General features: G+C 36.2%; 5 protein-coding genes and 1 long non-coding RNA gene across 17 annotated transcripts in view; 4 read left to right on the top strand and 2 right to left on the bottom strand.

The window, feature by feature from the left end:
• Positions 1-2,997: 2,997 nt before the first annotated feature.
• Positions 2,998-9,072, top strand: LOC145797517 (uncharacterized). The gene is made up of 3 exons (XR_014339070.1): positions 2,998-4,504; positions 7,905-7,961; positions 8,976-9,072. It is a non-coding gene; the product is annotated as an uncharacterized LOC145797517 (long non-coding RNA).
• Positions 9,073-15,767: 6,695 nt separating this feature from the next.
• Positions 15,768-17,156, top strand: LOC145798299 (uncharacterized). Its single transcript, XM_082885809.1, has 2 exons — positions 15,768-16,209; positions 16,387-17,156. Exons 1-2 carry the CDS (start codon positions 15,768-15,770, stop codon positions 17,154-17,156), a joined length of 1,212 nt encoding a protein of 403 aa, XP_082741935.1.
• Positions 17,157-17,814: 658 nt separating this feature from the next.
• On the top strand, positions 17,815-18,880 carry LOC145798300 (uncharacterized). The gene is made up of 3 exons (XM_082885810.1): positions 17,815-17,907; positions 18,052-18,258; positions 18,344-18,880. The coding sequence occupies exons 1-3, from the start codon at positions 17,815-17,817 to the stop codon at positions 18,878-18,880; spliced, it is 837 nt and encodes a 278-aa protein (XP_082741936.1).
• A 3,310-nt stretch (positions 18,881-22,190) lies between these two features.
• Positions 22,191-25,602, top strand: LOC114317819 (trifunctional UDP-glucose 4,6-dehydratase/UDP-4-keto-6-deoxy-D-glucose 3,5-epimerase/UDP-4-keto-L-rhamnose-reductase RHM1). The gene is made up of 3 exons (XM_082884787.1): positions 22,191-22,324; positions 23,199-24,784; positions 24,902-25,602. Exons 2-3 carry the CDS (start codon positions 23,210-23,212, stop codon positions 25,340-25,342), a joined length of 2,016 nt encoding a protein of 671 aa, XP_082740913.1. The 5' UTR covers positions 22,191-22,324; positions 23,199-23,209; the 3' UTR covers positions 25,343-25,602.
• A 3,681-nt stretch (positions 25,603-29,283) lies between these two features.
• On the bottom strand, positions 29,284-41,969 carry TPS1 (trehalose-6-phosphate synthase). 11 transcript variants are annotated; one of them, XM_028264605.2, is made up of 18 exons: positions 41,851-41,969; positions 40,403-40,862; positions 39,920-40,017; positions 39,397-39,785; positions 38,863-38,977; positions 38,577-38,678; positions 37,209-37,359; positions 36,165-36,253; positions 35,007-35,055; positions 33,263-33,363; positions 32,701-32,888; positions 32,450-32,567; positions 31,640-31,819; positions 31,437-31,559; positions 31,283-31,370; positions 31,047-31,177; positions 30,837-30,935; positions 29,284-30,025 (listed from the first exon to the last, which is right to left on the bottom strand). In XM_028264605.2, exons 2-18 carry the CDS (start codon positions 40,782-40,784, stop codon positions 29,621-29,623), a joined length of 2,808 nt encoding a protein of 935 aa, XP_028120406.2. In that variant the 5' UTR covers positions 40,785-40,862; positions 41,851-41,969; the 3' UTR covers positions 29,284-29,620. The 11 variants fall into 11 exon arrangements, with proteins under 11 accessions (XP_028120406.2, XP_082740921.1, XP_082740920.1 ...); XM_082884795.1 differs by having other exon boundaries at positions 41,841-41,958; XM_082884794.1 differs by having other exon boundaries at positions 41,757-41,953.
• A 28,276-nt stretch (positions 41,970-70,245) lies between these two features.
• Positions 70,246-71,903, bottom strand: part of LOC114317822 (zinc finger BED domain-containing protein RICESLEEPER 1) — a 6,424-nt gene continuing 4,766 nt past the window's right edge. Inside the window, exons 2-4 of one of the 2 annotated variants that reach the window (XM_028264607.2) lie at positions 70,940-71,903; positions 70,628-70,699; positions 70,246-70,511 (exon numbers count right to left, since the gene is read on the bottom strand). The exon at positions 70,940-71,903 is cut by the window's right edge and continues 1,049 nt beyond it. In XM_028264607.2, coding sequence (XP_028120408.2) covers positions 70,638-70,699; positions 70,940-71,903 — 1,026 coding nt within the window. In that variant the 3' untranslated portion in view covers positions 70,246-70,511; positions 70,628-70,637. Of the gene's footprint in view, positions 70,516-70,627; positions 70,700-70,939 lie in introns of both variants that reach the window. The other variant, XM_028264608.2, reaches the window with a different exon arrangement.

Here is a 71,903-nt window from a genome sequence, read left to right on the forward strand (position 1 = left end):
TACACCTAGCACGAACAGTGTCCTGGTTCGGTTAAATGATAATTTTGGATCGAAAACCAGTGTTCTACAGGATATTGCATGTATTCAAGTGTTCTATGGTCAAGTTTTTTCCAGAAAAATACAGGGCAAAGCAAAATATGTTTTTCAAAAACAAGCACACAAAACAAACTACGATGGATTAAACGAAAGCAGAAAAAAGAAAAACGAAACAGATTTTTTGAAGCTTACCAGAAGAAGAAGATGGAGCTGGTGATGGGAGCAACAGCACCAACGAAGAACACGAACTCAGGGAACTCAGAGGTTGGAGAAGCAGAGGCACGAAGAGAGAAGAAGGTGAATAGTATAGGTGAATGATTCAAAGACAGAATGTTTGTTTTGTGGAAAGAGAGAGAAAGGGCGGGAACTGTTCAAAAATTGCGAAATACGAAGACGGCGTTGACAGCTGCCTTCCGCGAATAGGAACGTGCCACGTGTATACGGAAAAGGAAGCGATTCAGTTTTTGGTGATTGAAAAGACATTGTGACCGGATAAGAGCGGCTCGGTTTAAGTTTAGCTCGGCAGGATAAGTTAAATGGTTGTAGCTCGGCTGGAAGGTTTGGGGACTATAGCTCGGCTGATGAACAGATAATCCCTATCATGCTGTGCAGATGGAATTAAAGGGCAATTGAGAGGGTAATTTTGGTGAAAATTGGCCGAGCTATGAGATGGGCTTAAAGGTCCAGCGTACGAAGGATTGGGTAAACAGGCCGAAAAGTTACTCCGGCCCAAGAGAGATAAAGTTACTCCGGCCCAAGTGAGATGAAGTTACTCCGGCCCAAGAAGTGTAAAAGTTACGTCGGTCCAGAAGCAACTTGTAGTTAGGCCGGTCTTAGAGTTAGTTCGGTCATGACGTATTATGGTTAGAACGGTCTGAACCTTGCTACTCGGTAGCTCGGTCTAAACATACCATGGTTTGGACATGAAAGAACTGAGATAGGGAGTAGAAAAGAAAGAACCGAACTAAGGATAGTTCAGCCTACTCTGTGGCTCAGCATAGCAAGTTTTATTTCGGTCATATGGTAGTTCGGCCATGGTAAAAACCATCCCACTTGGTTTAAGCAGTGGGGGGGTGTTAAGGGATAAGCATTATCCTACAGGAGTATGAATCCTAGGAGGACTCTACATGGAGGAATAGAAGTCCTACTAGGATTATGCCACGCGAAACCTATAAAAGCTCACAAACATCACCTTGGGAGAGGTAACACACAACTTTGCTTTCTGAATACGCAGAGCTTTGTCTATTTGTCAAGTTTGCTGACTTAGGCATCGGAGAGGTTTCCGGCACACACCCGCCGGCTAGCTCATGTTTGTGTTTTCAGGTGATAAAGCGACGTCGTACGGAGGAGCGCAGACTTGGTCAATAGGATTATACGAGAAGGTTTATTTCTTTCCCGTACAATTTGGATAAAAATTGTTATATAACTTTTTGTTGTACAAATATTTAAAATGTCATTTGAAGTCTTTTTACACCAATAATTAAAGCTCATTTGTTCTTATATATTTAATGGTTTCAAATAAACAACACAAAAAAATAAATAAATACAAACCATAACTTATCAAAATCTCAAATTTTTATGTTAAATAAACTATAATTTAAAATTACAATCAAACAACTATTAGTTAATTCTTTTAAACAAATAAGTTAAATACCTATCTAAAAAAAAAACAAATTAAATAAGAGAACAATCAAAATGAGGCATATATATGAGTCCCGTTTGGTAGAGATGTAAAAAAATGATTATAGATTATAGATTATAATTTATAACTGTGAACAAAAGATGTTATCATGTTTGGTGCAACTGTGAGATTACGAATTTATGCAATGGAATAGTGTTTGGTTGATAAGTTGTAAAATAATTTTTTACTGTGTAATTGTCCTTTTGCCCTTATATGATATAAAAATGATTATTTTGTCATTTTTTTTCAATTTTAATTTTTAAAAAATTATTTCATTAATAAAAGTTAATATAATTAGTATTACAAAAATTATTATTTTCATTAATATATCAATTAGTATAAAATTATTTCATTTTTTCATTATAAATTAATTAGTGTCAATTAATGGCTTAATTAGCGTCAATTAATACTAAAATTATTAATTAGTATAAATTGATATTAAAATTGATATTTTTGTAATTTATTAAAATTTGATATTTTTGATACTAATTAATTTTCAGTTTTAATTATTAAAATTGATATTTTTGTAATTTATTTAAAATTGTTACAAAATGTACCAATTTATTATTTCACAAAATATGCCAATTCATTTTTTTTCTTCTCTTCTTTCTTTGTTAATTTTGTTTAATTTATTAATTCATTAAAATTAATACCAATTAATATATATTTCATTACATATTTTACATTATATTTCATTACATATTATTTGTTATTTAATATAAAAAATATTTTACTGTGATTTAATATAAAAATTATTATTTTATACATATTTTTTTATATTAAAGTTGGGTACAGGCTGGAGATGGCTCGCTGTAGCCGTCGATGACCTAGCCATCATCGAAACAACGCCGAAGATACGAGAGAGAGAGAGAGAGCTCTGGCTCGACCAGATCGTGATCAAAACCCTAGCTTGGTTGTTCGACTAGATCGCGAAGAGAAAGAGAGAAAGAGAGAGCTCTCTGGTTCGTCATCGTTAGGCTATCTCACGAAGCCGGCAAGATCATGGAAGGTTAGGTTTTCAGGTCGCGATCACGCCGTCAAAGGTTTGGTTTTCAAATCGCAATCACGCCGTCGATGGCTGTGGTGACGGGAGGCAACGACAGAGCAAATCGTACCCTAGCCACCGCCTCTACTTCGTGAGAGAGAGAGAGCTCTGGTTCGTTTGTCGAAAATCTCCCGCCGAAAATTGTCTTATTGCCAGAAATCTCCTCTCCTCTCTCTCTCAAGTGAACAGTGTTTGAGAATATGGGGTTTATATAGTTATGTTTTTGGTAATAGTTGAGATTGACTAGGGGCATTTAAATAATTTTGCCTCTCAATTTTTAGCTTCCTACTTAAGCTCAATCCAAAAGCAGCCGAAGGCCACTTAACCAAAAATCACTATGGTATCATTTTCATATGATGCCAAGCTTATATAGTCAGATCCACTATTCTAATAACTCCAAGAATGTCCCAAAAGTTCAATGCAAGCCCACCAGGGTCTAATATATGGGCTTACAAATGCAATGGATGAGGCTAAAAAAGCCAACCTGGTCATAAGAGATAGGCTAAATACATAGGAATGGCAACGACGGAGCCGGGGATTACACTCTCCATCACTGATCCCCAAAGGTATAAATTCCTGATCCCCGACCCCAATCCCCAGCGGGAACCCAGCACCCCCCGCCTCCACCCTCTAACTGAGATCCGGTTTATCCGACCTCGAAAAATCCCCATACAAAAACAACAATTGTTATCAACAACAACAATCATTAACAACTACAATATATATATATACACAAGAAGAACCATATTCCCCAAAAAAAAAAAAATACAGTATTTGTGAGGCAGATCGGAGAAGAAAGGTCTAAGAATAAAGCTCGAAATAGGGCATCAATGGTGGTTAATCTGTAACAGAAATGTCTTAAATCAAAGAGAATAATAATTAACACAACATATAAAAGATCACTAAATCAAAATCCAAACCAAAACATATATATAATTATAATAGAGTGTGATAGAGTAATAGGCCTGTAAATTTGTGAGTGTTGATAACTCATGGAACAGAGCTACCCACATAAAGCAGATCGGAGACTTGGTGGCCTCGTTGAGTTTGGCGTTGACGGTCGAGATCTGAGTTTGCATATCTGAGTTCAACGATAATGGGAGGAGAGAAAGGAGGACAGCCGAGAGAGGAGAAAGAGAGGCGCGATGGCCGTGTGTGAGGGAGCAGCAGCCGACGGCCGTATGTGTGTGAGGCGAGCGGTGAGGGAGCATCAGCGCCCTGTGTGAATAGAGCAAAGAGAGAGAGACAATGTGTTTGTGAGTGCAACCAAACCCTAAAATCTATATAACATAGAAGCTCAGATTTTTACTCTGATTGGACTTTCGTTCCTTTGTCAATACATGAACCATTAGATTGAATTCAATCCAATGACTTACAACGTTTTAAACACACACAATACATATCTCTTTGTCAATACAGATCCCCTCTCTTTCTCTCTCTCTCTCTCTCACTCACACACAAACACACACTCCTCTTTCAAATTTTGAAAACACACGCTCAGAATCTCTCTCTCTCTCTCTCTCTCTACATCACTCTCTTCATCTTCTCTCTTTCTCCATCCCTCTGAACTGCCACAATAAACCCATCTCAATCCCTTTGAACCGCCCGAAAATTCTTTAACTTCGCCGGTGGCTGAATCCGAACTCTACAACTAGCGTGGCTCTGGCACAGAGGTAAAGAATTTCTCTCAATCATCCAAAAACCAGAGTCAGATCTGTGAACCCTCCTCCAAATCCACAAAGGTAAAGAATTTTATTTGTTGTTTAATCATTTATAAATTTATTGATTTTCTTAGTTGTTTTCTCTCATAATAATCAAGAGCTCTGGTTTTTGGAGGAGGGTTCACAGATTTTTTGTATAGGTGCTAAACCCTTAATTTGTTCAAAAACCAGAGTTTTGTATCATCCAAAAACCAGAGTCACAGTTTTTGGATAGGTGTTAGATCAAGAGCTCTACAACTAGACAGTTTTTTGTTTTGGTAGGGAAGGTTTGCTTTCTTTTTTTTTTTTTTTATTTCAGTTTTAGGTTAAACAGTTTTTAAACCCTTAATTTGTTCATCTTATTTTTTGTTCACCTTTTTCATCTTATAAAATGACCAAATAAGCCATATATTGCAAGTGTTTGATAGAATGACCCAATAAAATTTAACAGTAATTTCATTTCAAAATGCCCAAATTTTGGTCGCCTTAGAGTGCTTTTATTTAATCAAAAAAGAGTGGATTGGAACAACATGTTCGCATGTTAATGATATGAAAGAAAGTGGAATGGTTTCATAATAATTTGATTTTTTAATTCTGCGTTATTAAAGATTGGACTTTTTCTCACTTCTTTCTGGACATGTTGATTGCTACTTGCATATTTTGAAAACCATGTCGTATTTGTGATGTCTATTAGAATATGTTTGAATCTCGCATTTTTTTTGTGTGTTGGTATTTTGATGAATTAAAAGACTCTTTCGATGAATTATAAGTTGGAATTAAAACTATCAAGGGTTGATGTCAGAACTAAGTGGCTTTCTTCCAAAATCTTGATCTTGATTTCATTAGAAAAAGTTGGTTAACTGTTAATCTCCTTAAAATTACAAAAATCTTGATCTAACACCATGTAGTAATGATTAAAAGGATTATGTATTGTTGTGTACTGAAAATCTATGATAGCATGTTTGAGAGTATGTTTTTCTCAACTATTAGGGATGTATCTTTATGTTTACAAACAACTTGAACACCTGGGACATTTATCTTTTAACCCTTCAGAATGTTGAATGATTTGGGTATTTGGATTGATTACTGAATAATTGTGTTTTTTGTTTTTTGCTACTATTTTCTTTTCTCTTCTTTCTTTCCTTTCTTTTTTGTTTTTTCATTTTTTTCTATTTTTTTGTTAAAAACATTCACCTTGCTTGGTTCCATTTTTCTAAAAATAGTTTTCAGAAAATTCTACTTTTTTATTTTTCGTGTTTTTTTATTTTTACTGAATTTTTTTTAATATTTTATGCAAATTTTTTACTTTTTAGACACATCTAACATAAATACACCTAAAAAGTAAAAAAATTGTAAAAAAAATCTTATAAAAATTCACTAAATACCAAAAATACAAAAAAAAAATTACAAGAATTCAGTACATTTTTTTGTATTTTTTTTTATGTATTTCTTAATTTTTTAAAATATTTTTTCACAATTTTTTTATTTTTTAGATACATCTAAGGCTAAGTTTGGCATAATACAAAAAATTTAAAAAGTCAAAAAGTCACTATCTTATTTAAGTCACATCATCTCATTTAAATCACATCATCTCTCTACCACATCACTTCAAACCCAACTCATATTTCACGTTTTTTCGTAAAAAGTCAAAAAATGCACTTATTTAGATTATCCCAAACAACCCCTAAGTAAGGTGCATCTAGAAAAGTAAAAAAAATGTTTAAAATTTTAAAAAATTCACTAAAAATAAAAAAATACGAAAACCAAAAAACTCAATTTTTAAAAAACTTAATTCAGAAAACTCAAATCAAACACACTGATTATTTTTTTCGCCGAAAATAATTGAATGTTGTTAGGTTGACAATTGATATAGTTTTAACAGTGATTGATGTATCAAGTCTCTCTAACAACTTGAAACTTGCTTTTCTCAGGAGAAGATAAAAGAAAATGTTCCATTTGTATGTATGAGTATGACTCTGGCATTTGTCTATATATCTATATCTATGATTTAACAGTATATATATGGATGTATAAATATGTCTATGAAGCCATGTCTAACAAAATTTGTGCCAATTAATTAACAAATTGAAGTAGGTTTCTGCTTTCTAGGCAACCAAACAAAAGGGTGTTTTTTTTTTTATATATAAAAAAATGAAAAATTGGAAGAAGAAAATAAACATGCCTTCTTCTGCCTCTTAGGGCATGTTTTTTTGTGTTGAATGAGTTTATTTTTTGTATTAGTTTTTGACTTTTTATCTAATGTTTCAAATTTAACTAATATAGATAGGAGTTAAATTATTCTTTTTTTTTTAACTGCCAGAACCGGACCGAAGTTTGTCCCCAGCCAGAGCGTCACTGTCCCCGGACCAAAGTTTGTATGTATTTGTGTGTATAATATATATAATTTGCATTTTAGATGTATATATATGAATATGTGTATATATGTATGTATATATATATATATGTAAAAATTTAAAATAACTCTTCTTGCTATGGTTAATTTGTGTATATGTGTATGTATATATATGTATACATATGTCCCATCTGGTATGTATATATCCAACATTATGTATGTATATTGTACGGGGAATAAATAATTCTCCTCGTATAATCCTGTTGACCAAGTCCACGCTCCTCCGTACGGCGTCGCTTTATCACCTGAAAACACAAACGTGAGCTAGCCGGCAGGTGGGTGCCGGAAACCTCTCCGATGCCTAAGTCAGTAAGCTTGACAAATAGACAAAGTTCTATGTTCTCAGAAAGCAAAATTGTGTTGTGTTCTGTTACCTCCTCCAAGGTGATGTTTGTGAGCTTTTATAAGTTTCCTGTGGCACAATCCTAGTAGGACTTTTATTCCTCCATGCAGAGTCCTCCTAGGATTCATACTCCTGAGGATAATGTTTATCCTTTTACACCCTCCCCCACTGCTTAAACCAAGTGGGATGGTTTTTACTTTGGCCGAACTACTATATGACCGAAATAAGCTTGGCTATGCAGAGCCACTGAGTAAACCGAACTATTCTTAGTTCGGTTCCACCTTTAACTCTATCCTTATCTCGATTTTCTCATGTACAAGCAATGGTACAGTCTTAGACCGAACCAATGACTTTCGGCCGGTATGACTCCAAGACCGGGATAACTCTAAGTCGTTCCTGGACCGAAGTATCTTTATAATTCCTGAGCCGAAGTAATTTTACCTCCCTGGCCGGAGTAACTTTGTTTCTCCTAGGCCGGAGTAACTTTGTTTCTCCTAGGCCGGAGTAACTTTGTTTCTCCTAGGCCGGAGTAACTATTACGGCCTTTTTGCTTGGTCCTTTGCACTTTGGGCCGCAAAGCCCAACTCACAGCTCGGCCCAATTTTTCCCAAAAATTACCCTCTCATATATATATGTGCATACCAAAACAATTTAAAATATGTATTGTTGCCTGTTCTTCCATTCAGGAACAAGGTATTGTTGCCTGGTGCAATTATTCGGATTCGCTACACCTCACCCAGCAGGTATATTTACTTTTCCTTGCTTAAACCCCCAATTTATTTTCTCTTTGATTTTCCCGGGGAAAAAATGTATTCTAGATTTAATTCTTCTGGAATTTGCTTGGTTTGGGTAAAATTATTGGAAAAGTGGAAAACTTTAGTTGTATTTTTTCGTTTGTTATTGGAAAAGTGGAAAACTTTGGTATAGGGAATTAGAAAGTGAAATTTGATTCCCAATTTGTTGGAATTGGAATTGTGATGGGATATGAGTGCAATTTCTTTTCTTTGCTTTGTATTATAAGTGGAATCTTGGTATTATAAACATTTAACTCCTAATGTTTCTCAAGAATGTTTCTCAAGAACAGTTAACTCCTAATATTTAAACATTTAACATTTAACTCCTAATATTTAAAATAACTCTTCTTGATATGGTTAATTTGAAACATTTCAAATTAATTTCTTGAGAAACATTTCCCATTTGAATGAGCCATGTTATAAACATGTTAACATTTCAAAACTGTTCTTGAGAAACATTTCAAAACTCTGCTTGATAAAAGCACACCCTCTCAAGAGGAGTTAACATTTCAAAACTCTTCTTCAAATGTTTCTCAAGAACAGTTACCTCTAAAAAAATGTTTCCTGTTTTGAAACATTTGAATGAGTTATGTTATAAACATTTCCTGTATATATATATGCTTTTATCAAGAAGAGTTATATAATTTCCTGTTTCTCTTAATCTGATATGGTTAGTTTGAAATGTTTTATTTTTTACATGGTTTTGATTTATGAAATGGGTTTGATTATTTAAAAGCCAATATGTATTTATTTGTGTGTATTATTATATAATTTTGAACACAAACCCTCTGTTTTTATCTCTTTGTCAAAATGTCTGAAAATTTAATATGATGGCTCTGTTTTTGAACACACACCCTCTCTCTCTCACACACGTACGCCTTTCATCTCTTTCAAATTTTCTTTGGGAAGACACTATGTTGTGTTTGGCAAATTAACAATTTTCTTTGCATTTGTTGCGTTTAGAACTTCAGGATTCAGTACAACTTTTTCCTCACAGCTCTTCATACCTTTCGCATGAATCATTTCCTTCTCTTATCTGTAAGCTATCTCTCTCTCTCTCTCTCTCTCTCACACACACACACACACGCGCGCGCACACACACACATCTTGCACGGATTAAAACATTAGCTAAAAAGTTTTTTGGTCTCCTGTGACTCTTTATTGAAACACCCATTATTTATCTTCTTGATGTAAAATTTTTTGTTATTGCTCACTTTTTCAAATTATGTTTGTTGTAGTTGGTAATTATCTTCTGAACCAATATGATATTCTTGATGCTGTGGCTTTAATTTGTGATAATCTGTGAAAGTTTCTTAGACCTATCTTTAATTATCTTCTGAACCAATAGTTGGTAAAATAAACATCTATAGTGGTAAATAAACATCTATTGTGGAAACATCATCCAATGGGTTTGATTCTTTAATGAGAAATGGGTGTTGATTTTCTATGGTTTTGAAAAACTTTTGATTGATAAAATCATTGGAACGAAGACTTGTGGGTCTTTCTGAGTAGAGAATTCTAATTTTACATAATGAAACAGAGGGTATTTTTTTAATAAAAAAAATTAGAAATTGGAAGAAGAAAAGAAACATACATTTTTTGTGTTGGATGGGTTTATTTTTTGTGGGTTGAGAAAAGAATGGGTTGGTTTTTTGTATTAATTTTTGACTTTTTAGCTAATATTTCAAATTTAACCAATATAGATAGGAGTTAAATTAATCTTTTATTTTTATTTTTATTTTTATATATGATTATGGATATATATGTATCTATGACACTTGAATGACACTTAGGGCATGTTTGATTGGTAGTATTAGTGGTACTATTTTATTAATCTGTTAATCAAACAAGGCCTTAGTTTGAGTTTTATTTATTGCATAAAACATATGTTTATTAGTTTGTATAGCATTTTGATAACATTCGAATTTATTAGTTTGTAACATTCGATAACATTTGAATTTTATTAGTTTGTAAAATTAATCTATTAGGACTTAAATTAATCTATTATTAGTTTGAATTTTATTAATTTTATTAGGAGTTAAATTAATTTTACAAATGTGGTAAGTATAGAAATCTAAACCACATTTTGTATTTTTCTATTTCAACGAAAAGGCCCTTATAGAATTCATGAGTTAATTTTTTAAATTCATACTGTGGTATCGTACTGTTTGATTTCTTAAATTCATACTTTGGTTTGAATTTGTGGTATTATATACTGTTCAAGTTTTAATAAATCTGAAATTTTTGTGTCAAACAGTTTTTGGGGATTAATCAATAAATGGGACAGTTTTTGGCCAATAAAGGGTTGTTTGGCCTCCATATGTGTTTGTGTTTGTGTTCCTAAGGATTTGGAAAATATTTTATCCTCTTTGGTATTAAACCTAGGGAATCTTTTATTTTATTTTATTTATCAGCTCAGGAAATCGTACAGTATCACTAAATTTTTTATTTTTAAAACAGTTTGGTTTGTATACACTGTATTGGTTTCATGTCTTAGATGTGTTCCATTTCTTACCTTTTCTATAAGATGTGTTCCAGGTTTTAGATAGCATCAATTGGATCTCAAGTTCTAAAATTAATTAGCTTTGTTACAGGAATTCACCCAATTTTGATTTGAGTCTGATTGTGTTTGGAAGTGCCATTAAGACTTATGGTAAATATAACATATCTTTTGAGATTGGCTTTATTTATTGTTGTTCATGGTTAAGACGTTTTCCTATGCTAAACATATGATATGCTTGGGGATTTATATGGTTTCAATGCCTAAAGCAATGTATCATAACTTTTCTTAAATTGAGGAAGCAAAAAATAAATTAAGGTTATGGAAGGAAAAAAAAATTAAGTAAACCAATTTATTTTTTATCTTTTCCGCTTCTTTTTTGTTTTTTCTCACAAAAATGAAACAATCTTGGAAAGTCAATTCTTATATCTTTTAAGGTTATTTTCTTATGTACATTGAAATATTTCTTTATCATATCTATCTTTTGTGAAAAAAAAGTTAGCTTAGTTATATCTTGGAGACATTTTAGTGGTTGACCACCTGGTGGATGAATTATTTTTTATGAAATTATTTGTTGGCTGTTTGACTTTAGCGGTTGACTTTAGTGGTTCATTTTGTCCACTTTAGGTGCAGAAGTATATATTTTCACCCTTTGCAATACGTATATGTCTACTCATTTGCACCCTTTGCTAAGAAAAATGGTAACATTCATTAATATTTTCTTTTGTTGTTGTTTGGAGTCAAATTGTGTTACCAACCCCTGAAAATGTCCTCATACAGACAGATTTATTTTTTATTTATTTAATGTTTGGAGTGAAATTATTATTTTAAAACTATGTAGATGTGCAAAGCTTTTGTTATTTGTTAATTTTAATAAATAGATTCTTGGAAGCAAAGTACTAAGTGATTGATGTGTTTTATTGATAGTTTCTGTTGGAAACACAACTCATTTTGATAAATTGTTTAAATTTAGCAAAATTTGGTGGCGGAAAATGATTGGTAGGTTATTAGTTTGGCATCTGCATATCTATGTGATTTTTTATTAATTTATTGAATGAGCTCAATACAATTCAATAGAGCTTAAGCCATCGATATGTTTGATTCCTAACAATAATGTAGGAGCCATTGATATATTAAGTATCTATTGATTGCTTCGTTCGGTTTGACATGTTAAGTATCTATTTAATATTTATTTAGTTAAGTTCACTTTTGTATTACAGGTTTTGACAATATTAAGCCGCATCAACCTCTAAAATTGCCAGCCATTTGTTATATTTATATAGATTTACAGTCTAAATGTGTTGAGATATAGTGGGATTTAATTTTATGATAATGTGTTTCAAATATAATGTGTTCAATATGTTCCGAATAATGGGTCTCAAATATAATGATAATGTGTTTCAAATATAATTTTAAGTTTCGAGTTATCCTCTACTGTCCATAACTTGCTGTTGAGTGGATGGAGCTCTCAACTTTGCTAAATAAACTTTCAATAGGCTTTGATAGTCAAATATGCCGGTTTTTTGACTCTTTTTGGTCCTTTGCTGGTTTTTTGGATTTTCTGGGTGTTTGATTATTGAAAAAAATAGAGGATAATTTCATGGCTTCTGAAATTGTGAGATTGGGGTAGTTGAGTTTGTCTTTATTAAATTACAGAGGATAATTTCATAGCTTCTGAAATTGTGAGATTGAGTTTGTCCAATTCAGGTGCAACAATATATATTTGTTGACTTTACTACTGCACACGTTTCTACTCATTTGCACCATTTGCCAAGATGGGATGATGTGGCATCTTGGACAATTTTAATATTTATTAATTTGTAAGAAAAATAGTAAGATTCATTACTACTTTCTTTTGATGTTGTTTGGATTCAGATTGTGTTACCAATACCTAAAAATGTTTGGAGTTAAATTATTATTTTCAAACTGTGGATTTATTGCAAATCTTTTATTATTTGTTAATTTCAATAAATACATTCTTGGAAACACAACTCATTTTGGTGGCGGAAAATGATTGTTGGGTTATTAGTTTGTCATTTTTTTTTTCCAGTGTGATTTTTTATTAATTCCTTAAATGAGATATTTTATCATATGAATTAACTGTAGATTTCAAAATGATTAATGATTTTTTATTAGTTTGTCATATGAATTAACTTTATAAATTTTGCAGTTCCATTTAAACCTCTTCAACAAAGCCTAAGCCATCGATAGGTTTGATTCCATTTAAGTATCTATTGATTGCGTCGTTTGGTTTCACTTGGTGAATTAAAATAACTTTTGTATTTACATAAGTTATGCATTTCAAAACCTTTACAGGTTAACTTTTGTATTATGTATTACTAGATTAATATGTATTTATTGAAGTTAACTTTTGTATTATAGATTTTGGCAATACTAAGCTGGAATGACCTCTAACATTATGGATAATGTAAGTTGCCTTTTTTTAAAAAACTGGTACATAGATTTTAAAAAAACTTTTGTATTATAGGTTTTGATTATAAAAAAAAAATTCCTCATTTTTTACAGCTAGATGGAGACTTACAACGAACTGTAATATTCGTTCCCCTTACTCATCGTCTTATAAAATTTCATTTTGTGTACATATCAACTACTTATTTGTTTTTGTATGTATAGGTTCAGTTTCTTCAACAAAGAAATGTCGGTGTAGTAATTTGTGATGAGCATGATTTCAATGTCGTTCGTATTTCTAATGTCAGCCCAAAAATCACTTTCTTATCATTTTTTTTTAAATTTTTATTTCTTATACTTTGGTTATTTCTTAGACTTTGGTTATTTTTTAAAGGCAATGGAAAAGGAAAATGCAAAGGCAATGTCGAAAGGAAAAGAAAAGGTGTCTTATGCTTCCAAGGGCAAGGGAAAGGAAAATGCATGTCCAGCGGTATAGTTCTTAATGGTTTTTGTAAAGTGTTTTTTTTTTTTTTTTTTAAATTGTTAGTTTTCGTATATTTGTATTTTAAGCCATAATTGTATATCTAATTGTTTATTTTAAGCCATAATTGTAGAGTGTTTTTGAAAATGCATGTCAAATTATTTATTTTAAACCATAATTGTATTTTTATCTTTTAAACTGTGCACTTTTTTAAGTGTCTCTTGTATATATGTGTAAATCTGCACCACTTTTCAATGTAAGTGGGCCAAAATTTTGAGATAAAGAGATAAAGAGAGGAGGGAGAAAATGGGCAACAAATTTTTTTTTTCCAGCTATGTGAATGGGGATACTTTATGAAGTTCATAAGTTGGCCGAACATTTGTTTGTTTGTATAACAAAACCATACAATTTATTATATAGATTATAAATGACAAAGGTGACTGATTGCAAGGGCACGCGAAAGGAAAATGCATGTTTAGCGGTATGGTTGTTATTGATTTTTGTAGAGTTTTTTTAGTTTTTATTTTTATATCTTCATATATTGTATTTTATTTAGCCATAATTGTATTTCATTTTTAAAACTATTCACATTTTCTAGTGTCTCTTGTATATTCTTAAGAAGAAATAAATATATAGGGGATACTTTATGAAGGAATATATAGTGAGAAAGGAATATATAGTGTCTCCTGTAAGTGCATGGGCCCTACAAGAAAAGGAAAAAAAACTTTATGAAGCTCATCTACTGATCGAACATTTGTTCATCACTGTTACAAAACCACACAATCTGCTGGTTGAACGTTTATTATTCTCATAAGTTGGTCGAACATGTGTTCATTAGTGTAACAAAACCACACATTTTATTATTATTATTATTATTATTATTATTATAAAACTATGGGTAGTCATGGGCAAGAGTATAATACATTTTCTCTAAATTCTCGGTATTTTCTTTAGATAGTGGAAAATGGTACTTGATAATATTTGCATTTTAAGCATCCAATGATTTAATATTCATATTTTAGGGACCCAATGGTTATGTTATATCAAGAGCTATATTAGCTCAACGTGCACGACGAGAACGTGAAAGAAATGAAAATGCATGCTCTGCATATCAATCGGGACAACGCTTGCGACAAGAACAAGAGAGATTAGGAGCATATGTTAAAGACTTTCCTTCATTAACACCGAGTCGTCGCAGTCATGCTTGCCTAGAACAGGGTACAAAGACACTTGCGGATACTTCGTTGTCACAAAAACGAACCATGGTTACACATGCATCCACATGTTCGTTCTCTATGGAAAGTACATCTTTAGGTCGGAATTGGTAAAACATGTTTAATTCTTTAAATAATACTCTTACTTTTACATGTGTATAAATTTTAATTTATGCACAACAAATATTTGTAGGCCTAATTCTACAGTCACATTTCTTCAAGAGGATCTATGTACAGATGATGAATTAGAAGATATGACTATAAGTACTGCGATTAATACTCAATCACACATGAATTCATATCGTCATTCTCTCGGCAAGATGGATGTGTTATGTCCTTATTGTTCAGCCTTACATTGGATGGACGAAAAATTAGCACAATCATCTCGAAAGCGTCCCCTATTTGGAACTTGCTGTTCAAAAGGAAAAACTAGGCTACCTCTGCTTATGACACCCCCTCCACCGCTTCAAGCATTATATGATGGGGATGATGATCAAGCAAGATCATTTCGACGTTATACTCGAGTATACAATGCAGCCAATGCTTTTACAAGTCTTGGTGCTACATTGGACCCAAGAGTACTAAAGGGAAGCGACCCTAAACCATTTATTATCCATGGGGAATTGCGACATCGAACAGGATCACTTCTACCACAGCCAGGTTAGGATGCGACTTATGCTCAGTTGTACATTTATGATCCTGATTCAGCTTTAGAAGTTCGAAATCGTAGAAATCCTCACTTACAAAGGGATGTTCTCAAAACTATTCAAGATAGTTTGTTGCAAGTTAATGCATTTTTAGACAAATTTCGCCAGGCTCATGCAATTTTAAATCAATTAGCCTTCACTAGAAAAAATCTACCTGCTCATCTTCACTACAGTTCAGCAACAGACCGACGACGGTATAACCTACCAACTGCTGATGAGATTGCAATTGTAATACCAGGTGATGAAACCGAGGTTACTGGAATGAGAGATGTTGTTTTACATCTACAGGGAAATAATGAATTGATGCAAATTAATGAATGTCACCCAGCGTATTTGCCATTGCATTATGTTTTATTATTCCCGTATGGTGAGCTCTGATGGGAACCTGAGTTGAAATTGTGGGACGTTAAACATGATCGGCTTTCAACTGATCGACTTACTCAAATGGATTTTTATAGTTATCGTTTGTTTGAGCGACCTACAGAGTATTCAACAATTTTGAGAGGTGAAAAACTATTCCAAGAGTTTTTGGTAGATGCTTGGGCTGCAACTGGGCAAAATCGGTTGACATACTACAAGCTTAATCAAAAAAAAATTCGGGCTGAACTTTACCAAGATTTAAGCGATATTGATCCAGATGACTTGCGACCTAATCAAATTGGTCAAAGGTTTATTTTGCCATCTTCATTTACTGGTAGTCCTAGACATATGTTTGAAATCTTTCAAGATTCAATGGTTATCACGCAATACAACAAACACCCAGATATTTTTCTCACCATGACTGCAAATCCCAATTGGCCAGAAATTACTTCAGCATTATTACCACACCAAAAAACTATTGATCGTCCGGATTTGATTGCCCGTGTTTTTGAGCTAAAAAGAAAGTGTTTGATGAAGGAGATAGAAACAAACAAAGTGTTCGGTAATAAAGTTGCACATGTTTTTACAATTGAATTCCAAAAACGAGGCCTACCACATATGCATGTGCTTCTCTTTCTTAAAGGTCCAGACAAAATTCGAACATGTGCTCAAGTAGACAAATTAGTTTGTGCCGAATTTTCAGATCCAAAAGATGATCCTACACTTTTTGAAACTGTCAAGTGTTGCATGGCACATGGACTATGTGGTGCTCGAAATCCCCAAGCACCATGTATGGAAAATGGTAGATGTATTAAGAAATATCCTCGAGCCTTTGAAGAATCAACAACTATGGATCAAGATGGATATCCAATCTATCGTCGTCGCAATAGTGGTCAAGTATATACTGTGAGAAGACAGGAAGTTGATAACAGGGATGTGGTACCATACAATGCATATCTTTCTAAACGGTTCAACTGTCATATAAATGTAGAAGTTTGTGCTGGAGTGAGATGTGTTATGTATATACATAAGTATATTTACAAGGGTTATGATCGCACAACAATGGTTTTGGAATTGATTAATGAGATCCAACAATATCTTGATGCGAGGTATATTGGACCACCAGAAGCTGCTTGGCGAATATTCGACCATCATTTGCATGCAGAGATGCCAACAGTTGTTCGCTTGGCACTTCATCTACCTGGAATGCATCGTGTTCTTTTCAATCCTAATGACTCATTGGAAATGATTCTTTCTAGAGCTGCGCAACAAAAATTGACTCTTACCGTTTTTTTTATTATTGTGCTTCTAATAAAAATGAATGTCAATTCACTTACCAAGAATTTCCGCAACACTTTGTTTGGCTCAAGTCAGAACATAGATGGAAACCAAGAGAACATGGATATGCAATTGATAGAATGTACTTTGCTAGCCCTAACTGTGGTGAAAGATTTTATCTGCGTTTGTTGTTAACTGTTGTCAAAGGGCCAAGATCGTTTCAATGTTTACGTATAGTTAACAATGTTTTGCATGAGACGTTTAAATCAGCATGTGTTGCAAGAGGACTCTTAGAAGATGATGAAGAATGGATACGGTGCCTGAAAGAGGCTGCAGTTATGAAAACCGGATATCAATTGAGGAGATTGTTTTGTATTATTCTAACCCAATGTTTTCCACTACAACCACATGCGTTATGGAATCAATTTTCAATGCATATCTGTGATGATCTTGCACATAAGCTTCGTACATTGTTTGCCATTTCTAACCCAACTGAGGCTCAAATTGAAAATTATGGTTTGTATCTTTTGAATCAAATGCTTTAAGAATCAGGAAAGAATTTAATTGACTTCCCGCCCATGCCATAACCTATAGCAAATTATAGTGCAACAGTTGGTAACCGATTGATATTCGAACATCAACAACTACATAATGAGGCACAACAGACAGATGTGCAAATTACTATTGATCGCCTCAATAATGGACAACAAACTGCTTATAACGCAATCACTTCTTCAGTCTTTGAAAGTTAAAGGACTATTTTCTTTTTGAATGGCGGTGCCAGAACGGGAAAACATTTTTGTACAATATGATTGCATTAAAATGTCGCAGCCTTGGCCATATTGTTGTTACCATGGCTTCATCTGGAATTGCATCATTGCTATTAGTAGGAGGTCGCACTGCACATTCAACATTTTCCATTCCATTGGATGTCTTGGAAAATTCAGTTTGTGGGTTTAGCAAGCAATCATTACAGGCTGAATTGTTTAGAGAAACAAAACTCATAATTTGGGATGAAGTTCCTATGCAACATAGACATTGTGTTGAGGCGGTTGATCGCACACTTTGAGATATTTGTGATTGTGAAAAGCCATTTGGGGGTATCACTGTTGTTCTTGCTGGAGACTTTCGACAAATCTTACCAGTTATAACCAAAGGAGTTCTTGAGCAAATTGTGAATGCATTATTGAGACACTCTGTTTTGTGGAAGGATCTACATGTTTTATCTTTAGATTTAAATATGCGCTTGAATCATGCAAACCTTGGAAATGCTATTTTTGCAAAATTCTTGACGGAGGTAATACTCATTCGAACTTTGATTATACCATTTGAGGATACTTTGATTACACATTTTTTTAAATTTATTTTATTTTATTTGTTAGGTTGGAACCAATCCGCAAGAAATCATTAAAATTCCATTAACAATACACAAATGCCAGGATCTAAAGGAATTACTCTCACCAGTTTATTCACAATTGGATATGGCAGATACATCAACCCCATCATTCTTAACGGAACGTACAATTCTTTCTGCACGAAATGATGATGTCAGTGCTATCAATATTGCTGCGTTGAATATTTTTCCAGGGAATACATATACGTATCTTGCTGCAGATAAGATGGCTGAAGATGATAAAATTGATCCTTCCATTACAAACAGATATCCTAATGAGTTTTTAAATTCATTGGATCCTCCTAGGCTACCAGCTTTTAAGGTAGAGTTGAAAGTGGGTTGTTCTATAATGTTATTAAGAAACATTGCACCGAAAGATGGACTGTGTAATGGCACAAGATTGATGGTATCAAGGTGCGACACTCGCATAATTGAAGCTCGAATCTTAACTAGAGAGAAGTTTGGCAATTTGGCATTTATACTAAGGATATCATTGACTTCGTCTTCTGCAGAAATGCCTTTCTGAATGATGGAGATTTGCACCAAACTGCTATATGGGCTCTCTTTACTCGTCTTCTTATTTCATTGAGACAATTATAAATTAATGAGTTTTTAAATATTTTGTGAAGTTATCACCTATTTATAATTTTTCTTATTTAATTTACTCTTTCAAGTATTGATACTAGCAATACTTGATCGCTATTAGATGACTTTAAAATCTTTTTAATTTGACTATTTTGTAAAGCAACAATTTCTATTCTATAGTTGATGTAATTGATGATTTTCACATTAATTTGACAAACCAGATGAGTTGCAGGAATTATTTTTTTTACCATTTATTGTTAGGATGCTATGGCATAGAGTTGATTTCTTCTTCATGATATGATGCGTTTAGTTTTTCAATGCTTTTCGTATCTTGATTGGAAAATTATTTCAAAATATTTGATTTTCGTATCTTAATTTGTAAACAATTTCTAAAGACTACTATTTGCGAGGTTATGGTATTTATGTTCTGTGTATTATATTATTTCAATCAGATATTTATGGTTCGGGGTACTATGACACTCACCAATGTATTAGGTGTTAGCCACAAACTAATGGTAGGAGTGCTGACTTGAACTTTTATCAGGTGCTACAGACTTTACAAATTTTAATATGATACGTACAAATTACAACTACATTTTAATCTCAATATTATTTACACCGTGCCTTTAGGCACGGGCATACACTAGTGAGTCAACAAAACAAAGAGACACATATATATAGACAGGGGTATAATGGTTATTTTATTTCGGGGGAAACGAGGCAGGGGTTGGCGCCTGGTACGGGGCTGGGACACGTATCATTGTCCCTGGCCCGAAACTTATCGGGAATTTATTTTTGAATATTATTTTTGGTCTGTTTGGGGTATTTTTCAAAAAAAAATTGCTTTAATTGGGGTTGGGGGGCGGGTTCTCGTCGGACCGAATTCAAATTGCTATTCCTATAAATAAGTCATATCCTTCTTTGGATTTTTTATTAGTGACATAATTTTAAAATTAAGTTAAATTTTTTTTAAAAAAAACTTTTTTCAGTCCGTCGTATATAAACAAATCTAAAAAGTAAAAAATTTAAGTTAAAAAATTCTAAATTAACAAAAAAAAATCAGAATAAGTAAAATGTTAACTATTTTTGACTTATTTTTATATACTAGGAACTTTTTTTAAAAAATTTTAAATTTCCAATTCATCTAATCAAGTAGAAATGGAAATCTAAAACTTTTTATAAAAAGTTTTAAAAAAGTTCGAACAAAAGTTAAAAAAAATACCAAAAACGTAAACCTCAAACACCCATTTGGGCCTCGTTTGGAAACAGGCTAATTTAGTAATTTTTTGGCTATTTGGCTAAAATATGAACTAAAAAAAATTAGTATGTTTGGGATGACTTTTTGACTTTTTACGAAAAGATGTACAAAAAGTAGAGAGAAAAGATAATCTTTGACTTTTTGATATGGGTTGTTAACTTTTTAGTTATTTTAGTAACTTTTTGACTTTTGACTAAAAAAGATAATTCCCAAACGAGGCCTTAATAGTATTACAATTATGTGAACCTTAAAGAAAATTGTTACACTTTTCTGTACTTTTTATAAAAAATATATATATATATATATATATAATAAAATAAACAACCCCGACCACCTGGGGCATTTCTGCCTTTTCAACTCCACCAATGGAGGCTTTTATTTACACACACCCATTACACTCTTTATACACATCTTGTTTAATAAATAATTGGTTTAGAAGTAACATTTCGAAAATAAATAATTGGTTCAGAAATAACATTTCGAAAATAAACAACTTGTTTGAAAGTAGAATTCCAATTTTTTTTTTTATTTTTTCAACATTCAACTTCCGAATGTATTTATTTAATGTCCATAATAATAATTTCTCTTAAAAATAAAATTATAATAAAAATAATTATTATTAAATGTATACAAAGAAGGGAATGGGCAATGTGCAAATAGAAACTCCCTCCACCAATGGATCTCCTCGATTGTCTCAGATTCTCTCACCTCCCCTGCCAAGGTGAATCGCGTGTATCAAAAATGATTTGAAACTTTAATTTATGGTCTCTAAGAGCATCTCCAACCCACTAGATATATCATGTTTGTTAGTTAAAATGCCTAGTATAACTCATTTTTTTCAACTTCAATGCACTAGGCATATGATTAGGCATTTTAGCTCAACTCACATTCACTAGTTACATGTAGCTAGCTTTCAAGGCTAGGCAAAATGTATTTAATCATTAAGATCATTTCCCTCCATCTTTGTTGCTGATGTGGCATTTTATAAAATTAATAGTATTTAGAAGAATAGCTAAAATAAAGAGCATGGTTGGAGTAAAAACATGAAATAGTTGATAGGCAAAATAAAATATATACTTTATAGTAATATTTAAATAGGTAAAATGCCTATTACCTCACCAGAATTCAATTAAAGTTCTAATTTTAGAAAAATGTATCATTATTGTTACATGTATATATGTCCCTGTTTGGCAACTTATTAGTATTATTATTATAGTTAAAATAATTAATAAAAATATAATAATTAAAATAATTCATAACATAAAATATTATATAAAATTTATAATCATTTTATTTTTTCTCTCACAATTATCAAATCAATTTAAAAAATTAATTATCTTCTCAAATATAATTATTTTAGTCAAACTAAAATAACCAAATAATCAACTTCTCAAACAAAGCCATGTAATACACGATTATCTATATTGCTTGTTTTTGGTTTTTTAAAAATATTTTTCAGAAAATTTTACTTTTTTATTTTTCATATTTTTTTTATTTTTATTGAATTTTTAAAAATATTTTAAACAATTTTTTTAATTTTTAGATACACTTAACATAAATACACATAAAAAATATAATTTTGTGATTTTTTTTTTAAAAAATTCATTAAATACCAAAAATATAAAAAAAAAATACGAGAATTTAGTACATTTTTTTTTATATTTTTATGTATTTATTAATTTTTTAAAATATTTTTTCACAAATTTTTTACTTCTTGAATACATCTAAATAAAGTGCATCTAAAAAAAATTAAATTTTAAAAGTATTTATTAAAAAAAAAATACAAAAAATAAAAAATTTAACTTTTAAAAAACTTAATTTAAAACACTCAAACCCATTAATTAATCCAAGAGTACCACGTAATTATTTGTCTATCCAATCACAACCCATTGTAGCACCACGTGCCCCTGCCCGTTAACCAACCAGTAACTTCTCTGTCTGTCTGTGTGTGTCTATACATAGCCTCCTCTTAATTCTCCTTTGATCTCGCGAACGTTTGTACTTTGTTCTTCAATAAATCATTGTTTCTCCGAAACACACTCTCTCTCTCTAGTCTTCTGGTTTTCTTTCCCAAGTCTCGTTGTCTCTTCCTCTCCATCCTAATTGACCTTGGTCTCAACCCAATTCGTAAGTTGATTCAAACTCTCTCCATCTTTTTGTTAATCATGTTTTCCAAGTACCAAACTTAATTTTGTGTATTGATTAAAGTTGTTTATGATCTGGGTATTCTTCAATAAGTGTAGATTTATTGGGCAAGTAATAAGTGCGTTCCATTTCCTTAATCTGCTGCTGAAATGGAATTCATTAAAAGATACTGCTTACTTCCATATAGATTCGTATGGGTTTTTGAAAATTTTCAATATTTGATTCATGGGTTTTCATTTTTACTACATTTAAATTTGGGGATTTGATAATTTCGAGTATTAGCATTGAATTTGAATATGGGCACTCCTTATTCTGTTCTAGTTGATGCAATTCTTGTTGTTTGACCTAGCCAGGTTTATGCCAAATCGTGTAAATGTGTGTGTTTTTTATTTGGTGTATGTGGATACAATAATCACAAAAATCCTGATGGAATATGTGAGACTAACTATTTCAATTTTTTTTGGTAATGAGAGACCTTCTCTTATGCCTTTCTTTTGTTTATTTTAAACAAGAACTGTGCAAGCATGATTGATTTAGTTTCTATTGTATTTTGATTTTGGGTTCGGATTCTACTTGATGTTGTTGGGGAATCATTTAAAAATAAAATGTGTTGTCATGTGACGTTTGTGCCACAACTATAGTATTTGCTATTGGGATTACGCTGCCATATCGCTCTGAGGTGAATTAGAAAACTAATGGCCATGTAATTGTTCATGGATTTTGTACAAGTTTTGTTTTTCTTTTCTTTTAATTTTTCCCATAGCAAATTAGTTTTTGATTTGTATCATATTTTTCAGATTATGTATTGTTTACTTTGTGGTTCTGACTTTAGTACTGTTATTTGTCTTGCATAGAGGCTGCTCTAACATGGCCACTTATACCCCCAAGAACATCCTCATAACTGGGGCTGCTGGATTCATTGCATCTCATGTTTGTAACCGGATTATCCGGAGTTACCCTGAATACAAGATTGTCGTGCTTGACAAGCTTGATTACTGTTCAAATTTTAAGAATCTACTTCCGTCTCGATCATCCCCCAACTTCAAGTTTGTTAAGGGGGACATTGGCAGTGCCGATCTTGTCAATTTCCTTCTCGTCACCGAATCCATTGACACAATAATGCACTTTGCAGCCCAGACTCATGTTGATAATTCCTTTGGTAACAGTTTTGAGTTCACCAAAAACAACATTTATGGCACCCATGTCCTTCTGGAGGCATGCAAAGTCACCGGCCAGATCAGAAGGTTCATTCATGTAAGCACAGACGAGGTCTATGGAGAGACCGATGAGGATGCTGTGGTGGGAAACCACGAAGCTTCTCAACTTCTTCCTACAAATCCGTACTCTGCAACAAAAGCCGGGGCAGAAATGCTTGTTATGGCTTATGGGAGATCATACGGGTTACCTGTGATCACCACTCGAGGAAACAATGTTTATGGCCCCAATCAATTTCCCGAAAAACTAATCCCTAAGTTTATCCTCTTAGCTATGCAAGGGAAGCCTCTTCCGATTCACGGGGATGGTGCTAATGTGAGGAGCTATCTTTATTGCGAGGATGTTGCTGAGGCATTTGAAGTCATTCTTCACAAGGGCGAAGTTGGTCATGTCTATAATATTGGGACAAAGAGAGAGAGGAGAGTAATTGATGTTGCTACAGATATATGCAAACTCTTCTCAATGGATCCAGAAAAAAGCATAAAATTCGTGGACAACAGGCCATTTAATGACCAGAGGTACTTTCTTGATGATCAGAAGTTGAAGAACTTGGGATGGGCAGAGCGGACTATATGGGAAGAAGGGTTGAAGAAGACAATGGAGTGGTATAAAAGTAACCCTGATTGGTGGGGCGATGTCTCTGGAGCATTGCTTCCTCATCCTAGAATGCTTATGATGCCTGGTGGAATTGAGAGACATTTTGATGAGGGTGAAAAGTGTAATGATGGGTCCTCCCATTTTTTGAGTACATCAAATCAGAACCAGATGCTGGTTCCAGTTTCCAAAAGCAGCAGCTCTATTGGAAAACCAGCCTTCAAATTCTTGATTTATGGCAGGACCGGGTGGATTGGTGGCCTACTTGGGAAGATATGTGAGAAACAAGGAATTCCGTATGAGTATGGAAGGGGGCGTTTAGAGGATCGGTCACTAATCTTGGCAGATATTCAGAATGTTAAGCCCACCCATGTTTTCAATGCTGCTGGTGTGACTGGCAGGCCAAATGTTGATTGGTGTGAAAGTCACAAAACGGAAACAATACGTACCAATGTTGCTGGTACACTAAACTTAGCTGATGTGTGCAGAGAGCGTGGACTTCTGATGATGAATTTCGCTACTGGATGTATATTTGAATACGACGCAGCTCATCCAGAAGGGTCCGGCATTGGGTTTAAGGAGGAAGACAAACCCAATTTTATCGGTTCTTTCTATTCAAAGACCAAGGCTATGGTAAATTTTAGCATTTCTGGCTTCCATTCATGTACCATTATTAAGATATGTTAATTTCTTTTGGAACATCATATTTAAGAATGATTGCTCATGAAGATTTTATTATTTTCCAACCAGGTTGAGGAGCTCTTGAAAGAATACGACAATGTCTGTACCCTCAGAGTTCGAATGCCTATATCTTCCGACCTCAACAACTCACGCAACTTCATTACTAAAGTCAGTCGTTACAATAAAGTGGTCAACATTCCAAACAGCATGACCATCTTGGATGAGCTTCTGCCCATTTCAGTTGAGATGGCAAAGCGGAACCTCAGGGGGATATGGAATTTCACAAACCCTGGTGTGGTGAGTCATAATGAGATTCTAGAGATGTACAAGATATATATAGATCCCGACTTCAAGTGGGTCAACTTCAATCTGGAAGAGCAAGCCAAGGTGATAGTTGCCCCTCGAAGCAATAATGAGTTGGATGCGTCCAAGTTGAAGAAGGAATTCCCAGAGTTACTACCTATCAAGGAGTCCTTGATCAAGTATGTGTTTGAACCAAACAAGAAGTAAGCAATTTAGACCTGCAAAACCTTTGGAATGGCTATGCATTTTTCATTAGGCAAAATGGTTTTGGATTGCCTATCCATTTTAAGCCACCATTCGTTCTTAGCTTCATTGAATTGGTGAACTTAGATAGTGATCACCATTGCTCTAGAACATGCCTTCTGTTCTGTTTCTAGTTAGATTATATTTTTGTGTCATCTGCAAGCTTGCAGAGGTGTAACTTTTGAATTCTATTATATATATAAATTTGTTTCTTGTTTAATTCATACCATAAATTGTTTTGAGGAGGCATTCTTGTCTCTCTCCCTTTCTCTCTGAGAGTTTCAAATCTTAGGAATGTTTGAAGATTGATAGATTTGAATAATCAGATGAAAGATGGGGGTTGAAATGGTGGGGAAGGACCTGGCTTTATGTTGAAAGAACTTATGGATGAGAATGGGGTTGAACATGGAAGGGAACACATTTGGGAAACTTGTAAGGAAAAAGTAATTGCAAAAATATGGAGGTGTTAGCTGGATTTGTACTCTAATATAAAGATAGAATTTCGCAGACCAATTACACTCTGATATTAAGTAAACTTTGAGGGTGTATTCATAATTTGTCCTTTTCATAATTATTTTCACTATCCTTACTAATTTGCAATTCTACTGGCATTTTGAAGCATTATAAAGAACATGCCAACCAAATCAGAATATGCCTACCCAATTTTGCCCAAAATAAAAATAAAAATGCCTCCTAACAGTGACGGAGCTAGAAATTTAAGACAGATAGGGAACATGTTAGACACAACATTGGAGAAAAAAAATCCTACAATAAGCGATAATGAGATATTATTAAATTTATATATTTTTTTGTGTGTAGGCAATTGATGAGATTCAATATTACAACTATGATGGAAATGTATCAACGTGACTTATAAAATCTACAACCAACAACCTAGCTGAATATATGATTAACAAGTTTAACAATATCAACTCAATAAAGAACCCACAATGAAGAGAGACAATCAATTAAACAAACCACTTAATAAGAAAGAAATGATCAATTGATATAATTTTTACCATTAACTTCCCACTTAAGAGTATACAATAATGACACAAAAAAAAAAAAAAATAGAACACTTATAATATTTTAAAAGAGCAATGTTTGGGGGCCCTAATTCTGTGGCTCAAATCTGGCTCAAATGGCCAAAACGACGTCGTTTTGAGTACAAAACAACATCAAAATGGCCAAAACGACGTCGTTTTGGCCATTTGAGCCAGATTTGAGCCACAGAATTAGGGCCCCCAAACATTTTTCATTTTAAAAATACAAAGAAATTTTATAAGATTTAAGAAGAGACACTATTATAATTTTATAAAAAATAAATAAGATGTAAACTATATTTAAAAATAATAATATAAATATTAAAAACTTGGGAAGGACACGTGACCCTTTCGTCCTATCCTCCCTCCATCCATGCCCCCAGGACTATGGAATAGATTTTTCATGGTACACGAAACAGCAATTAGAAAATATATTTGTTTTGAATTTTTAAATTATAATTCTATACTCACTTTTGAAAACTCCTTTTCAGGCAAGAAAATTTGGCTAACCTGGTCGTCCTCCCAAACGCCCGACCAGTTGACCGAAATAATGTGTTGTGTTTTTTTATTATTTTTATTTTAAATAAAAAATATTTCTAGAATTTTTAAATTTTTTTTATAAGTTTTGCATACGATTTTGGATTATGTGTTTGGTTACAAGTTATAAATTTTTGAATTAAATATCTATGTCACATCGTTTATTTTAAACTCAATTCAAAACTCTTTTTAAAATTTATAACTAAACAAACTTAATTCAAATCATAATTTTAAAATTTACAAACTCAAAATATAACTTTATTCTCAAATTATATTTAAAATACTCTATTAAACGCTGCCATAAGCTTTCGTATGATCTGTTCCAAAAATGGAATTTTGTGTGCTTTTTTATTTGTTTTAACACTTTTTGAAATAAAATACTCATAACAAAAACTTGAAAAATGCTCTGGATAACGTGGCTGCCACAAAGGGCCACGGGCGGTACTGAACACCCGCGAGTAAAGAAAAATATATATCGGTAACTTAACTCTCTAATTTTTTATTGTTTTCAGTTTAGTCCCAGATGTTTAAGAGTGTAAAAATGACGTGTGGTCTGTGAGCGGTCCGAATTCTATCAGCGATTTGAGATGGACCTGGCCTGTTTAGACTTGGGTTCAAGCTCAGTCCAAGGTCTTGGACTTGGGCCATCGCTTCGAAGTCCGGTCCGACCCGTGGGCCCGCTTAAAAGCCTAGCTCGCTCGAGACCAGTGTTATTTTTAATGAAAAATAATAAAATTTTGGTGAAAAAAATAAAAAAAATTTGTTTAGACCCGCCCAAGCCCATCTCAAAGCCCGAGCCCAGCGGCCTGGCCCACTGGCCCGTTCAAAGCCCGAATACTCCCGGGCCTAGGCTTGGGCCTAAGCCTAATTTTTTGACCCGTGACTCGATCCGATTTTTGACGAGAGCCCACAAAGCCGGCATAGCCCAGGCTGAGCCAAAATTAGACGGTGTCATACACTATAAAATAATAATAGACCCTACTATTTCTCAGTTTGACATCAAGATCAATCATTGAGAAGCTTTTGAAGAACTAATTTCTCTGTATTGTGTTCAGTAATCTCCTTATTTTCGTGACTATATTTCTCTAATTTATTATTTTTTTAAACCAAAAAAAAAAAGGATAAAAATGATAAAAGAAAAAGAGATTGGTGCAAGTGGGAGAGGTATGGAAGACAAGTTGACAGTTAAGAAATCACCATTCAAGAGCATTACCAAAATTTTTACCCTTCTGACCATTAACACTAGTTGAATTACATGTTGAAAAATGGCTTTATAAAATTTTATTTTTTGCTAATTTTAAGTATTAATTAAGGTAGGACTTAAGTATTATTTTTGACATTTTTAATTGGGTTCATATTTAATACCGCATAGTGAATAACATCGTGTATTTAGTTGCTCAAAACTATTTCTAGATGAATGAGAATTCAACTCACATTTTTAGATTTGTAGATATGGCTTTAGGTGGATTTCTTATCTATTTGTGAAATGTGTTTGTTCCATATTGGAAAGGCTTAAGGATTTATATGAGTATATAAACTCTAACTTGCCATACTTGAAATGGGCCTCAAGGGTACCCAAGTTTTGTAGAAATGTGGGGTTATGGGTAAAGTGGGTTAGATCAGACCCAAAACAAAAACATACGCGTCCGTCCGGGTTGGGCTTAGGCGTGGGTGTGAGGTTGGGTTGAGCTTGTCCGACCCAATACTTATCTTTTTGAGTCAAAAATATTTGTATTTTACTTATTTAATTTTGAATTTCGGTTTCAAAATTCAAAATAAATCTGTCCAAATTTTTTCTCCACCTTAACAAGTTCATACCTGTTAGAATCCACCCGAGTAGGTTCATACCTATTGAAATTCAACCTGAACAGATCTGTTTCTATTCAAATTTGTCCAAACAGGTTTTCTACCTGTTGAATCTGTCTGAAGAGGTTTTCTATCTGTTGACACATGTTCTGAAAAACCACCAGTTCTCCTATATATAACCTGCCATTCCAACAATTCAATCCATCCAATTTTTCCTAAACATTTCGTCTTTCTTCTTCCTTTTCTATCTTCCTATTTTCTGCATCTGTCTATTATATAATTTAAGAAAGAAAAAGAGATAGTCACAGCAGAGTTTTGGTTCGCCAGACTTGAGTTTGTAGTGCTGCAAACCAAGTAGTAGTAGTCGTTGCGTCCTGAGAAGTAGACGCCGGTAAATCTTGAAACACCGGAGCAAGGACGAAATATACTTTAAAGAGATTGTGTCAAACACAAGGCTCGACATTTAAAGTTTCTGTAAGCATTTAATTCAGAATTTAATTTGTTAAATTAATTTCTAAATTATTTAATTTCCTCTATTTATTTTATTTATACATTTATTTACACACAGTCATCATTTCAAAAGAAATACACACCTCCATCCAAAGGAAAAAGGCAGAGAGAGCATTGACACTTAAAAAACACTGTGATCCTATATGCATATCCTATCTTTTTAACATTACTGTTTGGTTCCTAAGAAAAAGAAAAAAGAAAAAAAAAAAGTGACTGTTTGGATGCTTTCAGTTTGCTACATCAAATTTACCCCCATTAAAGCTTTGCTACAAAGATTCCCATAGACCACCATCCCTATAATCCAAAATCAGATGCATCACAATATACAAGAGCATGATGATATATGTCAACCTGATGATACCGAGCTTGAGACAGATGCCCCAGCCAGTAACTCCAGAAACGAGACAACATCATCTGATGATCCAAGGACATACCGAGCATTGGTACGTTTGCGCCCAACAGCACAAGAGAAGTAATTCTCCCCCTTGAGATCGAGCACATTCCACGAAATCTTTTCTGCCGATGACCGCCTCCCGCTCCCACAGTTGTGGTTGTTGGTTTTCTTGTCCACGTTTGGCAGGGGTCGTTGAGTTTTGCTGTGAGATGATTTAGAGCCACTTTTGCTTGCTGGAAGCTTCAAAGGCGGCTTTCTCTCCCCCGGTAGCTTTAATGCATCAGGTACCTTGGTTCTTGGAATACCTATTGTGTCGGACGGGAGCTCTGGCTCAAAAAATGTGTACACATCCTCATCCTGAAGCAACATATAACAAATCATCAGAGTAAGACAAACTTAGGAGCTACTTTATACACATCCTCATCCTGAAGCAACATATAACAAATCATCAGAGTAGGAGCTACTTTATATTGCTCTTGATCACACCTAGAACCAGCCAGTACACAAACTTAGGATCAGGGTTACCAAAAAACAATAATACCCTAACAATTTACGCTTTGGAATGTACATTTGAGAACATGGTATGCTTTCGTTCTATGACGGTTAATTTAGCAATTCAAAGTGATCCTAATTTTTTTAAGCGAGGAAAAAATCAAGTATAATGGAGAGTGGAGTTTTGACTTAGACAAAAGGTAAAAGATGGGTCATAGTACTTATCAAAATGTGTCGTAAAAGTACTTTAAATTCTAATAGTGTAATCTACACAAGTCTACGACATTTTAGAGTATGTCACATAGTACGTTCCAATTTTTGTTCCATGTACTAGAACGATCCACATTTTGAGTAACATAGCTTAAAGATCTGCATTATCTTTTACGAAGTCCATCCATTCAGTCATACGAGGAAAGAGAAAAAAAAAATTATAAATACTTATAAGTCACATCCTGTATGCCCCATCTTCTAAGCAGTATGGGTCTGTAGTGTGTTTAAAAAAAAAAACTTTCCTCTCTAGAAATTTATTACAGCATTTAATGTAACACTTTTTTTTTTTTTTTTGCAATTTTAAGTACTAAAATTTGTGTCGTGTTGTTGGATTGTTACAATGCTCTAGGATGCCATCTGACTTATTTAAAAAAGCTAGAGATTTAAAGGGAAGAAAAAAGTATACCTTCCCTAGAAAATGTCCACTGCACAGGACGTAGTCAATTGGTGTTGAAATGGATTTATTGTGAACTATCTCTCCCAATATACGATCAATTGCAGCTCCCTACATGAAGCAGAAACCATAAAATAGGCGACATATATACATCAGCTGCCTATACAGTTCATGAATTCAGATAATTTAATAATTTCTGATATAAACTGAAAATCGAATCACCTTCGTAACACCAACTGCTCGCACCTCAACAGAACGGCTACCTTGGACAACATCAACAGATGCACTAGAAATTGGGCCTGTCCAGAGATGTTGCAGCATATCCCTGGCTTGCAGTTTTCCAAATTCAACATCTAGAAGTGCAATAAACAATGATAGAGAATCAGAAAAAGTAAGGCCTAAAAACATTATTGAAAGAAGAAACTTTATTAAAAAAAATAAAAAATAAAAAGAAGTACCTGCATATTTATAGTTCCATATAAGTGATGTTTCACGGGGGTCGAAATGAGATCGAGGTGTTCTATCCGTAAAGTACTCAAAAACATGCTGAAAACATGTGGAAAGCATCAGAATTGTGGAAGCGGGAATAGAAATGGAAAGAGAAACGCGTACCTTAACACTATCAACCCATTCCATATTTAAATGCTCCGGCATTGTTGTCATCCATTCTCCCTTAGTAAAGCGAAGAAACATCCCATTTTCTGCTGCCAGCCACATGTTGTACTCACCAAAGTTCTGTGAAAGCACTCACTTCAGAATTGGAAATAGTAGGGTAGGGATAGAAAAGAAGACAGAAATGGAACTAGATGAATTACTTCATCTAAGACACTTCTGGCACTTCCACTGAGAACAACAATAGTTGTGTTTGGATCATTGCACAGTGCCATTAGAGGTGCTTTTAGCTCTGGACGCAATTTAGGTTCCATTTCTTTAATTTGATCTCCTCGTCTTCTTCCTGGAGTATCCACGGCTTCAGTTAAAGTTGCATTGAATCCCTGAAGGCAGACCAGATAACAAAAAACAAAATAATTAAAAGCCCATGTTAAGCCAGATGATTGAAAGAGTGTAAGTGCCTTGTTCCTTTCAAGCTTCAAGACACAAAATCATGAAGTTGAGCAAGCAACATTCTACAGCCACTCAATAAATAAGAGCTTGGAAATCTCAAATAGCACATGTGGCAATGCCTGACAACTAGCATTCACAAAACTAAAAAGAGATCATTGAAGTGGGACTTTTCTCCCCTCTCTTCCATTTTTATTTTGTTCTACAAGAAGGTTCGTAACATACTTGTAGGCATATTTTCTGAATACTGGAGAATAGTTGATATCAAGTAATAAAAGAACACAATTAAAAATTTCAGGGTTAACAACTTACTGACCTACCAAAAAATTTTTTGAATTACAATTACTAGAGCAAGTTACTAGCCATTGACGGTTTAATTTAATTGTTCCAGAAAGTAGCCATGATCAATGTGATACTCCTAAATGCCATGCAAGTAACTAGCAGATGTTATTATTTGCATATTAAATCTTAATCAAGTAGTTACTGCAGAAACATCAAACATCATTTCTTGGCCACATAAAATTTCTGAAAATCATTTAGTCTAAATATGAAGTAATACGTACCAGTATAAGCAATCTATTGTTAGATTGCAAGTAATGTTCGATTGTATCATTGACTGGAAGTGGAGGTGGAGCTTGTTTTGTCCTTTGCTGAGCTTCAACAACGGTATCATTCAATTCACTGCAAACAGCAACAAAATGTAGCCCAAAATTTAGGTAACACTGAGGTAAGAAGAAGCTTGTACATAAAAGACAACATTAGTTCAAGCTGTACGGAAAAGATATATCTCAAATTCATATCACGACACTATTACCTCACGAAAGTTTCAGCCCATTCTTGAGCAGTATGAGTTGTCACATGTGCAAAGTTAAGTCGATGTCGCTTCTCTCTTTCTTCAGCTGACATATTCAAAGCAGTGCCAATTGAAGTGGCAACTTCAGTTATGTTCCAGGGGTTGACAAGAATTGCTCCAGCACCCAAAGACTGTGCGGCACCTGCAAACTACAAGTATGCGAAAAGAATGATAATATGCGAGAATAGGAACCTTAATTAAGGGAAAAAGACAGTACACCATTTGAGACAAATTGATTTTTTTAAAAAGTACAAAATGAGAAATACGAGTAAACTTGTTAGTGGAATACAGAATGGAAGAATTCAGTCAAAGATTATATGCATAAAAAATTCTAAAACTCCAACGGAACCATAGATTTCCATTTAATTTTGCCGTGTACTGTCTAAAATAACACCAACCACAAGCCCTTCAAGATTGGTGCAAATATGGAATCAGCCAAAAGATTGCTGCCATTTTAGAAAAGAAAAATGTGCACCACAAAAGTAACAGAAATAGGAAACAATTACAAGGTTTTGGTAATTACTTCACTAAGAATGAGAACCCCTTTCTTTGCATCTTGGCAGGCCACGAACTCATAGCTGACGAGATTCATTCCATCCCGCAAAGATGTGACAAGTGCTACATCTAAGCAGGAAAAGAGGATACAAAATTATCAGTCTAAAATGTCCTACACAAATCCTTGATATTTCGTAAAATTGGCAATTAGAGAATGCAACTCAAGTATAATAAAATTTCAACGACCTGAAAAACATCAATACAGCTATAATTAGGAAGATTTTGCATTTTGAGGTCCCAAAATCATCAAATAATATTTGAAGAATCATCTCCATTTATGAGCCTCTAATATTAAAGCGAACTTTACACAACTAGTTTATATTGTAAACATATTCACGAATTTTGGTAATTTTATTCCACTTTCAGTGTGACTGAACCACAGTGGGAAGCCACTTCCATTAAACGACTAAACAAATATAATAGGCTTTGGAAGCACGAAATGATGGCTATGAGTCCCACAATAGTGAATCCTTTTTTATCCAAATAAAGTATCTGTGGTAGTTGGAGTCTTAAAAATGTTAATTTAAATGCAATATGCTACAAAATTATTTATTTTTCAACTTGTTAGGTTTTGGTAGTCAAGGTGTTATAGACATTTTGTTTTGTTGGTAATATGGATCAAATTATTTTTTGGGTCTTATATGTGGTTTGTGTTTGGTTTGTGTTTGTAAAGTAGTTTTTGAGATAAAAAGTATGAAAATTTGTTTGGTTTGTCTTTTTTCAGAAATGGTTTTGAAAATTTGTTTTGGGGAGAGAGTTTTAAAAAAAGTGATTGATTTGATGTGTATGAGAGAGAAAGTAATTTTGGAAAATAGGTAACCAAACAAAATTTTAAAAATTTTTTTGAAAAAATTTGTTTGGTTTGATTACTCTTGAAATTTTTTTTGTAGAGAATTTTTCCCAAAAATTTTTCTGAAAAACAAACCAAACAAGGCTATTATGTCTCAATTATTCTAATTAGTCAAAGTTTTTTAATTTCCTAACTTTGAGCCATATTTTATTTGACGAGTATAACAAAGTATTATCAAAATGAGCCACCAAGGGAGTGCAACCTGCATACGAAATCAACTATACATTCAAATCTATTCAAAATTCTCTACAAACCCAAAAATTGGTGGTAGGACAGGTTAAACATCCCAGAAAACCAATTGTACAACAGACAAAATTTTACTCTTGATTTTCAAAATAGACTTTTCTTTCCCTCAAAAATCCTTTTACTCTCACTTATCTACATTAGTTGTAGAATCAAGAGTAGTTAAGCAATACTAAAGGTATCTATTTGAGTTATGTGAATGTGAGATTGAGCTTGTGTGGATTTTCCTTACTCTATGAGTTGGAGAAACATGAAGCACCGCATTACCACTTAATTACAATCATGCCAGTAACTTTTTTTCTTATATAAGTACAACAATGCCAGGAACTTAATAATGAAAGTTTTATAATTTTGGACAATGTATATGAAAATTATGAAACAGAAATCAGAAAGTTAAGGCCACCTTGTAAATCTAGAAGTAATTCACATATTCAAGTACAAGTCATATATATAGCATGCAGTTAAGAAATCTCTCCCAATTCAATTATCTTTTCTCAATTGTAATGCACGGGCTACTTCATCTTGCGTAACTAAAGGCCAAGTGGGACTCATTTCAAACTCGTAATTCCCGAGATGTTTGGTCAAGTAAAATTAAAAAGTTTAAGAAAAGAACTAGTACCAGTAACAGCATAGAGTGCACATAATGCAGGAAAGTCAAGAGAACGATCCTGTAGACATTAAAAAAAATTGCGTCAGAAAAGAGTCCCAATGTACTATACAATAGAGAATTTGAGAATAATTGAAGAGAGAGAGAATATGAAATAGGTGATCACATGCCACAAACATAAGGGGTAAAGCTGTAAATGTCATCACAGTTCATAATTAACCTGATGGTTTATGCTTGGTTTTGGGATAGAAGCAATTCAAGCAAAGAATCAGAACATCTCAAGATATCTAATATTGATCTGAACACCAGCATACATGAATGACAAAGCAGCAACTCTATATATAACAGGACATTTTGCATGATGTAAATGACAGCCAAAGGTATGTTATTTCAAATAAAATATATAAAAAAAAGGGCTTGCATCAGAGCACATTCAGCACGCGTGCGCACAACACACACACACAACACACAAAAAAAAGAGGCATAAGATTCAACAATTTTGCATCGTGTATTTTGTTCTATGATAAATTTTGTTGTGCATGAAACTGAAAAGAACTTAATAATCCAAATATAAAGCATTTAATCAACTCAATCTAATTTGCATGCCACTTTCAAAGTACATCCAGAATAATGTTTCAACCTTGACAGTTGGAGCTTATGAACTGGGAATGAATACTCCATAGTGTAACAAATTAGAGAATCAGTAAAACTACATAGCATTTCTTCAAAACATCAGAGATTTAGAACTTTTTGATAGAATAGTAGCCAAACATGTTTCCAACATTTATAACTTCTTTGGAAACAGTGCCTACGTGGAGAATTCGTGTACAAACTAAGAAAGACATCAATTTGATTAATCTATTTATCACAGCTTAAAATGTTTTTTATTAAGATAAAATTCTCCTCTTTACCAACTTAAACATAAGCATAAGAAATAGTTTCAGGCAGGCACCACTCACAACTGCAAATCTGTAGTTCCAAAAAGATTTTTGGTAAGTATATATGCTTTTGAGAAGGGTAATGCACGTTGAGGACAACACCAAAAAAAAAAAGAAAGTACAACAGCCTTGAGACTTCATAAAAATTGTCAATTGAGCAGAGAAATACTGTATCAAACATATATTAGGCATCTTGCGAATTAAGCAATGAGTGATAAAGTAAAAGATTCACCAAATGATGTATAGGAACAGCAGTCAAGGTCCCAAATCTGCCATTAATGCGCCCAACAATTTCATGAACCTGGCTTGTGAGTTTCTGATCTGTGATAGTACATATAAAAAACAAAGTGAAATGCCCATTTTTACAACAAAGTTCAAGAGATTCACATGCAATAAGGAACAATGCATAATGGCATCGGAAGATCTCTAGACTACTAGAGATATGCATTAAGGAACAATGAGATTCACATGCAACAAGGAACAATGCATAATGTCATCGGAAGATCATTAGAATACTAGAGATTGAGGAACAATGGATAATGGCATTGGAACAAAGGTCTCCAAGAGTTCAAATCACCAGCATAAAAAGATATTTGTTCTTCGCTACCACACATTAGCTAGTGCTCAACTAGCCGTCTACTCTCAAAACCACCAACACCAAGGACACTAGATAAGACTTTGACAAGGCTATAGATCACTGACACAATGCAAATAAAATCACGCCTAAAACAGTCACTGAGTCAAAGAACCTCCATGAGCCCTACTTTCAACCAATGCAAGCATTTAGGGCATCGGGTGAATGTACCCAAAGGCAGCCCAGGGGATATGAAAGAGATAAGAGCTATATGCTACGAAGATCAACGGTTGATAGTATCTGTAAACGATAGATAATACTTGATTGTTCTTGTCTAAATGTATTCTTGTCAACATGGCGTGAATGCTAATAGAACTCCCAACTTTCATGAATAAATTCCCAACTTCTTATAAGAATCTTCTTCTTCTTCTTTTTTTTTTTTTTTTGGCTCAGTCATAAGAATTTTATTGGAATGGAGAAAAATGATTCAACCCACCTGATTGGGACACAGGACTTTTAGTTTGGTTTAGTTATAAGAATCTTCTTTTAATTACAAAACAAATAACAGGTTACACACATCAGATCTTTAAAACTGAAAAAAGAGTAGCTGCAAAGAATAACCCATTTGACAAATAATAATTCCAATGATACAAGCAAATCCATAGAAACAATAACATTAAGCATGTTAAGGAAAGAGTGTACATTCAGGAACATCTGTTCTTGTTGGCACTGCAATTTGCAATAAAACCACTTTATCGTGCCAAGTTGGGTTTTCCTCTAGAAACTTTTCAAATGCCAGTATCTTTTGGGGAATTCCTTTAATCATATCAAGGCGGTCGACACCTAACATTACCTGTATGACAATAAGAAAAAGAGTCAACAAAGTCGAAGTTTAACCACAAAATATTTACCACCACAATATAAAACTGCTTGAGGCTGAGAATTTTTAAACAAAGGTAAAAATAGATTCAAAATTGTTTTGCAAAAAAACATGTTACGCATACAAGTCCCCCCGTCAATGGAAAAAAAAAAAAACACATTTAAATTAGTAAAAGATTAAGGGGAAATAATCAAATTACAAAAAATCAATAGAATTATCTCCTTTCCTCTTTTCTTTTTTTTTTAATTATTATTTTATTTTGCAATTTTTTTTATGCCAAGGACTGCATATATTTGTTGAAGATTGTTGAATCTTAAGTCACCGAGTAGGAAATAGCCAAGTACTGAGCAAAACTGGACTACATAACTATATATTCCACCCAATGAGAAAATTAAAGAATACGAAACTCAAACAGAACTGAATGTTGTGGCAACATATTCACATACACACGCACAAACATACATGTATATATAAATTGTATGAGTGGAGAGAGAGAGAGAGAGAGAGAGAGAGAGAGAGAAATTTCCCAATGATTTCATAGACATTTTGCAATATTTCATCAAGAGTTCCCAAGGGTGGCTCTTGCTTCAAAATTTGGTTGCAAGGGAGGCTCATTTCCAACTCAAACATAGGTGTCAAACAACTACTGCAATTAAATTTAATTTAATTTGGTTTGACGAAGAAAGTTGCAAAAAAAAAAGTGTAAAATAAACACTAGTAAACTAGCCTTAAAATACATAAGATACATGTTTGCCCAAGAGATAAAATTATGCTCTAAGAGTCAAAATATGAGGTGTTGCTTGTACCTAGAGATATTGTCAAATGTTGTAACTAGCAACAACAGTTAATAATTCTTTTAGCATGCCTGTGTAGACAGAATGCAGGGAGACATTTCTCTCAACTACAAAAGCATAGCACAAAAACTCAATCCCACCCAATCCAGTAATTTGCTCTTATAAGTAGACACCAACAAATAATAAGTCAAATCCTTTAATTAAAACTAACAAGGACCAGTCAGTAACATTCAGATTTTTGAATTTTTGATGACGAAAACTAATCATAAGTTTTACAATTAAAACTTAAAACTGAGTTTTTTACAACTTAATGTAATGATTAACTCTCAAATTTTTACCTAAAATCAACTAAAAGTTTACAAGAATGAAACATCACCAAAGGTACATAGCACCAACCTTTCTGTCAGCAAATGTTTCTTTTAGTTCTCTGATGTGTTCCCGGACTTGAGGAAACTCAAGTGCACGGATAAATCGATCTGAATCTATTCCAATAGGAAACTGGAGTTCCACAAACATGGGAAACAGAACAAGATTAACAAAATTGACATCAAAGTAGTTTCAAAATGAAATAATTTAAACACTTAAATATGCTAGCAAACCAATATATAAGAAGTGATTCAAAGAATCAAATCCAATAACAAGGTAAGAACAAGAGAAATGAACAAGTTAACCGAAAACGTACAGCAGCCACACGAGTCAGCCTTCCTTGGTCCTCCACCCCCTCAGGTGTACCTTCAAGGCCAAGTATACGAGTGCAAGCACTAACAAAATGCCTTGCATAGTCATAGGTGTGGAAACTGAAATACAAAAATCAACATGTTAGTTTAACATATGATTACTCTGGGGGAAAAATTGATTGCTGCAACCAAAATAAGCAACAAAACAATGGTGTAGAGGCGTAGAGAGAGACAGAGAGTAATCAGCAGCCATCCACTAAGTAGGTAAATTTAGGAAAACAGAGCCATGTATCTGAACAAGGAAGAAGAATAGCTGTTGATCCAGATAAAGGTTAATTCATGCAAATTCTGCCGAGACATGCCATATGATTGACAGTTTAAACAAGAAATGTAATCATATGATTGAGTAGTACATGGGTTTCAAGTTTAGAATTTGCAAGACATGCCAATTGATCAGTATCAATATGGCAAGTATAAAGGAATTGACCTGTTAAGTGAGGCAAAAATGGCATGGCACAGGATTAAATATTACAACTTACCCAACCAAGTCAGCAGCAAGAACAGCATGCAGCAGCTTTGATCGGGATGGCAGCGTCCTGTGGATTTCTGAAGAAGGAAAGGGTGTGTGGAGAAACCAACCAACTTTCATATCACTGTTGTGCTCCTTCAGGCATTTTGGAAGGAACATGAGGTGGTAGTCATGGCACCAAACAACATCACCCTCTTGGTAATGCTGGTTTACCACTGCAGCAAACATTTCATTTGCTTTCACATATGCAGCGAACTGAGACTGAAAACTTCTGGTAGTGGCGAGACGATCCTCTTGCGGAAGTCCAAGATAATGAAAAAGAGGCCATAATATGTTGTTGCAATAGCCATTATAATATTGGTGAACAATTTCTTCATCAAGGAATACAGGAATACATCTCTGCGGTGAATAAATAAATAAAAACAGGAATTTAATGATGCTCACAAGAATTCTTCATGATTCAAAATAAAATATCAACTATCAATGTCCCAAGACTAAACAAGGGTGAAGAGATTGTAGCTGAAACTCTGAACCTTTTCAGCCAAAGCTTTAGTAAGTGCCCTCTGCCCGGGCTCATCCGGCACATTAACACCAGCCCACCCTATCCATCTTGCCTCAAACTCCTTCACACCTTCAAAAATAATTAACACGCATGATTAGGTTTCTCTATGTGGGTAGAAATCCAATCCTTACTCTCTTTTTTATTCATTAAATTTGAGTGAAATTTTGGTTAAAAGCTTGATCTGGTATGGACCACTCCAATCCATACTCTTTTTTTTTTTTATCAAATAAACCAAACCAAACCAAACCAAACCAAACCACTCCCTTGGTTTGACACAAGTTTGGTGAAATGATTGGAGATCACATTTAGCTCTTAATTCATCAACTTTGAATTTGATGAAAGAATTGGTGAAGGATTGGAGATGCTCATCTAACAAACCAAATGTAACCCAATAATGCACAAAGATATTAAGATGAACAGAGAAAATAAGTTAAGAATTCTACATAGGACTTACCCAGAAGAGCACTGACTAGACCCCCAGCGCTTATCTCCAATGACCAGGACTCCTTACCTCTCCTAACTGCAGAGACCGGCAGCCTGTTGGCCACCACTAACAGTCTTTGCCTGAAGGGTTTCCCATCTGGTGTCTCCCATCCCTCACCATGTGCATGTGCAGCCAAGGCCCCTTCCAAATATTGTTCCACATGGTTAACCCCCAAGTTATTGCCTTCTCTTAAGCGCAATTCATGGTCAGAGAGCTCTTTTCCATTGTTAGTGTCAGTAGCCTCATTTGAATGAGAAGCCCTGTTGCTCCTTCTTTGCTCTCTTCCTCTCAAGAGCCTTTCTAATCTACTCGTGGGGATGCCTGAATTGCCGTTGTACTTGGTCACAGGCATACGCTCAGTCTACAACCAAACCTCTAACACCAATTTTTTTAGTATGAGTTCCAGTTCTCCTCAGGATAATCAAGTTTCCTACATTTTGGTTAACCAAATTAAGATGTCATCAAACAACAAATCCCACCACAAGGTTTATTTATTGCTAAAATAAAAATAAAAATAAACAAAACAGTTTCAGGCAGACAGTAAATACGTAATTCTGCAGCAATGTAATAAGTCTTCTAAAATTAACATAAAAAGGCATCATCATCCTCAGTAAACACGCAATTCTACGGCAGTGTTATAATTCTTGTAAAATTAAAATAAAAAAGCATTATCATCCTCAGAAAACACATGAAAACAAGAGAAGGACAGAAGGGTGTAGAGAAAGAGATAACATAGATAATGGGATATCCACAGAATTTAGGAGGAAAAAAAAAAAGAAAAAAGAAAAAAAGAATGGGATCTACCATTGAGTCCTGGTTATTTGAGTTCCACAATTTTGAAGAATAAAAAATAAAATAAATAAAAAAAAGACCACATTCTATGCATCCAGATATGGAATATTACCAGCATCCTCAAGAATTTCACAAAACAAGATAAAGAAACAGAACAATAGATGAGCAGAAGAGACATGAATTATACAATTACATTCCCAAATGTATATACATAAAAACAGAATATCAGATAATGGATGACACAGAAAGACTCTCTTTGTTCTTCCATTTACAGAATTGACAACTCTCAGATGACAAAAAACTACATTGCATGAGGGGAAATTTTGAAGAATTTGATTCAGCAGAAGTAACAAGACACTGTTGGGAAAATTTTGGATCACCATAACCCCCAGAACACCAGATGCATCACAAATTTCTAAACCAGGAATGAATCCAAAAAAAAAAAAAAACCATTCTCAAGAAACAACAGCAGAGTGAAGAAATCAAGAATCGGTACGGAGAGGGGAAACGACACGGCCAATATGGGTTTCACCTAATTTGATCCAAATGTTGATCTCTTGGATGGGTTTTCAATCAAAACTCAGCCACTGCATTAGAATTTAGAAACAAGCCTTACAATTACAAACCTTGTGCGATTTGTGGGTAGTAAGAGAGAGAGAGAGAGAGAGCAGAGGAATCTTTAGTGTAAGCTTGACATAAAAGGCTAAAGCATTACCGCCATGCAGGTGGGTGACACCAAAGATTTGCCGAAAAAGGTAAATATATATTTTATTAATAGGGTTAGAGCATCTCTACTGTAGTAGCCATTTTATCTATCTAAATATTACTATAAAGTATATATTTTATTTTGCCTATTAACTATTTTATGTTTTTTCTCTAATCATACTCTTTATTTTACTTATTTATCCAAATACTATTAATTTTATAAAATGTCACGTCAACAACATAGATGGAGAGAAATGATCATAATGACTGAATACATTTTGCCTAGCATTGAAGGCTAGCTACATGTAGCTAGTGAATATGAGTTGAGCCAAAATGCCTAATCATATGCCTAGTTCATTGGAATTGAAAAAAGTGAATCACACAGGACCCCCTTACCCTGAACAAGGTAAGCTACAGCATAGACTTTCGGCGAGGAGGTCAAGTCGGAAGGGACAGCGAAATGATTACCAAATGATATAAGCAAACGTTGAAGACAAAAAGAAGGTTAAGTTTTTCTATCTCTAATCTCTCCCGCTACACTCTATTTCTCTTCCTAACTTGCTCGTCGGAGGGTTCACTGGGGGACTACCCCGTTCCCCGTTGAACTTGTTTGCAGGTTATCTGGTGGGCTTGATCATTTGGACCTGGGCTTGAGGAGCTTGGACCAGTCTGACCCATTCACTAGGACAAACTGTATCATCAGTTGACGCCGTCTGTGGGAACGCTTTGCTCCTCGCGCCAATTGTGTTCACTGTCACCGAAGACCCCGTTCCAATAACCTTTTCCTCCTAGCTGTCAAAGTGTATGGTCACGACTAGATCCATGGCTTCTCACAATAATGCTGTCGACCATCAGGCCGATCCCCTCAATCCAAACAACCCACCGCAGTATTTTATCGAGCTTACCAACAGAATTAACCGCATGGCCGAGCAAAACCAGGCCTTGATAAATGCTTTACTCCAAAGAAACCTTCCGATGCCTCCACCACCACCTCCAGATATTCCACCCAACCAAGAAAGAGCCCCGAGCCATACTATTCCTCAACCCCATCCACCCAACTTGGAAGTTTTGCAACATCCTTCCTTACATATAAATCTACCACCTCCACCCCCCGGTCGTGGCACTAGCCCCTGAAGGGGAAGCCAGCAGCGTCCAGCCCCCATTGACTGACCATGGTGACCACGTTCCCCTCTGGGACGCTGAACTCCGAGTAATGAAGCTCCAACTCCAAGGGGTCAGGCAGAACATTCAGCATAAATCCTCGACCACGGCAAATTCACCATTTGTTGCCTCTATTCGAGACAAACCTCTGCCCGCCAAGTTTAAGATGCCCACCATTGACTCTTTTGACGGTACGACGGACCCAGTCAACCATCTGGAGACCTACCGTACCCTCATGATCCTCCATGCCTTCCCTGACGAGATCATGTGTCGGGCTTTCCCCGTGACACTGAAGGGGCCAGCTCGACTGTGGTTCAGCCAGTTACCAGCAGACTCTGTCTCCACTTTCCAGCATCTCAGCGACTCCTTCTTTAGCCATTTCATTGGAGCCCAGCGCCAACGCCGCCCAGCAACCCAACTCCTCAACATCCGTCAGACCGAGGGGGAGTCGCTGCGCAATTTCGTTACCCGCTTTAACACCGAAGACCTACAAGTAGCGGAAAACGATGACAAGGTCATCCTCACGGCTTTCATGGCCGGGCTACGATCGTCTGATTTCCTCTTCTCCCTCTCCAAAAACCCCCCGACCTCCATGGAAACCCTACTCTCCAAAGCCTAGAAATACATGAATACTGAAGATTCACTAGCCGCCCGGCAGGATTCAATAGCTAAAAACCCGACCCCCAGAGAAAAGAGAAAAGACTCAAAACCCAAAAACACCCAGTATAATAGCCAAACACCCCACTATACAGACCGACCCCCCCGCGTTGACCGGTCGGCACCAGCCCAACCGCCCAGTCGGTTCGAGTGGTACACCCTCCTTAATTCTCCCATGGAACAAGTTCTCAACCAGATCCAACAGGACTACCCCCTCAAATGACCCCTACCTTCACGGACCCCTTCCAATCGAAAAGACCAGTCCAAATATTGTCGTTTCCACCAGGACTATGGCCATAACACTGATGACTGTATCAACCTCAACGATCAGGTCGAGACCCTGATACGTCAAGGGCGTCTCAGCCGGCTCACGGACACCCGCCTACAGCAGAGGCAAAGAACCGAGCCCCTCAGAAACAACCGCCGGCGCATCCCACCCCGGCAGCCAGCACAACCTAACCAAGACCGTGATCACCCTCTACAACAGCCTCGACCGCCAGGTAATCCCCCTTCTGCAAAGTTATTGCCACTGTAGACCGACCCTCCAAACAGCCCAAGCAGTGGACAGAGCCCATCACCTTCACGGACGCCGACTGTACAGGCATCCGTTATCCTCATGATGACCCTCTCGTCATCTCTACCCTCCTCTCTAATTATAAGGTTAGACGGGTTCTCATCGACAATGGCAGTTCTTCAGACATCATATTTCTCAACTGCTTCTGCCAGCTCAAAATTGGGAAGGAAAGTTTGTCTCCCCTCCAAACCCCTTTGGTCGGTCGGGTGACCTCCATCGGCTCCATCGATCTCCCTATCACCATTGGCGAATACCCACGGCAGACTACCAAGTTGCTCACTTTCCTTGTGGTCGACTGTCCCTCTGCCTATAACATCATCCTAGGCCGCACCGCCTTCAACGCTCTCCAAGCTATCACTCCAACCTACTACCTCGCCATAAAGTTCCTTACCGACCTGGGCGTCGGGACAATAAGGGGAGAGCAGACCATAGCCAGGGAATGTTATGTCGCATCCCTCAAGGAAGTCAAGCTGAAGGAGGCCGTGATCATTGAAGAACTTGACGTCCGAGATGAGGACGAGCTGGTCAGAGGAGAACCGGTAGAGGAGCTCGTTGAGATTCCCATCGATCCCACCAACCCAATGAAAATTGCCAAGATCGACAGCCAACTATCCCCCCAAGCTAAGGCCGACCTTGTCGCCCTTCTGATCGAGCACAACGATATATTTGCCTGGACCCATTCAGACATGCCGGGCATTGACCCCTCTTTCATAACTCACCGCCTCAGCATCAAACCCCATTTTCAACCTTACCGCCAAAAGCAGCGCATCTTTCATCCAGAGTGCAATACTCTTATAGCTGTCGAGGTTGACAAGCTCCTTGAGGCCCAATTTATCAAAAACGTAGATTACCCTAAATGGTTGTCGAACGTGGTCCTAGTCCGCAAGAACAATGGCAAATGGCGACTCTGTGTCGATTACGCTGACCTAAACCGAGCTTGCCCCAAAGACAGCTATCATCTTTCCCGTATAGATCTGCTGGTCGACGCCACGGCCGGCCATTAAATGCTCAACTTCATGGATGCTTTCTCTAGCTACAACCAAATCCTGATGCACCCATCCAATCGGGAACATACATCCTTTATTACCGACCGGGGTACCTAGCACTACCGTGTGATGCCATTCGGATTGAAGAACGCTGGGGCCACTTACTAACAGTTGGTCAATGCCGTCTTCCATCACCAGATAGGTTGGAATATGGAAGTATATGTCGACGACATGCTAGTCAAGAGCAAACTCTCCACTGATCATCTGACCGACCTGCGAGAGACCTTCGCCACCCTGCGTAAGTACCAAATGAAGCTCAACCCAGAGAAGTGTGCCTTCGGCGTAGGATCTGGGAAGTTTCTGGGTTTTATGGTCAGTCAGCGGGGCATTGAAGCTAACCCTGAAAAGATCAAGGCCTTGATTGGCATGCAGTCATCCAGAACAGTCAAAGAGGTTCAAAGGCTCACTGGCCGAGTTGCGGCCCTCAACCGCTTCATTTCCTGCGCAACAGATAAGTGCCTACCATTCTTCAAAGTTCTTCGGCAAACTTTTGAATGGACAACTGAATCTGAAGAGGCTTTTCAGCAGTTGAAGCAGTGTATGGCCAATCCCCCTCTCCTTTCACAAGCAATTACGGGCGAGCCCCTATAGACGGCGCCCGCGTGAGGGGGCCTCGTGCCACTACAGTTCGGACTCGATTTGTGTCACGGTTCTAAGTCTGAACCAAAGATTCCAAATCCGGCAAATCGTTTTGAGAAAAACAGATTTTTTTGAAAGAAGTGCCAAACATGGACTGCTTTGCCAGATACAGAGTCGCCACATAAATATTTTTTAAAATGGGGAAATTTAGGAAACCCTGACTCGGTGCCGAAGGCCACATGTCCGTCATCACCGGAGTTGTCTCGGCTCGGGAGCTTGGGTACGATCGGGGAAGGTCAGCTATGAGCACCCCCTTTCGCCCGGTCCGAAGACCGGCCTCTACTAACCATGATATCCGTATTTGAAAACTTTATGTGTTCTTAAACCAATTATTAGCCTAGAATTACTATGTTATGCGCGCAGCAAACAAGCATAGACTAGATTGCCTAATTTGGAAATAAACATTGCATATCCGTTTGGTTTGAAAATGCTTTGGAATTTGCTACTCGCAAGTAGGCTAAAATGCGGATTTCAACGAGTTTTTCCAACTCAAACAATCCGGCCTTCACCCACAGGCATTCAAAACAGTTTAACACATAAGCATCTAGCCACATGTTAAGCATGCTGTCATGTTAACATTCACACACATGCGAGATGCTAAAGCGGAAATACTTACATAGTACTCCGTGCCAAAACAAAGAGCTTGTTAGCAAACATGCATGATCCAAGTCCATGTGAAGTGCCTAATGCATCGCATACAAAATGTTACTAGAATAGGCTCGGCTATCCTAAACATGTCATGTGAAAATGCACAATTATCACGTATTCAGTTTGGGAATTGAAGTATTGATGCAATTAGCGTGATGTACCGAGCCTAATGCATGCAATACAAATGCATGGATGCATACATGCATAGCATGAGATATGCTAAATTAAACGTGCCCTAATACTAACCATTAAAGCAGGTAAGTAAAAGGGAAGAAAGACGTGAGGTTGGAAGACATACACACACTCACGCACACTTATTACAGAATTGCCCTCGCTCGGAAGGACCAAATAAATATTACAAATTAATTAACTACGCAAGCTAATTAATATTACAAATTAACTAATTTAATTAACAAATTAAATAAATTAATTAAAGCAGGAAAACGTCTCGGAAAGCGTGCCACCATGCGCAAGCTGCCTCTGTTTTCCTTCCTTTCCTCCTCTGGAGGCTGTCAAAACCTCAGGACTGATCCCTTGGACAGAGAGGATCACCACCGGCTGATTGGAATTTCCACCGGAAGTGTAGTATGGCCATCGGCACAAAATAGGGTCTGTCGGCAGAGAAAATGGTGCCGGTCGGCACATTACACTGCCGGTCGGCAGAGTATTCCTGCAGAACCTGCAACTCACAGCAACAGAGGGCAAAACAAGGCATGGCAGCACAATTCAAGGCATGTATGCACCAACCATGTCTCTTATCATTGTAATGACTCAAAGGGACATGTGCCTCGGTTCTCGGACCACCAATCACGCATTTCCATGCATAATGGCCCAAGGAACCAAGTATGCAACTTTGATTTCAAATGCATGCAAACCAATCAAACAAATTTGGCCTAATTCCTATCACCATTTCAAGGAACAAGGCATGCATGCAAGATGCAATTCAACCTAAGCATGCAAGCTAAGGATGCAACATGGCATGGTAGCAAGCTTATGCAAGCATACAAGCATACATATGGCAATGTAAACTGATGCTAAGGTGGTCTTATACATGAATTAGGCAGCTCTAATAAGGCCTAAAACAGTGGCCATAATGACCAAAACAAGAAGCCAAAACACATGTACACATACACATGATGGAAGGCCTACACTTGGGCACAAATCAAGCAACATTCAAGCACACTTGAAAGGGATAAACAAGAGCAATTAGCATGCATTATAAGCTCTAAAATCATGCTAATACATGGTGCCAAACCAAGCAACAAATCAAGCCAAGCATGCACCAAATGGCCTAAGTGTTCAAAGCAAATCAATGAGGCATTGAACTACACTTAACAAGACCAAACAAGGCATGCAAAGAGGGACCAAAATCAGAGGTTTAGCATGTTAAAACAAGGCTAAAGGACTCTTTAGATGGCATCTAAATGGCCCAAATACAAAGGCATGCACCATGGCCAAAACATGGAGCATTGCAACACATGCTTCCAAGGCATTAAAGAGGCATGCAAGGCAATCAAACAAACATGGAAATGGGACTGAAATGGCATGTAGAATAATCCCAAATCACCAAAACAATGCAAAGATGGCATGCTACACATGCACATACTCAAGGCCAACAAGCCCAAATACAAAGGAGCTATATAATGCATGCAAAAATCAACCCAAATACTTATGGATAGACCTAGAACATGGCAAAATAAGCACATAAACTTCACAAATGCAAGCCTAAAACATGCTCCAACAAAGGCTAACAACCTAGAACATGTTAAGGCACAAATAAGGCATTACATGACAACTATGCTAAACATGCATGAGGTTCCAAAACCAACTTTAAATCATGTTATATCATGGATATATAAGCATGAAAAACAAACCAAACATGCTCAACACACACTCAAGCATAGGCTTCCTTAGGAGGCCAAAATATGCCCTTTTCAAGGACAACAAGGAGAGGGGGTGGCCCTCTCCTTCTTGGGACTTCAAAGCATCATCTTCACCACTGAAATCCCTCAAGATTTCAGTGGTGAAGAGACCTCAACACCAAAATCCCGGAGCTAGCACAAAATGGCTCAAAATGAGGCCTTTTGAGGCCTAAGGGTGGTCAACAACCCTCAAACAACAAAACACTCTTAATAAACAACAAAGAGGGCTTAAAAACAGAACTTTTTTATGTTATACAATAATCACAAAAATAGCTCTAAGACTAGTAGAAAATCAATGCAAAAATGGGGAAAAAAGGGACTAGTTTCTCACCCTTGTAGTCCTCTTCAACAATGGTGCTCCAATGGCCTCCTTGAGCTTGAATCCAACACCAAAGCTTCAAAACACACTCTTTAGAACCTCAGCTCCAAGAGGAAGGTGAAACACTAGGTGTTTGTGTGCAATAGTGAGACACAAAACACCTAGTGTGCAAATAAGAGGGAAAGAGAGATAGAGAGTGTATATCTAACCCTAATCCTAGAAAAACCAGAGCTTGGTCTGTATTTTCCTCTCTCAAAAATGTCTAAGAGCTCTCCTTTTTTTGCCTTAGAGAGAGCCTCTCTCTATATCCCTCTTGTAAAGCTTACAAGACAAGCTTTGCAAGAGGGAGATCCCTCCATACTCCATACACGTGTATGGAGGGGAGCAAAAGCAATACAGCTGTCTAAAAATATCTGCAAAAGCAGATGAACAGCAATCGGCCGGCAAAAAATGCCATCTTGGCCAAAAAGAGTGCCGGTCGGCAACAAATAGTGCTGACCGGCAACAAATAGTGCCGGCCGGCAAACTATATTGCCGGTGGCAGCAAAAACCAGCCGGTGGCATCTAGCCACTGCCGGTGGTGGGTGGGGATGGTCTACAAACCCCACCTTGCCCTTCCAAGGCAAGATGCAAGTGTTTGGTGCAAAACCAGACACTAAACGGTCAAGTTCGGAGATCCTGAGGCAAGGCGCGCGAGCCGAGACCTCCGGGAACTCCAAACGAACACAAACAAGGATAATCACCGAGTGTTCAAACGGTGACGTCCAAGTCTTGAGGACGGTCAAAAATGGGGTGTCTACAGCCCCTCTTCCTTTATTTAGCCGTCTCAAGCACCGCAGTCAGTGCAGCTCTTATCAGGGAAGACGACTCTGTCCAACGGCCGGTCTACTACATCAGTCGGGCTCTAAAGGGAGCAGAGCAGAATTACCCGTTGTTAGAAAAATTGTCCTTGGCCTTGGTCACCGCCTCCAAACGGTTCCGTCCTTACTTCCAAGCCCATTCCATAGTGGTCCTCATTGACCAACCCTTGAAGAAGGTCATGCAACAACCAAAACTTTCCGGCAAACTCATGCAGTGGTCAGTAGAACTTAGTCAGTTCGACATCTCCTACCAGCCTCAAATAGCAATTAAGGGACAGGCTGTCGTGGATTTCATACTGGAATTCACTAATCCTACACCAACCACTGCCCCCCACCCCCACCAATCCCTACCGAGCCAGAAGACCCGCATTCTTGGACTCTCAATGTCGACAGATCATCCCGCAGGGAAGGTAGTGGGGCTAGCCTCATTCTCACCGCCCCTGAGAGTGGCTATTTCAAATGTGCTCTCCGTTTCTTGTTTAATGCCAGTAACAATGAGGCTGAATATGAGGCATTGATAGCAGGACTCCGTCTCACCAAGGACATTGGAGTCAGCCACATCTAGGTGTTCAGTGACTCCCAGCTCATTGTCGGCTGATTACGGGGGAATTCGATGCCAAGAAGGGCACAATGTGAGCTTACAGGGATATGGCACTCCTCCTTGTTCACCTCTTCAATACTTTCCACATCAAGCACATACCTCGGGCGGAAAACTCCAAGGCAGATGAGATGGCTCAGTTGGCCTCTGCAGACCAGTCCGACCTCAGCCACAGTGTCCGCCTCGAATACCTAGCCCACCCGGCCATCTCACCCGACCTACAAGAAGTGCAGTTCCTCCAAAACGAACCCATCCCTTGGGCCTCCTACATCTTCCTATTTTTGACAACGGGGGAACTCCCAAATGACCAACAGCAGGCCGCCAAAGCCAGGGCCCGGTCGTCCAATTACATCCTGGTCAGTGGCGTCTTGTACAAACGTGGTTTTTCACGACCATACCTGCGATACCTCAATTCGGCTCAAGCAACCTATGTAATGCGGAAAATCCATGAGGGAATTTGTGGTAATCATTCGGGCAACAGGTCTCTAGCCCACAAAATACTCCGTATTGGTTATTTCTGGCCAACTCTCAATCATGATACGACAGATTTCGTGCTCAAATGTGATAAGTGTCAACGTTTTGCCAACATCCTCCATGCTCCTCCTATAGAGTTGATCACACTTTGTAGCCCTTATCCGTTCGCCAAATGGAAGATCGACTTGGTCGGTCCGTTTCCCACTGGCCGAGGCCAGACCAAGTTCGCAATCGTTGCCATTGATTACTTCACCAAGTGGGTAGAGGCAGAACCCCCTGCCACCATTACCGAGCGGAACACAACAAAGTTCATCTGGCAGTCAATCGTTTGTAGGTTTGGCATTCCTCGGGCCATCGTCTCCGACAACGGCAAACAATTTGGCAACGCCAAGTACAGAAAGTTCTGTGCCGACCTGCAGATTCAACCATGTTTCTCTTCCTCCGGTCATCCCCAGGCAAATGGCCAAGTTGAGGTCACCAACCGTTCTCTCCTGAAGATCATCAAAACTAAGCTAGAAGCTGCTAAGGGACTTTGGGCTGAAGAACTACTAAATGTACTCTAGGCTTACCGAACTACAGCTCGGACTCCCACTAGGGAAACCCCTTTCCGCTTAACATACGGCGCTGATGCGGTTATTCCAGTAGAAGTCGATCTGCATACTCCCAGGGTTTTACATCCGGATCCAGCACTCACTGAAAAGCTCCGCCGGACAGACTTGGACCTAATTGAAGAACTCAGAGAGAACACCGCTGTCAGACTGGCCTCATACCAACAGAAAATGAGAACACACTACAACCGCAAAGTCCGATCAAGGGAGTTCGTCGTAGGGGACCTTGTCTTGAGAGAAGCAACTCTTGCCACCAAAAATCCAACTGAGGGTAAACTGGCAGCCAAATGGGAGGGACCTTACGTTGTGAAAGCCCGACCACGTCCGGACACCTACCGACTTCAGGACATGGAAGGTCGAGACCTCCTCCACCCCTGGAACGCTGAACACTTGAAGCGCTACTTTCAATGAGTGCCTACTATTGTATTGCTTAGTTGTTGTATTTTCTTTTTGATGCATAATGTAAGCTTTGATCGACTGGACTACACCGTCCAAGACAACAACCCTATATCTTAGCTATCTGTGTGTTGTCTCAATAACGTTCTCATTTGCAGCACTTGTTAAAAGCCTCAGCCAGACTGAGCATTAAAAGCCTCAACCAGACTGAGCACCAGAAGCCTCAGTCAGTCCGACCGTCAACAGCCTCAACCAGACTGAGCACTAAAAGCCTCAGCCAGACTAAGCATTAAAAGCCTCAGCCAGACTGAGCATTAAAAGCCTCAGCCAGACTAAGCACTAAAAGCCTCAGCCAGGCTGAGCACCAGAAGCCTCGGCCAGTCTGACCGTCAACAGCGTCAGCCAGACTGAGCACTAAAAGCCTCAGCCAGATTGAGCACTAAAAGCCTCAGCCTGATTGAGCACTAAAAGCCTCATCCAGACTGAGCGTGAAGCACTCGGCCAGACCAAGCCTCAGCCAGCCTAAGCATAACAAGTCTCAGCCAAACCGAGCGCCACAATTTTAGGTTTAGACTGAGTTACTTACAACGTCAGTGAATCATAGCTTACCCCCAACTGACCACACGTGCAGGGCTCGGTCAAAACCATCTATGCAAACTTCATGCTTGTGGAATTAGTAGACACACTTAGTCACAATTCCAGGTCCAAGTCTCCACACCACTCTTTGTTTAGTCAAATTCCAAAGATGTTCTTACGCGTTTTCTTTACAAGTCAGGTTATTTTCTTCTCAATCGAACTCTTACAACTCAGCCCGTTTCCTTACAAGCCAAGCCTCACTCCAATAAACCACTAATCTACTTCAGCAGTGTGGCAAACACAGACTTATAATTTCACTCTGTATTGAGGAGTTTTTAACTTTCCTCTGCATTGAGTTTTTATTACAAGTTCAATTTTACTCTGCATTGAGGAGTTCTTAACTTTACTTTGCATTGAGTTTTTATTACAAGTTCAATTTCACTCTGCATTGAGGAGTTCCTAACTTTACTCTGCATTGAGTTTTTATTACAACTTCAATTTCACTATACATTGAGGAGTTCTTAAATTTAGTTCTTATTACAAGTTTAACTTCACTTTGCACTTCGCAATGAGTTATACACACGCTTCGCCCATGCCTCATTCATTTCAGCTGCACAAGCACAGACAATCAAACGAAAACATAATTGCAATTTTATTTATTCAGAGATTTGTACATGAGTTCACTACAGCCATTCAAAACAAAACAAAACAAAAAAAAAAAACTCTCTTAAGTACAAACTTTCTTCACTTCACTCATTCCTCCTCACTGGAGACAAGGACTTCTTCTTCAATACCCTCATCCAGGGGGGTCTGGGCCACATCATCTTCACCAATTGTTACACTACTGAGGTCTAAGTCTGGGAACAGTTCTTCAGCCCTACGTTTGAACATTTTCCAGCCACTGTCCCAGAACTCAGCCATTTCGTGTTTATAAAAGTCTGACTGCTGGGAGCTCTCAATCACTTCCGCTTCAGTTCTCTCCCCAGCAGTCGTCCTCGATGGGCCCGCCCCCCCAGACTCCTCCCTCGCCAAGCTGCTGGCAACCGCGGCATCCACGACCATCTGAAATTCAGCAGACCCCTTGAATTGATCCACTGCTGCCACATACAGATCGGGGTAAGTCGCCCTTTCAGAGGCTACCTTCGCCCTCTCTTCGTCCAGCTCCTTCTGCAGGATCGCCGTTTCAGTGGCTGCCTTAGCCCTCTCTTCTTCCCACTCCTTCTTCAGGGATGCCCTTTTAGCAGTTGCCTTGGCCTTCTTTGCCTCCAACTCCTTCTTCAAGGTCTCCCTCTCAGTAGTCGCCTTGGCTCTCTCTGCCTCTAACTCCTTCTGAAGGCTCTGGCTCTTCCAGTGCCTTTACACGCTTGCCCTCCAGCTCTTTCTGCAGACCGCTAATCTTCACGTCTGCCTCATCCTTCTGCCTGACCAGCTCTTCATTACTGCTCATTGCCTCTTCATGTCGTTCGACCGCGACCGCACAGGCTTTTTGGGTCTCATCCAACCTCTTCTGCTCGCCAGCCAGTTGGAACTCGAGCGACACAACCTGGCAGCGTGTGTTCTCCAGCTCCACATTGACTGCTTGCAGATCAGCGTGGGCACTCTTCCAACTTGCACTTTTCTCCTTCAACTTTGCAAGCTGAGTCTTGGCCTCATCTGCCTTGAGTTTTGCAGCACCTGCCTTCCTTAGCAGAGCCCCTGCTAAGGTGGTTACCTCCATTTGAGCGGAGCATAACCCCCTCAGCAGTTCAGCCTCATTGAATCTAGCTGCTGAGCGCAAGGCTGCCTCTTCTACTATCCCCACAAGGCGCTCTGCCCCTGCCCTGGCTGGGCCTTCTTCTCCCTCCAGCCGCCCAGCCACTGCACGAGCGTGGTAGATCGCAGTAGTCAGACTGACTCCCCCTCCTTGGGGTGCTGGACCCCCCTAGGGCTGTTCTCCCCTCCTTAGCTCAGGGCCAGTTGCTCCACCTTCTACTTGCACTTCAGGGGCGACCCTCGCGACCCCTGCGGCGATCGTCGCCACTACTGGAACGACTTCCATACCCTCTGAGGAAATGTCCACCACTTCTGGGGCAATTACTCTTTCTGGGGTCTCCTTCACTTTCCCCCCCTCTGCCTCCTTCGCCATACTGGTCTCTTCTGCCCTCACTTCCCTCTTTCTCTTCGGGGCAGGCTCTTTTTCACTCCTCCTCACTTTCCTCTTCTTCTTCACTTCGCCCAACACCTCCATCTCCTTCAACGACCTCTCCTTCAAAGGATCTATTGGGGGCGGTCGTGACACAAATTCACCTAAGTTTTTTTCCCCCAAGGGTTTGGGTTGCGGTCGGATCCTCTCCCTTGCAACCGGCTTTGGTGGTCGGTCTGCTTGAGACTCTTTGAATTTTTAGGCTTTTGCAAGGATGGTCTGATTCTCTGCCTCTTGAGCCTTCCTCCTTGCCTCCAACTCCGTTCAGTCGAGGTCCCCACCACTCGGCTGTGGACCCAACCCTGCCTCAATTAAAGCCAATGGCTGAACGAGCTCGTCCCACTTGGCCCCTTCTTTCTCCCTCCATTCCTTTACCCTATTTACCCTCTCCTCTGCTGCTGCTCCTAGCTTTGGCTCCACAGACTTGGTGGGCACTTTTCAAATGATGCGCACTCCAACCCCTCCACCGGCAGATACATAGAACCACCGTGGTCTCCACTCCTTGATCGACGACGGCAGCCCCGCCATCAGCCATTTCCCTGCCACTGCCTGCAGAGTGACCCATGTCTCTTGTTGCCCTGAGGCCTTGTAACATGCGAAGAATTCGTCTACTGTCATGGCCGCCCCTTCGTTCGCCTTTGGCCACGCACTTGCACAGGCCAGTAAGATCTTCCACGCATTGGGCATTAGTTGGCCCGGCGTTACCTCCAAACGATTCAGGACATCTACCACCACTTGCGGCAGGGACAGCCTCAGTCCTCTCTTCAATGCTTCCTCATAAAGGGCAAACTCCCCTGGCCTGGCGTCGAATGGCCTCTCCGTCGACATCGGCAACAACAACTCTATTTCAGCAGGCACCTGGTATTTTTCGTGAATAGCCTCCAAATCCGCTGCAGTAACCGTTGATCTATCTGCCTTTGTATGCCAGTGATCTGGTTCTGCCTGGATGATTGGCTTTAGAGCTGCTATCATAGTGGAACCATGGGATCGTACCACCGACTCCCCCACCTTCTCCATCCTATATTGCTGTGCTAACTCCACTGCATCATCATCACCAAGTGGATCCATCCTGACATTCGCAGTTTCTTCTTGGGCCATTTCTATGGTATGCTTGCGAATCGCTTCAGATGCAGGTGCAAGGAAGTTGAAAAAGTTTTGCGGAGGTGTATCGTGAGCAACAAAGGAATTCACACTTGGAATATTTTGATTTTTCGCAAACAAGTAGGTGAATCGAATAATGCCAAAAGCCCACGGTTTGCCCGTATTCCAAGGATCCCAATTAATTTTCGCCAGCTTGAAAACTTTTCAAATCATCCGTCAAAACTGTCTTTTCAACACCCATAATGACCTATCGTTTCACTTCTGATCTAACGCCTAATCTCTCCCCCGACGGGATGTTGCCACGTGTACGACCACGATCCACTGTCTCCTCCCCTTACCCTGTCTTTTTCACTTCAAATCACCACGTGACACGCCGCCTCTCGAGCCCCACGCCCCTCCACCTCACCCTTTGCAGTCGACCCTCCTCGTGGTCGACCCTCCCAATCGGTCACCCTTCGTGGTCGGCCCTCCTCGTGGTCGACTCTCCCACTCGGCCAACCTCCGCGGTCGGCCCCCCTTCGCGGTCGGCCCTCCTCGTGGTCGACCCTCCCACTCGGCCAACCTTTGCGGTCGGCCCTCCTCGTGGTCGGCCCTTCTACTTGGTCACCCTACACGGTCGGACCACCTCCCGGTCGGCTTACCCTCTCGGTCACCCCTAACACCCTCATCTTCTTCATTTGTATTCCCTTCGTTGAACTAAAGCTGCACTCATGAATCACTATGAACAACCAAAGCCCATCACTTGGAGCCCAGTACATAACCCAGCTGGTGAGGTCCAGGACAGCGGGAATCCAACATGGCATAAAGAACCACTGACATTCAGACACATGGCAGTTGAAGGACGAGCCACATCAGCAGACAAAGATCTGCAAAGTTATTGCCACTGCATATCACCATTAATGCAGCCCATCACAGCATTTATTACGACAACACCTCTCCGTCGGAACAGGACCCCTTTACCCTGAACAAGGTAAGCTACAGTCTAGACTTTCGGCGAGGAGGTCAAGACGGAAGGGACAGCGAAATGATTACCAAAGGATATAAGCAAACGTTGAAGAAAAGAAGAAGGTTAAGCTTTTCTATCTCTAATCTCTCCCTCTACACTCTACTTCTCTTCCTAACTTGCTCGTCGGATGGTTCACTGGGGGACTACCCCGTTCCCCGTTGAACTTATTTGTAGGTTATCCGGTGGGCTTGATCATTTGGACCTGTGCTTGAGGAGCTTGAACCAGTCCGACCCATTCACTGGGACAAACTGTATCATCAAAGTATTTAGTAAATTTTTTGTTTTTTTTTTTTTGTTTTTTTTTGTTTTTCTAGTGTCGCTCTATTCGTATTTGAGGGGTCTTTATGGCTCACTACGAGTCTGATTTTTTCAATTTATAGAGTCTTTTAGGTATATAAAAAGAACTTAAGTTAATCTGATAATTATAATATTTGTTTTTAAAAAAATAAATAGTCTATTTTAAAAAATATATTTGTGATTAATTTTTTTAAAAATAAACACGATAAAATAAAAAAGGTTAAATTAATCAATCAATAAATTTTTTTCATAAATAATATATACTGAAAGTCTTATAAAATAAATAATTTGAATAATCAAAATAAAACTCATTGCGGAGGTCTTGCAAGAGCCTCATGTTCTTTTAAATTTAAATTTGAACTTGCTTGGACTTGGAAAATCTGTCTTGTGTGTCCGCTCATGATAGGCGGTTGGCCAACCTCCGAGCCTAAAAAAATGAAAAACTAGGGAAACAATAAAAAAAAAAAAGGCTAAAAAATATTGGACTTAATCACGTGCTCTTTTAGAGCTTCCAAATTAGAGGAAAATATCATTTTTATTTTAAGAATAGTCTGGCTTGATGTCAATCTTTTGTTGACACATGATAACAGATGCACATTAATAAATATATATGGATCCATCATCTTTATGTCTAATTATAGAAAAATCTATTTATATGTAGTATATTTTTCTCATCAAGAATTTTAAATTAAAAAATATTTCAATAACATTGACAAATCTTTTATTATTAGCAATGCACTTCTTGATGTATTCATTCTTTTTATTCCTGCCATCCAAATGAAATAAATAATGGTGTCACCTAAGGTTATGTTTGGTATAGGTTTTTTTATTATTATTTTAGTCACAAAAAGATAAAATAGGTTAAAAAGTTAATAAGACAAAATGTCACATTCAAACCATAATTATTTCATTTTTTCTTTCACAAAAGTCAAAAAATCTAAAAAACGCATCCCAAACGAGACTTTTTAACATCAGACTAAAATAGTCAAAAGTCAAAAATTAAACCCACATTTCAAACGAAAGCTAAGTTGTATCCCTTAAAATAATATTTTAAAGCATGAAATTGAACTCAATTTCAAATTCAACTAATATGAAAAAAAAAAAAAAAAAAACTCTCAAAAACAAATGCCTACTTCTTTTGTGTAACTATCATTGCTGGTAAGGTGCATGATTTTTCCTTTCTTGCCATAATTTAGGTTGAAAAGGTTATATAGGTACAGGAGCTCACATGCCTATCCCATTACTAAATCAAATCTCATTTTCATACAAATTTAAAATATTGAGTAGGAAAGGCTAATTAAGGATTGTTTTGAAAAGTTGATTAAAAATTAATTGTTTAAAAATAAATTCAAAATAAATAAAATCCTTACTATTATTTAACCCATCACCCATTGTAGAAAAAAAAATGGAAAATTTTTCACAACCCTTTTCCACAAAAAAGGTAACAAAAAATAAAAAACTTAACAAAGGTTCACAAGTCCACAGATAAAAGCCAACTCCACCTGTTGAAACAATGGTTCATGGCATGCATGTGATGTGATAAACTACTAATGAATGAACACTTTTTCTTCAATTTTTCTTTTTCTACCATTGCCTGCCCACTAATAAGGAAATTAGGGGATTTGTGTAATGGAGGACAGAAGCAGCCAACCCAAACTCTGATTTGGAGTTAAGTGGTAGTGTCAGATACCAATTTGGAGAGGCTGATGCACACCATGTGCAATAGTAACTGTTGCGTAGTTAATGAAATCTTTTTTGAATTTTATTTTGATGATTTAAATCGTTTAATTTTTAAAAAATATTGAGTAGAATATATATTTAAAAATTTAAGTTAATTGGATTTTTGTATTCCTTTCATTAAGACATGTTTGTATCCATATTTATACTTAAAATTAAATTTATCATTCAATTTTTTAGATACAAATATGTCTGGATGAAAAGGATATCAATCTTCAATTAACTTTAATTTTTACAGGTATATTCTATTCAATATCTTTTAAAGAGTGAATGGTTTGAATCGTCGAAATGAAAACCAAAAAAGGCTCCATTAACTGTGCAATAGTAACTGTTGTGCATGGTACGCAACACTCTCCCTAATCCCATCAAATACTCCACATAATTGACTAATTTTATAGTAGACACCCTTAAGAACGTACATGTAATAATAGTAATAAAAAGTGTATCACGCATTTTAATTCTTTATTTTGTTAAATTTGTGATGGTTGGTTATGAACTTGATTATAAGGTTTTGTATTGGTGATCATATTTTGTAGTGTGCTTTGTCATACACCAACTTGATCTTGATTATGAGACTTTGTGAAATTGATCTTGATTATGCATTGCTGTAACTTTCATTATGAGATTTTGTAGTGTTGATTGGTTATGAATCAATATGCCATTGTTTGTGAAACTTTTGTGACATCAAATTGATCAATAATAAAAAAGTGAAGTAACACTAGATACCTTTACTCACAGTAATGTGATACAGAGTTGGTTCTTAATACAGAGTTGGTTCTTAATTGGCTTCTTACACAAATAGGTAACTGATGTGCAACAACAATTCACATTGAGGTTATTTTAAACGTGATGTGTTAGAGATTTTAAGATTCTTTATTGCAAATCATTATAATTGAAATTTTAAGTAAATATTAAGGGCAAATTATAACTCATTTCCTCTCTCACAAAAAATTGATTATAATAAGTTTTTAACCAAAAAGCTGATTATAACCATCTTTCCAAAATAGCCCTAAGGCACTATTTGTCATCCTTTACAAAAGTACATTTTTTTATCTTTTTTTTTTGTCACATCATCTCTCTATTTTATTTTTTTTCATATCTTTTCATAAAAAATCAAAAAATATATTTATTTAGATAATTCCAAACACCTTCTAAATTATCTTTTTGGATTTTGCACAATATCATTTCCATCAATAGTTGGTCAACTAACACCAGTCAAGGATGTACCTATTTAGATTTTTTTTTTTTTAGGTACATGTATCTAATTAGATTTGAATGTGGTACCTCTCCCTCATTTTTTCTCATGCTCTTATCCCCTGTGAAATTAATTAATAAGAAGTGTCACATAGGTCATAATTTGTTAAGCTTTGATTATTTGAAGCACGTCCGAAAAACAGCCTTAAATTGCTTAACCAATGCCTCCTTAATCTCTTCTAGGAGCTTGACCGTAATTGTATCATGCGACAAAACCACGAGCTAGACTAAGTCCAAAATCATAACTGAACCAATCAAGTAGCTAATTATTCAATAGTTTCAAAATATCATACAATATTATGTAATAAAAAATGTTACGAGTATTGGTGCCATTTAGGAAGAAAAATAAAAGCTGCGTTTCGGCTTTTTTGATATCAAAACTATTTGGGAAGGTAGCCAAAAGTTACATATGAAATTACAGTTATACCTTCCATGTTTACATTTGTGGACTAGTGCAAAATCTTTTGGGTGGAAGTATTTTGGTCATGTAAATGTGATGTGGCAGTATAAATAAATATTAACAAAAAAAATTAAAAAGTAATTTTTTACCAACTTCTCAAATGACTTTTTTAAAAAACCAAAAAATTTGATAAAAAGTCAAAAGTCAACTTTTAACAATATTCCCAGAACACCTCATTGACTCATATTTATTAAGTAGTTGAGAATTAAAAAATAACTTACTTAATCCCAAGGGATTGGCTTAGTAGTCAAAAACTGAGGTCTGAGATATGCTCTCTCCAAGATTTTAGATTCGAAATATTTTAGGTGCGAACAATTTTTTGAAATCAATTCATACGAAGCTCTGTCCTAATTTTAATTAGCCCTCTACAATAAGAAGGTGGAATTAGTTCCCTAAATTAATCGGCCTTTAAGGTTAGATATCGAGTTATCAAAAAAATGAAAATAAAAAATAACCTACATAGTGTATTGTAATTTTTTATTTGTTAATAAAAATAACCCACAATGAATTAACAATATTATTATTAAATAATAAAATCATTATTGGGATGATGAACTCTACCATTTCTATAACAAAAGTTATTGATATCATGTATAGATATTGATATAATAGAATTATATTAGAGGTTCTAAATAATTTATTAAATTTTTTATCAAATTTTTTACATGGGTGTAATTTGTATGGATCTCACACTCATGTGAGAGGTTTAGTAAAAAATTTAATAAATTATTTAGAATCTATAGCATTTTTTGATATAATATCACCTTTAGATTCAAATTATGTTTTTTCCTTTAGGCCAATATAAGCTTGTTTTGGAAAGTTGGCTTTTAGTCACTATTTTTGATTTGTAACAAAAGTTAAAAGTTGGTTTTTTTATAAAAAAAATTCATTTGAGAAGTTGGTTTTTAGTCAATGGTGAAATTACAATTCTACCCCTCATGAGTCAAAATGTGTTATATGGGTAAAGTTGTAAATATTTTAAATTAAATGGTGATAGTGTAGTCATTTTATTATGATTTGACATCATAAACAAATATTAATAAAAAAAGTCAAAAGTCACTTTTTACCAACTTCCCAAGTCATTTGTCTAAAAAAGTTAAAAACTTTAGTGAAAAGTCAAAAAGTCACTTTTTACCATCTTTTCAAAATAGGCCATATACGACCCGGAGTTGGGTGCCTATTGTGCACTCCGATATAATATCACATTTGGATTCAAATTTTGTTTTTTCCTTTAGGCCATTATATACGACCAGGAGTTGGGGTAGGTGCACAGCAGGTACTGCTGTGCAGTCCTATAGGCTTATTTCGAGATCCGTTTTAATAATCTGAATCGTTCGCATTTCAGAGTACATCGAGTAGAACATACTTGTAAAAAATTAAGTTAATCAGATATCGTTAATCCTTTCATCCACTCACATTTGTATTCATTTTAATACTTTAAATCATAATATCATTTATTTTTGAAGATACAAATGTGACCCTAAGGCCGTGAGAAGTTTTAGCATAAAAGTCAAAAAGTTATTTAAAAAATCAAAAAGCCTATAACTTATACCAAAAAATCAAAAATTTCATTTTCTTTCTACTTTTTTGTACATCTTTTTTGTAAAAAAACTAAAAAGCCATTACAAATATACAATTTTTTTTACCTCATATTTTAACCAAAAAACCAAAAAATTATTAAAATAGCTTATTCCCAAACAAGGCCTGAGTTAAACGTTAAAATAAAATTTAATTTAACTGGTCTTGTTTGGGAACAATGTGTTTTAGTTAAAAAATTAAAAAGTAACTATAAGTTGTCATCACTCTCTACTTTTCTGTATATCTTTTTGTAAAAAGTTATTAAAATAACTTGTTGCCAAGCGAGAAATCTTACAAAAAAAATTGAGGTGACTGTTTAATAGTAATGATAGAGACCCCCACAAAACACCCCCACAACTCCCAAAATGATCTGAACCATTCATATCACTGTCAGACACAACTTCTAAAAAAAATTCAAGCACATCAGTGATTTATACATTAGTGAGGGTTATGAGAGTCCTTCTTTGTGGGGATCCCAAACACTTACTACTGTTTAAATGGGTTAATAATTGAGGTACCTGTGATGTCGAAAAAGCAAAGAATAGAAAGAAGGTGATGAAAATGAATTCAACAAATGGGACTAATAATAAACGGTGGTATTACACATATCAATTAATTTATTAATTAGTGTATTAGTATTAGTTATAATATTATTATTGATCTCACTCTTTATACAAATTATAAATATCAAAAACTTCTTAAATTATGTCACACCATCAATTGATATATTAGTTAGTATATTAATTAGTGCATATAGCACAACAATGATTCATCCCTCAAATTTTGGAGTTCTAATTGAGCACTAATGAGGTAGAAATTCAAAAAAAAAAAAAAAAAAAAAAATCTAAGGTCAAAACATCATATCAATAAGTGAAACCCACATTCTAGAGTTCTTTTAGAGCCCATAGCTTAAAACTCCCAAATATTTTTCAAAAAAATTTATGTGCATTTTTGACACAGGAAGAATTTACACCAAACCCAAATAAACTTACATCATGCACATAAGAAACTTGCATCACCATGACAATGCAATTATTTTTTTACTACTCCACTAAAATTTAATTTTCCCAACAACAAAAGGAAAAATGGGCCAAAAAGAAAGTGAAGAGGACAGGCATGCGATGCGAGCTTTTCTTTTCCCAATCAAATAAAGCCGAAGTGGTGGTGAGTCTTTAACGCAATATTTCAATGGTCACAAGTGTGGCTGCTGTGCTCCCGTCTTTTAATAATTTGAACTTTTCACATTACAAAGTTTATGTTGATTGAATATCTACAACCTTATAATCAAAACATATTTATTTTTATAAAAATTAACGGCTAATATAACTCTCATAAATTTTTTAAAATAATTAAAAACTGATCATGAGGTTATGAATATCCAATTAACTTAATTTTTTACGTGAATAATATTTTTGACGAATCCTACAATATATACGATTCAAATTATCAAAAAATATTCAGAACAAACTCTCACCCAAAAAAACCCACTAGAAGGCATAGCAGCACTCCGAATTCCCGAACTAGGATTGTCGAACAACTCGTGAAGCGCTATGTGGTGTCGTTTTCTTCCATAGGCATTGAATGTGTCACGCATGCAGAAGAGTTTGTGGGTCCCATTAAGGGAGTATATTCTTCCCTTGCAAAATTTATTCAAAAAGTTTACACGAAGAAAGCACCAAACACGTAATCTATAAATAAATATAGATAATTATATATACAAAATTTTTGTTTATAATTATAAATACAAATATTTTGAATTATACATATGCCTTATTTTGTAAAATAAATTAATTATTTTTTGAATTATGTAAGCGTATTGTTATCTATTATTAGACAGTTACATAACAAGTATTTTGAGAAGAACCGAGCTCCTCTTCATATGATTAGACCATTGAAAAATGTTCGAGAGCTTTAAAAAAAAAGTTCTAATAGTTTTAATGTGTGTGTGAGTCTCATCTCATATGATATCTTAGCCTTATGTTTTTTTTTTTTTTTTTTTTTTAAATTTTCACATTACTAAAGCTCAATTAAAGTTCTAATTTTAGGGAGATGATTCACTAATGTTAAGACCACCCAGTCTGACTTTATGGGCTCACTTACGAGTTATGCATTGAGAATTTATTTTGTTCATTTGTTAAGTTTTTAATGTGCTTATCATTTGTGAAGAGAAAGAATGAAAAAATTAATGAAACATCTCTTTTTAATTGTGTATCAAAAAATGTCCAAGATGTTTTTTTCTATTAGTTAAGGTCTCTCGATGAAATTTTTTTGTGATTATATCAGAGAAATTTTAAAATTTTTCTATAAAAATTGAAATTTTTAAGTGCTGAGGTTGAAATTTCTCTGAGGCTTCGTTTGGGAAGCCATGGTTTGGGCTTTTTTGGCTATTTTAGCCACAAAAAACAAAATAGGCTATTTTAGCCATAACAAACAAAACATCACATCCAACCCATAATCATTACATTCTTCTCTCACAAAAAAACTCAAAAAAGCCCAAAAGCCAAAAAATCCTTCCCAAACCAAGCTTTTAAGCCCAGGTTAAAATAGTCAAAAAAGTCAAAAAGCCAAAAAGCCAACCCACTTTCCAAACGGAGGCTGAATTAGGCGAAATTTTTCTGAATCAAATTTTCTCTGTAAAAATATTGAGAAACTTAAATTATTAATATAAAAATATTATATGTTATTTATTTTATAAGATTTTAATATCAAAAATCTTGAAAAAAATACTCCAAAAGAATTAATGTGATAAATGTAACTCGGGTGTCACGTGAGCTCAAATGTCAAATATTATTGTTTACAAGAAACCAGCAGCCACTCCTTTTTGTTTTGTTTTGTTTTCTTGATTGACTGCTGCTCAATTTTTGGTCTTTTCAAAAAGCATGTTTTTTAATAATAAAAAAAAGGAGAAAAAACAGAACTCTAAAACAAAAGTGTTTTCACTTGATTAATGTCAAATATTATTGTTTACAGAAAACCAGCAGCCCCGCCCTTTTGTTTTGTTTTCTTGATTGACTTTTACCCAACCAATCCCTCCTTTCTGGTCTTTTCAAAAAAGCATGTCTTTTAAGGAAAAAAAAAAAAAAAAAAAAAAGCACAGAAAACAGAACTCTAATGCTGTGTTTAGTTAAAAAATTCGATGGGAGATTTGGAAAGGAAAATAAAAAAGATGTGTAAAATTAGGTGAAATATAAGTATATTTTATTCACATTTCACCTAATTTTTTCTTTTCCCTTTCTAAATCTCTCGTCAAATCTTCTAACCAAACACAACGTAAAACAAAAGTGCTTTCACTTGATGAATGAATTTTACATTAATTATAAAAAAATCACGAGTATAGTATGAGAGTTACACGAGTCACCACTGCTTATGGCATAAAATATATTTTAATTTACTTTTTTAGTTTTGGAAAAGGGTTTGAACAAAGCAACGTGTTGCACAAGTGTATATTTTAAAGGGACCCAAGACTAATAATGATATGATTATTTTGATTAGGAGAGATAATTTTCATTGATGCAGACATTTACAAACAGAGGAATTGTGTTGGTGAAAGATATCTATAAAATAATAAAAAATATTAATAATTATAATTATTGTACGGGGAGGAAATAATTCTCCTCGTATAATCCTGTTGACCAAGTCCACGCTCCTCCGTACGACGTCGCTTTGTCACCTGAAAACACAAACGTGAGCTAGCCGGCGGGTGTGTGCCGGAAACCTCTCCGATGCCTAAGTCAGAAAACTTGACAAATAGACAAAGCTCTAAGTTCTCAGAAAGATTGTGTTCAATTACCCCCTCAAGGTGATGCTTGTAGGCTTTTATAAGTTTCCCGTGGCACAATCCTGGTAGGACTTGTATTTCTCCATGCAGAGTCCTCCTAGGATTCATACTCCTAAGGATAATGCTTATCCTTTTACACCCTCCCCCACTGCTTAAACCAAGTGGGATGGTTTTCTCCATGGTCGAACTACCACATGACCGAAATAACACTGGCTATGCTGAGCCACATAGAAGGCCGAACTATCCTTAGCTCGGTCTTCTCTACTAACTCATTACTTCGGCTGCCCTTGTTCAACCTGGGTGCGTTTAGATCAAACTTCCAAGTAGCAAGTTCTGACTGACCTAGCCAGAGTATGTCATGACCGGACTAACTCCGAAGCCGGTCTTCCCGGAACATATTGCGACCGGACTAACTTTGCGACCGGCCTAACTCCGAGTTGCCTCTGGACCGGAGTAGCTTTACTCCTCCTTGGGCCGAAGCAACTATCTTTTCTTGAGCCGGAATACACTCACCTCCTTGGGCCGAAGTAACATTGTCTCCCCAAGGCCGGAGTAACCTTGCCTTCTAGGCCGGAGTATTCAGTACGGCCTTTTTACCTAGTCCTCTACGCTTTGGGCCTCGAAACCCAACTCGAAGCTCGGCCCAATTTTTCCCAAAAATTACCCTCTCAATTATAATTATAATTTTTATTTTTATTTTTATTTTTATTTTTTGATAAGTAATTTCCACTGACATAATATCAGTGTAATTCCTCTCTTTACAAATTTTCTTAGCAGGTCATTATAGTGAAAAGTGAGGGTGTAGAAATTATGTAAAATGTCAAGATAAAAATCATTTAAATTTTTGAAGGACTGAAGTAAAATTATATATATTTTATTTTATTTTTGTAATTATAAATACTCAAAATTACACCGGGTTAATTACCTAATGTGAAACTTGAACATAAATTTGGCATTACCGATTTTTGACTGGTAATTTAACACAATTAAGGAAAATTATTAAGAGGTGTTTTGGAAATATGGTTAAGAGTTGATTTTTTTTTTTTTTTTTTTTTGACTTTTTTTTTTGGAGAAAGGAAATAGGTTAAAAGTTGGGAAGTAGCTTTTAACCCACTTCTCAAAATACCCCTAAGTTTTGGCAACTGTTTTTTAAAAAAATAATAATATCTAAAAAAGTTTGTGAGTTTAGTAATGATTAAAATTTAGGGTTAATTACACACAAAAAAAAAAAAAAGCCAGGGTTTCGCAATTTTTTTCAATTTAAATCTCAGAATTTCAATTTCAATAAATTAAACCCTAGAATTATATCCGTGTTTCAATCTGACGCTACATCCATCTTCATTATATTAAAATAACAAAAATCTGAGCAAAATTTCATATTCAAACCCACATATTCAAGCACTTGTATCTCTCTCGTCGTAACTCTGTTTCGCCTCATTTTTGCGTTGTTAAATTCACCTCATGACCTAGTTTTCATTCCACTATTCATTCGCCTTGTTCCACATCTTTTTACTTGCCATCGGAGCTCCGAAAGTTGGCCAAAAATAATTTTTTTCTTTCTTTGGGCAAAATTTTCAGATTCAAATCCACATTTCAAACACTTGTATATTTCCCTTGTCGTAACTCATTTCACCTCATTTTGGTATTGTTAGATTCAACTTATGGCCTAATTTTTATTCCACCCCTTATATGCCTTGTTTAACCTCTTTTTGCATGCCGTCGGATCTCCAAAAGTTGGTTAAAAAAAAGATTTCTCTCTCTCTCTCTTGCTGCTATCACGACAATATTCTTGGCAGTGGAGATGCAATGGATGATGCTTGATTTGAAACTAAGGCGCCCTAACATGCTCACCAACTCATTTGGTTTTTTATTTTTATGTGTAATTGTATACCTATCACTACTCAACGATACCGCTATCATTACCACCACCATCTCATCTTGCAGGCAATGATGATGAAGCAACAACAGCAGTAGCAGCAAGCCAGGAGGAGGAGCCATGGAGGCGGAGGAAGAAGAAAGAAAGAAAGAAAAAAATAAAATAATAAAAAAGGAAAAAAGTGAGAAAAAGCTTATTTTTAACCAACTTTCGGAGGTTCAACGTCATGCAAAAAGAGGTGAAATAAGGCATATGAGGGGTGGAATAAAAACTAGGTCATGAGTTGAATCTAATGATGCAAAAATGAGATGAAATGGAGTTACGACGAGGGAGGTACAAGTGCTTGAATATATGAATTTAAATTTAAAAATTTCGCTTAAAGAGAGAAAAAAAATATTTTTTTTGGCTAACTTTCGGAGCTCCGATGGCAAGTAAAAAGATGTGGATCAAGGCGTATGAAAAGTGGAATGAAAACTAGGTCATGAGGTGAATCCAACGACGCAAAAACGAGACAAAACAGAGTTACGACGAAGCAGATACAAATGTTTGAACATGCGGGTTTGAATATGAAATTTTGCTTAAATTTCTGTTAGTTTAATATGACAGAAATGGACGGAGGGGTTAGATTGAAACATAGATGAAACTCTAGAGTTTAATATGTCGAAATTAAAATTTTGGGATTTAAATTAAAAAACACACAAAGTTCTGAATTTTTTTTTTATAATTAATCCTAAAATTTATTAATAAATTATTTTATGTATGGGAAAGTTGAGTGGATAAGATGCAGATGAAGTGCAAGTTGTATATGAATGATTCTTTCTTACTTAGGTGGTGCCGAATGGCGGGAGCAGAGAGCATTGTTGAAATGAAAATGCTGTCCGGTTGGTTGGTTGTTTGTAATATGGAATTAGGACATGATGTCTTTATTTTTGTGAAAAATCTTGTTTGTTATAATACTTTTAAAAATATATATCTTATTTTATAGGGTAAATTACTAATACAACCTCTTTGACGTTTGATTAAAATACGAACCGTTCTTTGTAGTTTTGAAAATTATATTTCATCCTTGAAGTTTCTAATTTCATAACAAATTATCCTTTTTATTAATGAATTATTAAATCAATTAACAGTTTTTAATGATACTAGAAATATATTTCAATTAATAATTTAGGTAATTTTATTATTATATAGAAGAACAATTATGAATTCTATTTTTTCAGTTAATTCTATTAAATAAAAAATTATGACAATGGAGTATTAGTAATTTTTCAAATTAGGCAATCTGTGTTTTAAGGAAACCTAGGGGGTGTATTTGTAATTTATCCTATTGCATAAATAAAATGACTTCTTAATATAAAAGATATATATCTGATTCTTTTTCCATCTAGCATTTTTTTTTTTATCAAAAAAAATTATTTATCCTATTAGATATTGTTTCTATGATATTAATTTAATTTTTTTGTGTGTATATATAATTTAGATATCATACTTTATATACATGTGTTTATATATAGGGTGATAAAATTCCGATTTCATCCTGGGTTGATTGGTTGGTTTCTTCAAAGAATGTACGGAGATTTGGTTGCTCTTGATTGATTATTTCCCACAGAGGACCCTCTCTCTCACTCTCTCTTTCAATGTCCTCCATCATTGTCCTTCATTCACACTTGCAGCTCACGAACAATAGTAGGTGTGTATTGGGTTAGATTGGGTACTGGATTAAGTTTTTTTAAGATTGTTTAATCTCTTTAATTTGTATTTTGTACTAAGATTATGAGGAAAAAAAAAATTTAACAATTCTATTAAAAAATATGTTTGATTGGAATGGACAGGACATGAAACATATGGTTGTAAAGATCATATACTGTATTTGATTACAGGAAAGTTTCTTTTTTTTTTTGGACACTCTCGAAGATTTAATAATATATGTCGAAATTAATAAAACTTCAGGTAAGTGCTATTGTGCAAATAAAGCTCCCCAAACATGGCCTTAATGCGTTAGATGAGATTGATTACTATATCAACTATAAAGAATGAACAAGAGAACAGGAGACTACATTGAAAATGAACTTTTCAGAGACAATGAAATTTGTCGGAAATTCATTTTTAGAATTTAATCTGATTTGGAATGATATGTTTTGGCTGTGTTTCCAATTTCAAAACAATATCACAAAAAAACGAAAAAAAAAAAATGATCAAACAAGCTAAATTTTATAAGTTTAATTCACTAAGTGGGACCAACTAGCATCGCGATCCTTTCAGATCTGGTGCCAACAAGAGGGGTTTCAGAATCTCACAAGAAAGTACTTGCAGGAAGTTACTGTGAGAATGAGAAACAGCCAGAATATTAAGATATGGAAAACAATCTAATGCAGCAACTAAGAGTCTTTTAGTTTCGATACTCACTTTTAATCCATCCCATCATGCTAGTCAAAACTTCACTACTTGTTTAGATTAAAGCTTGGGGAAAGGGAAACATAAAATGAACCAATAATAATAATGCTCGTCACCAATCCAGTTTCATTGTGATTTGGAAATCAACAATCAAACACTACCAACAGGGGGCATCTAAATGGTGAAAGGGAGGCTTCCTTCAGTTGTATCATCGGACAAAGCGTCTAGATCGTTACTAAAATGTACATTTACCAAAAAAAAAAAAAAAAAAAAAAAAAAGAGAAGAAGAAGAAGAAGAAGAAGATAAACAAGAAAATAATTATCCATCTAGTCTAAGTGAAAATTTTGGACAAGCAAAGCAGAGGTTCATCTAACAGCTTTAAAGCATCAGAACAACACCTAAACTTAAAAGGGTCAGACACCATCATACGATCTGATCATCTACCTTGCATGAGAAGACAATCGAAAGATAAAGAAAACGAGAATATCAGCAAATATACAAATATACGAGATATTATGGGAAGAGGGGGCAAAAGGCAAAACTAATAGATTCGTACCATGAAAACATTAATTTGTCTCCATGAGAAGAGGCAAAGCTGAATGGCTTGAGGATGGGTTGCAGTTGGTTGCTGATACAAGAAAAATACAACTCATAAGCGATATAGATGAGACCCAACATGAAAAGTAAAATGATATCGGACACACAAGAATGAGGTATATTATAATTTGTGATCGTAATTGTTCAAAAATAAAGCAAAAACGCTCCTGTTTTCTAACCCTACTTGACTTTGGTTTCTGGTAGCCTGAACCACTAATTCAGATTTTAAATTTGCCTCTTCAATGAAGAAAGTCGAAAGAATTATAGATACCTTCTGATTCCATCCGCAACCAATCTTGCCCACATATCAAAGCTTCTCTGATATCTGGATTAAGTGAACTCCGATGATGATCAAGCACCCTGCCCCGGGTGCTGAATGCCATCTCTGGTCCAAGAGTTGACAGAGGTATCCCCAAAACATCACGTGCAATCATTGATAGGATGGGGTACCTTGGCATGTGGACTTTCCACCAATTCAATATGTTGAAATCGTAATTACGTGGAAAGACTGGTTCCTCTAGATATTTGTCCAAGTCTGATGTTATGCTTTGATTTTGTGAAGTTTCATGGAGAAACTTGTCGAAGCCCCTTAGTCTATCCCTAATACCATTACTAGTATTAGATAAGCTGCTGCCAGGCCTGTCTGAATCTTGATCAAGTGAAGTAGAGCACACAGAGTACTCATTAAAAAGTTCCTTAATACTGTCAAAAACTTCCTTGATGTGATTTGGGGCATCATCGCCATAAATTTGGGGATAGTAATACTCGATCAACTTCATTTTGAACCGGGGATCCAAGATGGCTGCTATTGCTAAAGCCAAATTGCACTTGCTCCAATACTTGTCAAACTTGGATTTCATCTTTAACGCCATAGAGCTAACAAAATCATCTGGGCTCTTGCACCATTCAATCAATTGGACGTGAATGTCACAAATTTCCGGAAAATATATATTTGCAGTTGGGTATTTGTTCCCTGAGAAGACATTTGTAACTTCAACAAAAAGCTTCATGTAGCCAGTAACAGAATTTGCCCATTCCCATTCTCTCTCCGATAGAGCCATTGTGTAGCTGGCATCATGTTCTTGCAGAACAGAGAAGGCACCCCTGTACTCTAAAGCTGTTTCAAGCATGAGATATGTAGAATTCCATCGCATTGAACAGTCGGTAAATAAGCACTTCTGACTAGTGATTCCAGCTTGCTGAGCAATCTCATTGAACTTTCCTTGGGTTGCTCG

The sequence above is a fragment of the Camellia sinensis genome, chromosome 8 (assembly GCF_055761805.1).
Source record: "Camellia sinensis isolate YWXY chromosome 8, ASM5576180v1, whole genome shotgun sequence".
Classification (NCBI taxonomy): domain Eukaryota; kingdom Viridiplantae; phylum Streptophyta; class Magnoliopsida; order Ericales; family Theaceae; genus Camellia; species Camellia sinensis.

What these genes read in the sequence shown, in the direction of transcription:
- LOC145798299 (XM_082885809.1), top strand. Translation starts at nt 15,768, where the DNA reads ATGGATTTTTATAGTTATCGTTTGTTTGAGCGACCTACAGAGTATTCA. An exon ending in TTTTGAGCTAAAAAGAAAGT is followed by an intron (nt 16,210 to 16,386) that starts GTTTGATGAAGG and finishes CCGAATTTTCAG; the next exon opens with ATCCAAAAGATGATCCTACA.
- LOC145798300 (XM_082885810.1), top strand. Translation starts at nt 17,815, where the DNA reads ATGGCTTCATCTGGAATTGCATCATTGCTATTAGTAGGAGGTCGCACT. An exon ending in TGGATGTCTTGGAAAATTCA is followed by an intron (nt 17,908 to 18,051) that starts GTTTGTGGGTTT and finishes GATTGTGAAAAG; the next exon opens with CCATTTGGGGGTATCACTGT. An exon ending in TTGCAAAATTCTTGACGGAG is followed by an intron (nt 18,259 to 18,343) that starts GTAATACTCATT and finishes TTTATTTGTTAG; the next exon opens with GTTGGAACCAATCCGCAAGA.
- LOC114317819 (XM_082884787.1), top strand. Translation starts at nt 23,210, where the DNA reads ATGGCCACTTATACCCCCAAGAACATCCTCATAACTGGGGCTGCTGGA. An exon ending in ATTCAAAGACCAAGGCTATG is followed by an intron (nt 24,785 to 24,901) that starts GTAAATTTTAGC and finishes TTTTCCAACCAG; the next exon opens with GTTGAGGAGCTCTTGAAAGA.
- TPS1 (XM_028264603.2), bottom strand. Translation starts at nt 40,784, where the DNA reads ATGCCTGTGACCAAGTACAACGGCAATTCAGGCATCCCCACGAGTAGA. An exon ending in TGCACTCTATGCTGTTACTG is followed by an intron (nt 33,364 to 35,006) that starts GTACTAGTTCTT and finishes TTTCCTGCTTAG; the next exon opens with ATGTAGCACTTGTCACATCT. An exon ending in TGGGCTGAAACTTTCGTGAG is followed by an intron (nt 32,568 to 32,700) that starts GTAATAGTGTCG and finishes TGCTGTTTGCAG; the next exon opens with TGAATTGAATGATACCGTTG.